Consider the following 72,089-nt stretch of genomic DNA (forward strand, 5'->3'; position numbering starts at 1 on the left):
AATGTAACTATGTGTAAAATGCCATACCTGAAATTAATTGTTAATAATAACATCTAACCTATTGCATACAGTTAAAAGTCAATAAAGTGCTCAACCAAAAAAAAAAAAAAAAATACCCAAGCTTTATTTACTAAAAAAGCAGAGAATATTTAGTTTGCTAGGTATGTGTTCACTTATGTTAGTAAATAAGGCATAAGACTATGGTAACGTGACTGTGTTGCTAAAATAAAGTGTGAAAAAAATTTGACCCTACAAATAAGAAATGCCTTACCCACACTTCTGAGCAGGGCTCCCGGAAGTGTAATTTCTGAGCAGATTTCTCTTCATTAACCACTTTACCACCGGAGGATTTTGCTGTCTTACGTCCAGGCCACTTTTTGCGATTCGGCACTGTGCGACTTTAACTGACAATTGCGCGGTCGTTCGACGCTGTACCCAAACAAAATTTACGTCCTTTTTTCTCACAAACAGAGCTTTCTTTTGGTGGTATTTGATCACCTGTGCAATTTTTACTTTTTGCGCTATAAACAAAAAAAGCGTTTATTTTGAAAAAAACAATATTTTTAACATTTTTTTATATGAAATTCCCCCCCCAAAAAAATGTAAAAATCTAATTTTTTTAAAAATTTTGGCCAATTTGTTTTCTGCTACCTATGTTTGGTAAAAAAATCACAATAAGCATATTTTGATTGGTTTGCGCAAAAGTTATTGCGTTTACTAACTAAGGGAAAGATTTCTGTCATTTTTGGTGTTTTTTTTAACGCGTAATGGCGGCGATCTGCGATTTTTTTGCGGGACTGCGACATTGCGGCGGACAGATCGGACCCTTGACTGACATTTTTGACACTTTTGGGGGTACCAGTGACATTACTACAGTAATCAGTGCTATACATATGCACTGTTACTGTAAAAATGACACTGGCAGGGAAGGGGTTAATTTTATTGGAGGGGTTAATGTATGCCTGGTGCTTACTGACGTGTGTGGGGGGACGTGACTGAGTGACACAAGGACAGATCGCATGTTCAGCTATGCCTACAGGGGGAGGAGTCCAGCGACGTAGGTCTACGTCGCTGGACGGAATCGAGCCACTTTGCCGTAGTACGGTCAACATGACCGGTCGGCAAGTGGTTAAAGCATTGCTCAACAGCACAGGCAATGGGAGAAGTAAGAATTTACCTTCCTTGTTATAGGGTCAGATTTAATATATCTTTTTTCCAAGAGTCGTTTTAACCCCTTAACACAGTGGCTTCTGTATCATGTGACCGCTGGCTGCGGAACACATGACCAGGAGCCCATCCTGCTGGCTCAAAATCAAAATCCTTGAGCAAAAAATGTCAGTACCAACTTTGTGAGCATGCTGGGAGCACAGTAAACCCAACCTTCTCCCACTGTGTCCGCATATGTGCAGCCGCCTGGCATTGCTGCTGCTACATACATGCCTTATACAGTCAGCAAGAGGTTAAAGAAGAAATTCCTTCCCCCTGTTTTTTTCCCACCCAGCTGGGCTCATAAGAAAGCATACTCATCTACCCAGCGACTCCAGCGCTGTCCCGCTGCGATCCAGTGACGAGGTGTCACAGCCTGTGTCCCATGCCACCATCTTGGTGCACTCAGTAATTGGCAGCCTGGCTGTCTCTTCTGGGTTCAGACAGCCAGGTCCCCAAGGACACGCGTCAGCTTCTCCCACATGCCTCTTTTTAAATGGGCTCCCGCAGCTTTCTGGGATATGTGACGGGGGATCCCCCGGAAGGGTGCAGGAGTAGGACACCTAGTTGCAAATGATGAAAAAATCCAAAGCTATACTAGTATCAGTGCCCTAGCTCCATCATACAATACAAGAACATTTGCTTGCAAATCATTTTTAGCTAAAATGACTTCAAAATTGTCCATAAAAGGGGAAATTTTAGGTCTTTAATTAAACTACACTTTAGTGCAAAAACACTTGTGACAACTTCAGTCATAGGCTGTGGTCTTTTTGAATACTTGCAAGAACACTGAAGAACAAACACTCTTATTGCAGGCCTCACTGGCATCTCCTTCAGCTTTCACTGCAGTCCCCAAGAGTACATTCTTTCTTGCTCTTGCCTACTGCCAAATCTCAGACCTTAGTTGACTACAATACCCACCTGCTGTTGTGCCACTTGATGCCCCATGCAAATGCCCAAAACATATTATCAACATGCAGAACCGAAGTTCATATTCATCTTCTCATTCTCCAGTGTTCATCTGGCAAATGGTGCCAGAACATGCAAATCCTTGACTGATTTTGGCATTGCACCCCTCCTAACAAACATACACCAATCAGCCATAACATTATGACCACCCACTTAATATTGAGTATGGCCCCCTTTTGCTAAAACAGCCCTGACCCATTGAGGCATGTATAACAAAGTAACATCCACATGAATGGCAGGACCCAAGGTTTCCCAGCAGAGCATTGCCCAAATCATCATTCTGCCTCTGCCGATGTTGCACATATGCTGAAAGTATGGTGAATAATTCCAATGTGCGAAGGGATCGGACCAGGTGAAACCAGAATTATTTTTATTGAAACCGTTTCTGCAATAAGGACATGAGTGAGGTATGATTCTGAGGGACACAGCACTTCTATTCTGTTCCCCAGGAACGAAAGATCTAACTTTTAGTTCCTCCCATGCCTTGCTTGCAGTAGAACTTTGTGCTTTGTGCTGCCATCTACTGGTGGTTTAATAGAAATGCCATAAAACGGAAATGTGTTGTTTTCTTATGGGGTACCTGACATCCCTTACACTCTCCCCCACAAAATTTTATGTCGTCCCCGACATATGCAGATTTAGTATTAGAACTATTCCATTCCCCATCTCACAATAGCCATTGGGAGCCAAGGTTAAGTAGTAATCCAATTACTGGAGGAACCGTCCTCCCTGCGACGTCTACTCCCAGTTATGTCACAGTTTCCCACCAGGTCCAGAGTGCTCATGTACCTGGTGAGATGTTTATCAGTTGCTGGTATAGTTCGGAAGCATTTTCCTCCTTGTAATGGCTTTTTAGGATTCTCCTAAGTTGCACTAGGGTCAGTCCATTCTTCATTTCCAGCATACCTCTGAGACTAAGGCTGGGACTTATGGCTTTTACCACAGCTTCCACAATCTCAGACTCGGGATACCCTTTTTGTAGTCCCATGTCAATCTGGTGCATAAGGTTTGTATAGGACAACTTGTCTTTCTGTTCCTTTTCACCTATCTGACCAGCAATCTTAAAGTCCTTCCTGATTGTCACCTCTGGCAAGTTACCATGGTGAAGTCTCTGAGTAACTGGAATAGGTTCTTGTTTTGAATGGCTGTCATTTGAGTCCTGTCTTTTAGTACTCAGCTCTTTTATCTGATCCTCAATCATTCTGGACGTTTCCTGGAACTTCTCCTGCATAGTGTGGTATTGTCGTTTCAGATTGGCTAATTGCTGTTCCGGTTGGGGGTCTTTCTCACTGGTGTTTGGTGCTTCAGCATTGTCCCTCTTCTTCTCTAGCTCACTGACAAATCTTTTAGTTGCTTGGAGAAATTGGGTCACCGTTTCTTCACTTTCAGTCTCGACCAGTTCATCTATCACCCCATTGACTATCCGCATGTAGTGGCGCCGGGTTTTTCCTTTTGCCATACTTGCTTCGGAGGCCTTGATAAACTGGCAAGTCTCAATGAGATCACTGACTGAAATGTGAATCAGATGCCCACTGATTTCATCTTGCAACTTTTCTACATCCATCTGTGTGCGATTTCCTGTGCAGCAACGGTTAATACCTTTAATCTTCCCTCAGCTTCGCCACGGACAGCGTAACCGCTCTCTTCCACTTCCGTGACCTTTGCGTTTTCTTCACCCGGTCCCTGTTCGGGCGCCAATTTTGTTGCACATATGCTGAAAGTATGGTCAATAATTCCAATGTGCGAAGGGATCGGACCGGGTGAAACCAGAATTATTTTTATTGAAAACGTTTCTGCAATAAGGACATGAGGTATTATGAGGGACACAGCACAGCAACTGCAACTGCTATTCTGTTCATACATACTATTACATAACTCTATATATATTAATAATAATATCAACATTCTCATATACATGAATAACGTCCTCATAGAAAATAACAACCAATTAAACATGTGCTGAAAGATTGTTACTCCTTCTGCATCACAGTGGTCTCATAGTACAATCTAATATGAGATATAAAAACATAACACCAATAACCACATTCCTGGTACACTGTAGTCATGTGATGCTACAGTGTGACCCACTAACATTTGTGCAGTATGTTATTCAATCACACAGTAGTGACAGCAGCCTTTACTGATCACAGGGATGTAAATTAAATCGACTTTGCCCTGTTTATACTCCTTCTTACCTGCAAATACAAGGACATGAGTGAGGTATGATTCTGAGGGACACAGCACTTCTATTCTGTTCCCCAGGAACGAAAGATCTAACTTTTAGTTCCTCCCATGCCTTGCTTGCAGTTGTGCTTTGTGCTGCCATCTACTGGTGGTTTAATAGAAATGCCATAAAACGGAAATGTGTTGTTTTCTTATGGGGTACCTGACATCCCTTACACCGACTTGCCTTCTTATACCACATCCTGGTGCCATTTCTCCCCCTGGTAAGTGACGCACATGCACCCGGCCATCCAGATGATGTAAGAAGAATGTGATTCATCAAACCAGGCCACCTTCTTCCATTGCTCTGTAGTCTAGTTCTGATGTTCATGTGACCATTGTAGAAGCTTTTGGCTGTGGACATGGGTCACCATGGGCTTCACAGCCCCATACACAACAAACTGCAATGCCCATTTCTTTCTGCTTTCACCACATCAACTTAATGGACAACATGTTTACTTGCTGCCTAATAAATTCCATCAATTTTCGGATGCCATTGTAACGAGATATTCTCTTTACCTGTCAGTGGTCATAATGTTATGGCTGATCAGTGTACGTTAATAACATTATTTACAATAAAGCACACACATATCTCACTCAGTGTCGCAGGGCAATCAACATACTAGCCATTTCCTCCTACCCCACAAAAGCTACTTTTGGGGAAATTAGAGATAAGCTTGTCCTCCTACTGTGATTACTGATCCTTTTGGAGTATCCCGTGATTCTACACCCCCTTCTGGTAAGGTTCTTCAACAATAAACCCTAAAAATACATACCCTAGACTAAGCCTTATTGTCAGTGTGTGTGGGACTGCACTTGGGTGACTGACAGCCTCCGTACTATTCAGGAGAATCTGATTACTTTCAGTGGCTATTAAAAACAAGCATGTAATACTATGGTCTATGATTAAGACGTTTATGAATATATTTTTACCTTTTAGCCAGTTGAGCTTGTGAAAAGCAATTTTGGGTTATTATATTACCAGTATGGCTACTGGTTTAACATTTTATCACCTCTGGGTAATTGTGCTGTAGGTTTATGGGGATATTATGGTATGGTATTATGGTAAAAGCTGAGAGATTAGAGTCAGTGAAACCTGCAATAGGAGTGTTTATTTTCCAGTGTTTTTCAAGTATTTAAAAAAAACCATAGACAGTACTATGATTGAAGTTACTGCAAGTGGTAATGCAGTGAAGTGTGCCTGCATTGAGAACCTAATGTGAACCCATTTTTGGACAGTCCTGAAGTTGTTATTTTCGCTCAAAGTAATTTGCAAGCAAGCAACTGTTTTTGTATTGTGATAGAGCTAGGCCAACAATTCAGGGCAGTTTACATTTACCAATTAAAAACATTTTGACTCGTCAGTCCAGAACACCTACTGCCATATTTTTGTACCCTAGTTTCCATGTTTTCATGCATAGTTGAGTCTCTTAGCCTTCTTTCAATGTCAGAGGTTTGGCTTTTTGGCCAGAATTCTTCCAGTAGACAGTAGATGGGTATTTCTGGGTCCTGTTTGTTTTGCGATCATTTCTGTGCTGATGGCACTGGTGGGCATCTTCTGATGTTGAAGGGAAGTAAGCATGATGTGTCTTATCTGCTGCATTAAGTTTCCTTGGCCAACTACTGCATCTTCGGTCCTTAACTTTGCCCTTTTTTTTATGCTTCTTCAAAAATGCTTGAGCAACACATCTCGAAACCCCAGTCTGCTTTGACATTTTTCCTGGAAGAGACTTGCTGATGCATAATTACCTTGTGTCTTGTTGCTGTGCTCAGTCTTGCAATGGTGTGTGACTTGTGACATGAAACTGTCTTCCACAACCTTACATTAGTAGCAGAGTTTGGTTGTTCCTCACCCAGTTTTAAGCCTCCTACACAGCTGTTTCTGTTTCAGTTACTGTGTTTTAACCTACATATGAAATGTATGATCATTAGCACCTGCTTGGTATAAAATGGTTAACCATACATCTGACTCTAATCCTACGAAATCCTTGACTTTGTGCAAGTGTACAAAGTATGCAAGTGTTAGAATTGATGCTGGTTTGAAACCAAAGGGTAGTTGAATAAAATGTTTATTTGATTTAGATCTTTCTTCTGTTTGCTCCCTTTGAATTTTGTAAATTGATTGAATTGCCCTGGAAGCGGCTATCGTTGGCTCCTTTGAGGTCCTGTCACATCTCGTAATGCGGGGCCCTAGGGCACCCTACAATCTTATCATTTATATGAGGGCAACGATAAGAGCATGGGTGGTGGCAAGTAAGATGGAGGAAAAAAGGGGGGGAGCAATCTCACCCTGTACACCACTATGGAAGAACCCTCATTTGTCACACTTTTTTGTTCATACAGTATAACATTAAGATATTGGGTGAGATTGTGGAGGAGGGGGGCTTCTTCAATTTGATGTTTTGAAGGATAGGTTTAATCTCCCCAATTCACATTTGTTCAGATATCTCCAGCTTAGACATGCTTTCTATTCTCAATTTGATGCAGAAGGCCTTCTAGTCTGGGTGGGTGGGATGGAATCCCTATTGAGAAAGGATCTCCAGAAAACATTATCCACGATCTATAAACATATTTTTACAGATAGTTTGGAACACCTCGCACGCTGCCATGCGGCTTGGGAGACTGTGTTCCCTCAACTAGATGGGGATGATTGGGATTATCTATGGGACATCAATTTGTCCAGATTGGTATACTTCAGAGATCATCTTATCCAATATAAATTCTTGCATTGTATATATTATACCCCAGCTAAGTTGGCCAAATTGTATCCTGGACAGTCCCCTGATTGCTGGTGGTGTACTTCTGCTCATGCAGACTTTGACCATATTTTTTGGGGTTGTGTCGAGATTCAGGTATTTTGGAAGAGAGTTATAGACTGCATAGCTGAGGTGACAGCCATCTCGATACAGCCAGTGGTGGAGGTTTCCATCTTGGGTCTAGTGGATGGATTGGTCTTCAAAAATTCCACCCGTACTTTATTGACGATTCTTCTTTACTATGCTAGGAAATTAATAATACTCTCATGGAAAAGCCCAAGACCACCTACAGTACAGGCCTGGAAAGTAATTACAAATAAGGCACTCCCTCTGTATAAAGCTACATACATGAACAGGGGAACTCCTACTAAGTTAAATAAGGTGTGGGACTGCTGGGTTATTGGTATCTCCACGGTATCCGATTGATCTGATTGGACTATGTACAATAACTGTATCTAATCCATTGTAGTGTTGGGAGTCGCATGGGGAAGGGGTGATGGAGATTCCATTTATATATAAGGGTGAATGTCCTGATCCTACTACATATATGGAGCCTAAGAGCTAGCTATAAGAAGGGTAATAAGCTGACTGTTGGTATGTTGTTTGTTTTTGGGTTAATGTATGTATTGTTGGCCCAGTAGAGGGCTTTTTGTAAGTCTTTTTTGGTCTTTGTGTATTTTTGTTTTGAAATTAATAAAAAACAAATGAAAAAAAAACGAAAAAAATAATTTTGTAAATTGATAAAAATAATCAATTAAAAAAAAAAAACATATATATATATATATATATATATATATATATATATATATATATATATATATATATACAGTGCCTTGCGAAAGTATTCGGCCCCCTTGAACTTTTCGACCTTTTGCCACATTTCAGGCTTCAAACATAAAGATATAAAACTGTAATTTTTTGTGAAGAATCAACAACAAGTGGGACACAATCATGAAGAGGAACAAAATTTAATGGATATTTCAAACTTTTTTAACAAATAAAAAAACTGAAAAATTGGGCGTGCAAAATTATTCAGCCCCCTTAAGTTAATACTTTGTAGCGCCACCTTTTGCTGCGATTACAGCTGTAAGTCACTTGGGGTATGTCTCTATCAGTTTTCCACATCGAGAGACTGAAATTTTTGCCCATTCCTCCTTGCAAAACAGCTCGAGCTCAGTGAGATTGGATGGAGAGCGTTTGTGAACAGCAGTTTTCAGTTCTTTCCACAGATTCTCAATTAGATTCAGGTCTGGACTTTGACTTGGCCATTCTAACACCTGGATATGTTTATTTGTGAACCATTCCATTGTAGATTTTGCTTTATGTTTTGGATCATTGTCTTGTTGGAAGACAAATCTCCGTCCCAGTCTCAGGTCTTTTGCAGACTCCATCTGTTTTTTTTTCCAGAATGGTCCTGTATTTGGCTCCATCCATCTTTCCATCAATTTTAACCATCTTCCCTGTCCCTGCTGAAGAAAAGCAGGCCCAAACCATGATGCTGCCACCACCATGTTTGACAGTGGGGATGGTGTGTTCAGGGTGATGAGCTGTGTTGCTTTTACGCCAAACATAACGTTTTGCATTGTTGCCAAAAAGTTTGATTTTGGTTTCATCTGACCAGAGCACCTTCTTCCACATGTTTGGTGTGTCTCCCAGGTGGCTTGTGGCAAACTTTAAACGACACTTTTTATGGATATCTTTAAGAAATGGCTTTCTTCTTGCCACTCTTCCATAAAGGCCAGATTTGTGCAGTATACGACTGATTGTTGTCCTATGGACAGAGTCTCCCACCTCAGCTGTAGATCTCTGCAGTTCATCCAGAGTGATCATGGGCCTCTTTGCTGCATCTCTGATCAGTCTTCTCCTTGTATGAGCTGAAAGTTTAGAGGGACGGCCAGGTCTTCGTAGATTTGCAGTGGTCTGATTCTCCTTCCATTTCAATATTATCGCTTGCACAGTGCTCCATGGGATGTTTAAAGCTTGAGAAATCTTTTTGTATCCAAATCCGGCTTTAAACTTCTCCACAACAGTATCTCGGACCTGCCTGGTGTGTACCTTGTTCTTCATGATGCTCTCTGCGCTTTAAACGGACCTCTGAGACTATCACAGTGCATTTATACGGAGACTTGATTACACACAGGTGGATTCTATTTATCATCGTTAGTCATTTAGGTCAACATTGGATCATTCAGAGATCCACACTGAACTTCTGGAGAGAGTTTGCTGCACTGAAAATAAAGGGGCTGAATAATTTTGAACGCCCAATTTTTCTGTTTTTTTATTTGTTAACAAAGTTTGAAATATCCAATAAATTTTGTTCCACTTCATGATTGTGTCCCACTTGTTGTTGATTCTTCACAAAAAATTACAGTTTTATATCTTTATGTTTGAAGCCTGTAATGTGGCAAAAGGTCAAAAAGTTCAAGGGGGCCGAATACTTTCGCAAGGCACTGTGTATATGTATATATATATATATATATATATATTTTTTTTTTTTTTTAAAGCATTCTTACTTTACAACAATTCTTCATGCCTGCTGCCTGCCTGCCAACTTTTCCACAGTGCTGTATGTGTCCAGTTTGCCTGTGAGCAGGGCCAGGAGTATAGCACCCAATTTGAGGAAGCAGCACATGCAGAGTACAGTCCAGGTTTCAACAGTTGTTGCATTTATTAGATTGCAGGTTTAAGGATAGCAGGAAAGCTGACAGAATACAGTCACTAGCACTAGTATTGCTACGGTTAGCAACAAATGTGAAACTGTTGGGGGTATAGGTATTAGAACACTTGGAGTAACAGGCGCAGTAACACTTCAGCCACAGGCTCAGTAACACGTGCTGTAACCGGCTCAGTAACACTTTCAGTAACCGGTATGACTGCCTCTCCACACAGGCACATTGCCGTTCCCAGTCGGGTGCTGCCTCAGTGCCTCAGTCCTTAATGCACAGGAGTGAGGATTCAATGTGCATAGGCTGGCTAGTAAATAGAGATTGAAGCCCTTGAACAGATATACAGGGGTATCTCTTCAGCATATTAAGGCACAATTTAGGCAAAGCCTACATTACCAGGGCAGCATCTGCTGGAGGAGTGGCTGACTGTCAGGGTGCTGACACAAGTAGCAGCTTGAATCAAGAGGCAGCGAGTGACTCTAGAGACTAGAGGCCAAAAGGAGCAAGCAGAGTGTCCCCTATACCGAGCCTCCTCCCATTTTCATTGGAACCTCTCCCTAAATCTAATATCACTGTCCCTGACAGGTGGGGTTTCTCACCCTACTCCATCCACTCACAAATGCTCACCAAACAGCAGAGCACTGCTATTTAATAATGTGATAAAAAGGTGCATATTGCGCTCACCAATCAGATCTCACAATAAAGTGCTACAGTGCATAGAAAGCTGATAATATATCATGAATAGCAATCTGCAATATAGCTAATGATTATAAGCAAATGAATAAATATATATATGTATAAATAAATAGTCCTTCATATGGTGAATAAATAAATGAATTAATAAATAAAGTCCTTAAAGTGCTCAGTGCAAAGTGGTGTCTCAGCAATAAGAGTAGACTTGGACTTGATGAGAAAAGCTTTCACCATTCAACCTCCACCCAGTGCTCAAATTAGATACTTCTTACCAGAAGAAAATGACCCCTTAATTACAGGGGGTCATAACCAGCATTTGTCTCCACAAAGGCTCCAGGCTATCCTTAACACTGTCTCCACATCAGCAAGATAATAAGACCAGTTGCCATAGGAAGCTCCGGGGTTTAGGACATCAAAAATGCAGGAAAAAAAGGAAACTCCGATAGTGTAATAACGTCAAATAATGGGGTTTAATAGTTTAAATTGCACTTACTCCATAGCAGTGTTCAAAACGCCTTCAGGTATAAAACAATCGGCTGGTCTGGTGGATGGGACGCCGCTTCCGCTTCTGCGTTCCACCGCACCGGAAATCTACGGTCTCGTGAGCGTGAGACCGGTAACTGGAAGACGGGTCTGTGGGAGGTTGACATTTCACCCACAATCCACCGATCGAGATTTCGAGATGTCAATGCTTTACAGACTCATTTGCAAAATAGCAATTAATGCACATTTTTTCCCCTGCTTTTTATATTATTTTGCTAAATGTGGACCTACCCTTTAAATGTTTTCTTACTTATTTATGTTTAGTGCACAAACACTATTGACACACATAATAAAGCAACATTATAATTTATTCAGAAATGTATTTATTTTTAAAAGACGTGCACTGTACAATTTGGTACCTTTTAATTACTGTTTAGGCAACAAATCAATCCTCCCTTGCAATGGCTCTACTTTGGCATGTGTAGTAACCAACTTACTTTGCATATCAATAATAATAGTAATTACAAGTACTTAGCATGTTATCATTGGAAGGCACCAGTATATAAATGTATGCTAATTGTAGACTTGTTGAAACATTTGAGTTATGGGATATCCCTAGGCAAATATACAGTATAAAAGTCTTTTAGTTCACCTAAATTCTCCTTCAAAAATAAAAATTAAAAAATCACTTTGCAGTTAAAGTAGTATAATTACTTGTGATGTATGTTCACATTGATCACCCACATACCTACTGAAATCTGAAACCAGGCTAGCAGTGGGAGGACCTACCTGCTCTGTATGCTGCTGTATAAGAGAAAGCTCTGGCTGGGCATGACTAGTTTTACTAGTTTTTGGAAAAAAGAATGATTTTCTCTATTAGAGTTAATTTGTACACAGTATTTTCCTATCTATAGGGTTTTTGTTTTATGATAAAGGAAAAGCTTGAACACGATGAACAACAAAGCCAATCATATGGGTCCAATTTACCATTATACATAGTAGCCCTGTGTCTTTGGCAGAGACAAAGAGGAAGCTTTTCCACATATACTTATCTCATCCCACATTTTTTTCCCATCACCAGCAGAAATACTGGTATCTTTGAAAAGGTCATTTAAACATTGCGACAATATTCTAACACAGATTTAAATTACTTTTCCAATAAAAAGTCCTGTGAGATGATCCTGGTAGAGAAATTATGCTTTGGAAGACAAAAATCCTCTGCCTACAGGATCTACTGATCCAACTCTAACTACCATATTACCATTTTTATCTCACATACTCTTCATGCAGTAATAGTCATCATAATGTATGCAGTACCCATTAACCTATAGAATTACAATTGACTTTCCTTTTTTGGTCCTGGAGATAGTTGGGAGGTGTTTGGGGTGATTAGCATACTTGAGAATATAAAGAATAGGTCTTATTATGGAAAGAGCTCCTTGTATTAATGGGGATTCCCCAAAAAAGTAGAAATTTTTAAAAAGATTGGTGCTTCTCCATGTAGTTAAGAGGAGTGCCCATCGCCTTTTACAGGGTCCTAGAAAACAATAGAGGGAGCCCCGTGTAGGATCTTTGTCCCGACAGTATATAACTGACATTTTCTGGGACCTGCAGGAAGAGGGGACCCTCCAATTCACAACACTGAAAGATCCAGAAACATCTAAAGATTGGAGGTGGGGGTTATCCATCCTTGGTGCTTAGTAAACAAGAATGAAGGAGAGATAAATATAAGAAACAGCACATATCAGCTCTTTTTGTTTCTCTAGAACCCAACCTACTATACAAGTTATTTTCAGTTATATGTGAAATTATCATAAGACATCATAAACATTTTCCTTCAGGGTACATTTGAACAATGTTAATTTATACATAGTTAAGTGTTTTTTTCTACAACTGAAATTCACAACAGGTTACAAATTCTGAAGTTCCATTGACTTTCTCCGAGGCTGTTCTTGTCTTTCTTCCCAATCTTCTTCTACTTCAATGGATGGCATTTTCCCTAATAGAATTGCTAGTTTCTCACGGAAGGTTTGCTCTTGGGGACATAGCACATAGTTGTAGATCAATGATGCAAGTATGGCTCCCACCATAGGTCCAATCCAGAAGATCTGTCAAAAAATGTTTTTTTGTTATTCAAAATGTAAAATGTTAAAAAAAACTACTAAAGCATCCTGTGCAACTTTTTACTAGAAAGTCACCATTGATTTTTGTGTTTTCAGAGCTAAACAAAATGTAAATGTGTATTACCAGACAGGTGCATCTCATAAAATTAGAATATCATCAAAAAGTTGATTTATTTCAGTAATTCAACTCAAAAAGTGAAACTGATATATTTTATATAGATGCGTTACACACAGAGCGATATATTTCAAGCATTTTTTTTTCTTTTAATTTTGATGATTATGACTTACAGCTAGTGAAAACCCAAAATTCAGTATATAGGAAAATGAGATTATTACATAAGACCAATAAAAAAATAAATTAATTAATTTAAAAAAAAAGGATTTTTAAAACAGAAATGTTGGCTTACTGAAAAGTATGTCCATGTACAGTATAGTATGCATTCAATACTTGGTCGGGGCTCCTTTTGCATGAATTACATCAACACGGTGTGGCATTGAGGTATTATGGAAGCCCAGGTTTCTTTGATAATGGCTTTCGGCTCATCTGAATTGTTTAGTCCGGGGTCTCTCATCTTCCTCTTGACAGTGCCCCACAGATTTTCTTTGGGGTTCAGGTCAGGCGAGTTTGCTGGCCAATCAAGCACAGTGATACCATGATCATTAAACCAGGTATTAGTACCTTTGGCAGTGTGGGCAGGTGCCAAGTCCTGCTGGGAAATGAAATCAGCATTTCCATAAGACTGGTCAGCAGAGGGAAGCATGAAGTGCTCTAGAATTTCCTGGTAGAGGGCTACGCTGACTTTAGACATGATAGAACACAGTGTACCAACACCAGCAGATAACAAGGCTCCCCAAATCATTACTGACTGTGAAAAAAGTTGCATTTTATTTGGAAATCAAGGTCCCAGAGTCTGGAAGAAGAGTGTAGAGGCACAAAATCCAAGTTGCATGAGTTCCTGTGAGAAGTTTCCACAGTCAGTGATGATTTGAAGAGCTGAATGCCACTATCAAAGCAATCTGGGCTTCCATAACATCTCAGCAGTGCCACAGGCTGATCGCCTCCATGCCACAAACCATTGATGCAGTAATTCATGCAAAAGAAGCCTGTGCACGCTCTCTGATGAAGTCTGTGACGATACGCGTAAGGGCGTGACTACGCGGCTCTAGTTACACCTACGGACCATTCAGGATCACCTTCTCCTGGGATCACCTTCGCCGGTGGCTGGGTGAGAGATGCGGGTGATTTAGGTCCCGCCGACGCTACGGCTATTTTAAAGTGTTTTGAGATTATGATCTGTGTAAGTGCATTGTATGAAGGGGGGTTACTTGGGAATTATTAAAGTTCATGCTTACTACACTATGAGCTGTTCCCTCCCCTTTTTGCATGCTATATGATCCGTGCTGTTTGGTGGAGTGTGTGATCCGGCTTGGGGATAAAGATCTTGGAGCCCTTCTTTAATCTACCTTCTTGAAGGGGATTGTTTGGAGATCGGTGTTAAGCCCAGGAGAGTGTATCCCATCCGGCTGAGTGTATTTCACTCCAGGGTCCAGCCAGTGAGTTCCAAGTAACATCATGTGGAAATGACAGGCCTTTAACCCATGATCTTCCGGTGAGTGCGTGACCATTGGGAGAGGCTGCACGTGGTGTGGTGAAGGACTATGAAGTTTGACCGTTAGACTTCCCTCACATGGTGTATTCAGTGATCCTTCTATATGGACTGATTATTTGATGGCGTTATGATCTGACAGATGTTTTGATATAGATATATATATTTTTCATATCCCATTACTACAGTATTATTATCATTCAGGTGGAATGTGCTATAAGTTTGAGATATATTTACTTGAGTTTACATTTTGTATACATTCTGGCATGGCACACTGACTTGATCAGGTGTGCTATTATTATTATTGTTATCAATTTTACAAAAAAAATGTATATATTGCATATTGAAGCATATCATTTATGATTAGCGCTGCCTGATGTTTTGGGTCTTTGATCTAATACATCCTATGGTTTAAAAGAAAGAAATGCTTGAAATATATCACTCTGTGTGTAATGCATCTATATAAAACATAAGTTTCACTTTTTGAATTAAAATACTAAAATAAAATTAACTTTTTGATGGTATTCTAATTTTATGAGATGCACCTGTGCATCTGATGCCTTACCTGTTTGAACATATACACACATTGATCCTGGCAACATTACAAGGTCAGTCCACTCAAATCTGATATTTCAGATTTTGGTAGATCCTAGCCAGCTGAACCATCTGACTGTTTCATATACCACCTATATCACATATATCTGTACATGAGTATTTTGGTCTATATGCCCATTGTGGCCATTATGAGGGGCTTGTTCACTCCTTGTTGATTTTTTTTTAAATATATTGTATTATTATGGATAATGCAACAGGAGGTGAAGAAGAACGCAAAGGTGGGTGGGAACACCCAAAACACGAATGGTGTTGGAGCAGAATTGCTAATTATGGCAGAAGGAACTCTGTTAAATGTATTGGCCCTGCTGCACTTAGAGGGGCTTCTTCCTTTGTTTTAATCCTCCATGTACTTCAGAGTCTGCTTCAGCTTCTGGATCAGCTTGCCCTAGTGACGGACCCTTTTTGGACTTATTATTTTTATCATTGTAGTTGCTTGTTTCTCAGAGGTACTCTTCCTTTGCGCCTACCATCCTCCCCTTTTCTCAGTTGTAGTATCCAAGACCTATAAAAAGTCATGGGTTTACTTCGTCTTCAAGCTAGGACCCAACTATAATATTATTGTAGGTGGACTGTCCCTTTAAACACAGAAATGTTCTAATATCCATATGCAGTTTATGACTAGGAAAATTGCTTACTGTTTTTATGAAGCCATATTATGTATTTTTTAATAAATTAAAATCATATGAATAGCAGATGCAGACTATGTTCTGATTGTTGTTGTTGTTATATACCATCAATGTTTCCTACCTAATGTATAGCCAACAAAAATATAGCTCTGTGTCTAAACACATAAAAATCAGGCTACCAGACAAAAATTGAGGCTGCAGCATGATTAGTCCACCCTTCAGGGATTTTAGCCATAAACATGCATGGTCAAATCTGTAGAAATTAGGTATCCAGCAGCTTTGCTCATTTCCATATATAGCACCCTCCTAGATAAGTTGATAACTAGGTTAGGTAAATTTAGTTCTTGTGGCTCTCCTGGAATCGGATGAGCAGCTTATGATTGCTTTGGGCTGTTATGGGCTCTGCAGGCTGCAGGTTTGATTGCTTTCCCCTGTTTTCTGAAGGCTTCTAAAAAATTGTGGGTTGGAAAAGTTAAATAAGCAGCCTTAATATTCATGTGGTTTCAACCAACCAACCCAGAAGGTGGCTGGGGGAGTGCATAAATAGTTTGACACCTAAGCCATCCAGAAGAAGAGGTTCCCAGCCAGAAAGGCTGATGCCCCTCTAGGCAGTCCAGCTGAATATTCTGCTAGTCTCATTGAGGTCACAGCTGTGTATAGCTGGGGGAAGGGGGACTATTCTGCTGAAAAGGCTTTAGGAGCTAAAAGAGGGGTTTCATGGAGGATCTGGTCTAGAGGCTTCACTGAGGAGGCTGTCTGCCTGAGTCTGGAGAGATACATCCAAGTCTCAGGGACACTGTGTGTACAAACCTGGGAGAAGGATCCTAATGACTACTGTTACCCCTGGTGCACTAACATTAAGGCTTGCCAGGCCTGGAACACTACTTACAATATCATTTGTGCTCTTGCGTATCCCACAGCTTCCCTAATCCAAGTTATTAAATCTCTTTTCCTCCAGACGTAAAGAGTGCCCCTTTATCCTTTTTGATGACCTTAAAGTGAATAGCTCAACACTAAGTTCACTATATGGTACACTTATGTGTTTATACATGTTGATTATATCCCCCATTAATCTCCTCTTCTCAAGAGAGAATAAACTCAGTTCCTCTAGTCTTTTCTCATAGCTGGGCTCCTCCTTATCAGTTTGGTTGTCCTTCTCTGCACTTTCTCCAGTTCCAACTATATCCTTTTTGTGAACTGGTGCTCAAAACCAAACTGCTTATTCCAGATGAGGTTTTAATAATGATTTGTACAGGGGCAAAATGATATCTCTGTCTCTGGTGTCCATACCTCTCCTTATACAAGAAAGGACTTTGCTCGCTTTGGGAACCACAGCTTGGCATTGCATGCTTTTAATAAGTTTATGATCTACCAGACCACCCAGATCCTCCATTAACTCCCCCAGCTGTTCTACTCCTAGTAAGTATGTATGATGCATGCATATTCTTAGTCTCCAAGAAGTTCATAACATTATTTTTATCAATATTAAACCTAATTTGCCACATAGTTGCCCAATTAAACAGTGCATTGAGGTTGGCTTGTAAGTTGGAGACATCCTGTAAGGACGTTATTACACTGCATAGCTTGGTGTCATCTGCAAACAGTGAAATGGTACTTTTAATCCCAGACCCTATATCATTTATATACTGCACTGAAAGCTGTGCTCAAAGCAGGCAATACTACCTTGTTATACATTTCCTAATGTTGTCAAGTTGATGTTAGGTCATTTGCCTGCAATTCAAACACTCTGAATATAATCCTATATTTTTAGCATCTTTAGATCAAGGACGCCTTACCCAGTGTGAGGTGAAGTTTCCCACTATCAGTGCTGGTCCGAAGGAGCGTGCTGGATTCATTGAGCAGCCAGTGAAATAGATCTAGAACCAAAAGAAATAATTAATAATACATACCATTATATCAGTGACCTTGGAGACACACTAAGCCAAATCTTCAATAAAATGTATTAGACATAATATGAATAACAAAATGGAAGATCACAAGCGCTATTTTACAGGAACCCAAGGTCACTTGAAATATATGTGATAATATGTTATAATGTTTTAAAATCCTTTTTACTATTTACATCTCAGTTTATATACACTCACCAGCCAGTTTATTATGTACACCTGTTCAATTGCATGGTAACACAAATTGCTAATCAGCCAATCACATGGCAGAAACTCAATGCATTTAGGCATTTAGACGTCGTGAAGACGACTTGCAGAACCGAGCATCAGAATGGGGAAGAAAGGGGATTTAAGTGACTTAGAATGTGACATGGCTGTTGGTGTCAGACGGGCTGGTCTGAGTATTTCAAAAACTGCTGATCTACCAGGATTTTCATGCACAACCATCTGACGGGTTTACAGAGAATCCAATAAGCAGCAGTTTTGTGGATGGAAATGCCTTGTTGATGTCAGAGGTCAGAGGAGAATGGGCAGACTGGTTTGAGATGAGAGAAAGGCAACAGTAACTTAAATAATCACTTGTTACAACCGAAGTATGCAGAATACCATCCCTGAACAAATAACACATCGAACCTTGAAGCAGATGGGCTACAGCAGCAGAAGACCACAGAGTGGGTGCCACTCCTGTCAGCTAAGAACAGAAAATGAGGCTACAATTTGCACAGGCTCACCAAAAATGGACAATAGAAGATTGGAAAAACGTTTCCTGGTCTAAAGAGTCTCAATTTTAGCTGTGACATTTAGATGGTAGAGTCAGAATTTGGCATAAACAACATGAAAGCATGGATCCATCCTGCCTTGTATCAACGGTTCAGTCTGGTGGTGGTGGAGTAATGATGTGGGGGATATTTTTGGCACACTTTGGGCCCCTTAGTACCAGTTGAGCATTGTTTAAACGCCACAGCCTACCTGAGTATTGTTGCTGACCATGTCCATCCCTTTATGACTACAGTGTGCCCATCTTCTGATTGCTCCTTCCAGCAGGATAATGCACCATGTCACAAAGCTCAACTCATCTCACCACTGGTTTCTTGAACATGACAATGAGTTCACTGTACTTCAATGGCCTCCACACTCACCAGATCTCAATCCAATAGAGAATATTTGGAATGTGGTGGAACGGGAGATTCACATCATGGATGTGCAGCCGACAAATCTACAGCAACTGTGTGATGCTATCATGTCAGTATGGACCAAAATCTCTGAGAAATGATTCCAACACTTTGTTGTCTATGCCACAAAGAGATGAGGCAGTTCTGAAGGCAAAAGGTGGTCCAACCCGGTACTAACAAGGTGTACCTAATAAAGTGGCCTGTGAGTGTATGTGAACTACTCATTACATATACATTACCCGGTGAATCTGCAAAAAAGAGCTCATGCCCTGGCAGCAGATAGTCTGTGACCAGGGCTGTTCACCTGTCCCTGTATGTCTGAAAGTCTTTAATTGATTAGAGAGGCCCAGGGTAAAGGAGAGAAGAGACATGGACGGAGGGCCGACATGACAGGGGTTAAAGGGGTTTGGGACAAGGGGGAGTTTTCAGCCCAGTACGATAGAAAATATAAGTGGTGGGACTTTTAATTGGTGTTTTGGCCAGGAAGGGGTGGAGCTACAGGGAGAGGACAAGCTAGGGGCCTCAGGAAGTCTTCAGTCGGAGGAAAGCTGCATTGGAGAATATTTCCCACCCTCCCTCCCATTTTCTTGTATTTTCTTGTTTTTTCTGACTTTTGGTTGAGCGGTCCACCGCCCTTGTTTTTGGTTTGTGTTTAAACAGAGGCTTTCTTCTTTTGGGGTGGTTCTTTGTCATGGCAGCAAGCGGGGTACAAGGTCCTGGTAGGTTAGTATGGTGCAAACTTATACTTGGTAGGGACCCGTCTGAGGTACGGCTCCCAGATGGTGCAAACTTATACTTGGTAGGGACCCGTCTGAGGTACGGCTCCCTGATGGTGAGAACTTATACTTGGTAGGGACCCGTCTGAGGTACGGCTCCCTGATGGTGCAAACTTACACTTGGTAGGGACCCGTCTGAGTTATGGCTCCCTGATGGTGCAAACTTATACTTGGTAGGGACCCATCTGAAGTATGGCTCCCTGATGGTGCAAACGTACACTTGGTAGGGACCCGTCTGAGGTACGGCTCCCTGATGGTGCAAACTTATACTTGGTAGGGACCCGTCTGAGGTACAGCTCCCTGATGCTGCAAACTTATACTTGGTAGGGACCCGTCTGAGGTACGGCTCCCTGATGGTGCAAACGTACACTTGGTAGGGACCCGTCTGAGGTACGGCTCCCTGATGGTGCAAACTTATACTTGGTAGGGACCCGTCTGAGGTACAGCTCCCTGATGCTGCAAACTTATACTTGGTAGGGACCCGTCTGAGGTATGGCTCCCTGATGGTGCAAACGTACACTTGGTAGGGACCCGTCTGAGGTATGGCTCCCTGATGGTGCAAACGTACACTTGGTAGGGACCCGTCTGAAGTACGGCTCCCTGATGGTGAAAACTTATACTTGGTAGGGACCCATCTGAGGTACGGCTCCTGATGGTGCAAACGTATACTTGGTAGGGACCCGTCTGAGGTACGGCTCCCAGTAGTTGGTATGTTGATACCTGCGACTGGTTGTCTCCGAGCCGGTGCTGTGGTGGCTGGAGGCCTAATTAAGTCAGACACAGGTACCTCCTTCTTTGATGCCTACCAGGACCTTGAGGCTTCAGTAAAAAACTGGGTTTAACGTGTTATTTACCTGTTATGTATACAGTTTGTTAATAAAAGGCTGCTATGGCCATTTAACTCCAACCTGTGGTCATGTGGTTATTTATAATGGAGGAGGAGAATGATGATCAGAGCAGAATGGAGACAAATCATCTTTAATCCCCTAGTCATGATTTGTACAAGGTGCTGCTCAAGGATGTAAGCCAACACTTGTGACTCCTGGATATAGAAATACACTGCTTCTTGACAGTCTATGGCCCTCTGCACCAATGTGTAAGCAAGGTGCATTGCGGTGTGGCAAGCAGTGAACACTCACTCACTGCACTTCAGTATTATTTGCCAGCATTTAAAATGATTTTAAAAACATTATTCAGTAGCTGCAGCACAAAAGACCATCTAACATGTATAGCCTTTGTATTATATACACCTAGGTTTATTATTGCTAAATTGGTGTTCTGTTGTCCTGGCCAGTTGGAACTTGCAACAGAGACAACTAATAACTTCAAGCCAATACATTTGTCAGGAAAGTGACCCCCAGCTCCCTTTACTCCCTCTAGTTGGTGTGACTTTGTACTAATACATTTTAATTTGTTCTATGTGCCATTTATATAAATGTTTCCCATGCTACACAAGGATCACAAAGCATACTGGAAATCATAACAGCTAAAGCTGCAGGGTGTCTCTTTATAACTAGGGCTTTTAAAATGGTAGGAAACCAGGCAAATCAATAAGTTATCAGATTTTATGTTGCCCACTTAGAAATGTTACATTTTTCCAGCTATTCATCAGCCTAAAAGATATTAGTATGCAGTAAAATTAAAATGTTGATAGTAAGTAAGAATTATGGAGCATTTTACGTAAATGATGATAGGTTGTAAAAGTTAATGGCTGCTTCACATAAGGTCTGACATGCAAATTATTTCCTTTCCCACAGGGTTTCTTCTGCTCAGATGACAAACTATTTGACATGTTGTGGAGAGACCTGTATATTCAGTCTAATCAATGGCTTTTGAGAGTCATTACATGACATTAACAAATGTCCATGCTAATGGATGATGACTTCTAAGCTAGAATCCAAATATTGCTTAGTATGAGGTTTATTTGCTAAAACAATTGAAAGTGATCAAGTACAGCACCGTAGCAGGAAAATGTAATGCTGTTTGTGCTTTTTAGTTGCTATTGGTTACTGCGTTTCTGAGATTTTTCTTTACCATAGATAAATATTGTAATTCTGATCCTATTAAAAACATTTATACTTACCTAGGTGGATGCAGCATTAATCCGATGCTGCTTCTGTCCCCCACCAGCTCTGTAGTGAGAACTGATCATGCACTGCTCATCGCTCAGTTCTTCCCCTCTGAGCAGAGAGCTGTGACTGTCGGTCTCCAGCTCTCTGCTCTGCCCCCCAGCACTCACTGGAGCTTTGGGCTATGGAGAGGATGGGAGGGGCTGGCTCGGGTTCTCAGTGGATTACTGAGAGGCTAAGCCAGGTGCTAATTCAAGCTTCTTGGTGGATTCCAACCATATGGTCAGGGTCTTTTCAGAGCCTGGACCAGTTCAGTGGCATCAGTCGACGGTGGATGTTAGCCCGCTGTTGTCTGAAAATGGTTCACAGGGGCGCAGAAGGAACGGCACTCCTGTGATTCACGGGAGAAGTATAGCAAAAATAGCTTTGGTCATATTTCTCCTTTAAAAATCAGGAATTGTTGATATCATGTATTGGTAATATATCGTATTATATAACCAATTAACACTTTTGTCTTTCTTCTCTGTAATTGAAGAGCAATATTGATGAAGGGTACGGTCACTGGATTTCATATCTCTACAGCTTTTGAAGGAAAACAGCAAGAATACTTGGCATCATGCTTTTCTTAATTCAACATCCTCAGCAATATAGCTATGGGAGTTTTATATTTATATTTTCATAGATGTAAATGTTCTAAAATAAAATATTACAGGGGGCTTGCATCAACAAGGCAAATAATGTGTAGCCCACTGTTGGGTCCTAATGCCACCCAGCAGAACATCCCATGGCCTCAGATTGTTGTTCCCTCCCTTCAAGGACTGACATAGCTGCAGACAAAGAAAGAAAGAGAAGGACTTTCATTGGATGGAAGACTTTAGCCCCACTCAATGGCACCAGGATTGAGGATAAAGTATCCCCAGCATAGGAGGAGCGGCTGCCATCTTAGCAAAACCTTAAGAAACCAGAACTCTGACTGGCTGCAGGCACAGCCTTGGACTCTAACCCTATTTACCACAGTGGGATACAGGATAAGTCACATTTTAGGGAACTTTGGGCTGGAGAGAACTATGTGGTTGATGGACTGAACTGTGCCAGGAGCCAGAAAGAGAAAAAGCAGGTCGGAGTCCTGCTCTGCGCTGCAGGCTTTGTTGCAGCAGTGCAGCTGAGCTGAGAACCAAGCTGCAGGAAGCAGAGCTGCAGAAAAAGAGAGAGACTTTCTGCAGGGAGCTACTATGGCAATACACAGGTGCATCTCATAAAATTTGAATATCATCAAAAAGTTAATTTAGGTAATTCAATTAAAAAAAGTGAAACTCCTATATTTTATGTAGATGCGTTACACAAAGAGTGATATGTTTCAAGCATTTCTTTCTTTTAATTTTCATGATTATGGCTTACAGCTAGTGACAACCCAAAATTCATTATCTCAAAAAATTAGAATATTACATAAGATCAATAAAAAACTGAAAAGTATGTCCATGTACAGTATAGTATGCACTCAATACATGGTCAGGATTCCTTTTGCATGAATTACTGCATCAATGTGGCGTGGCACAGATGCGATCAGCCAATGGCATTTCTGAGGTCTTATGGAAGCCCAGGTTGCTTTTATAGCGGCTTTCAGCTCAACTGCATTGTTGGATCTGGTGTCTCTCATCTTTCTCTTGACAATACCCTATTGATTCTCTATAGGGTTTAGGTCAGTGATACCATGATCATTAAACTAGGTATTGGTTCTTTTGGCAGTGTGGGCAGGTGCCAAGTCCTGCTGGAAAATTAAATCGCCATCTCCATAAAGGGAAGCATGAAGTGCTCTAGAATTTCCTGGTAGAGGGCTGCACTGGACTTGATAAAACACAGTGGATCGACACCAGCAGATGACATGGCTCCCCAAAAGTAACAATACCTGGTTCATGGTATCACTGTGCTTGTTTGGCCAGCAATTATTTGGTGTATTTGGTTGTCAAGGATATCGAGTGCTGGTATCCTGTGAAACAGGCATGACCAGAAATGTATGGACATGCACAGAGAACACCAGGCAGAAATATTTGATATATAAAATTATGTGGTTTATTAAGGAACGATGCCAGTAAAACAACAATATAACAACCATAAACCAACTTAAACCAGTAAATCTTAATAGGTGAGAGAGAACACACTAAATTAACTAACTAAATTAACTAAACAAGCTAACTATGTACAAATGACAGGGTATGACTAAGAGCAGTAGTCAGTATCAAAGCCAGGGTCATACATGGAAGATCAGGCAAAGGAGCAGGGAGCAAGCCAGGACAGGGAGAGGGTACACGGGAACAGAAACAAGCAGGCAAATAAAGGATCAGGCTCAGGAACATGGGCAGGAGCAGGATGCAGGTGCATGGAATGCGAGTCAGATGGGCAAAACACCAAGGCAAGAAAAGTAGTCCAGAAAAGACTAAATACTCTATCAGCAAGGAGCATCAGGTGATAACTGATTACAATGAGCTTCTGGCTGCTGAAAGTCATCCGCCGGTGGTCACCGGAAATACAGCCTATAGGTCTGAGTGCCACCAGCAGGTGAACCAAATCCTGATGTTGGTCCAGAATTTACTGCTAATCTTCAGATAATGTTGCTAAACTTTTTTAACTCCTTTTCTGTAGGAATTTTTGTCATTCATTTAAATAAACCCACTTTATATACTACAGGTATATCAGTAAGTTTGGGCGAGTCAGCACTGGGAGCGGCAGGGGGACCCATCAATCCTGTGGCTTCTAAGGGGGTAGCTCTGCAAATAAATAAACAGGACTAAAAGTAGCCATGAGCAACCCAATCCTGGCATTAATTCAACAGTCCAATAGCATGCTCTAGTGATGACTGGGTATTTTGTGTAACCCTAAGATGGGATAATAAGGCTTCCATCTATGCACACAAATTTTTTGACCTTGTGACAGAGCCCATCTTGTCAATAAAATATTGAGAGAAGGTGGTAAGTATCCCTGTGCCAGTTTGCTAGTTGCTAAAAAAAAAAAACAAAAAAAAAACATTGGCAAGTCCCAGAACAGGGGATGAGACAAATGTTGGTCATTTTGGGGAGACATCTACCCATCTGTCTAGGGAAGACTGGATGGAAGGCACTTATCTAGGATTTCTCCTAAGTGGGGTTTGTTGAAGAAACACAATAATTCAGGCTAGGCTGCCTTTAAAAAAATCCTGCAGCCCAGAACATGGTGATTTAATAATTTTTTTGGCATTTAATGAGCCAGACCAGCACCTGGGAATCCTGCAGCCGGGCATATAATGAGCCATTTACCTTAAGCGTATACATACCTTTTTTTTGTAACTATGTCCTGTATGTTATTTTTTATTTTTTTTTTTGCAAGCCTGTACACATTTTGTGATTGGGGTTAGTATTAGAGCTCTAAGATCTCTGCTTAGTATTTAACACAGTTATAAGATAATAGATATGAGAAAGCATGAACATGATAAAGTATATTACACAATTCCAATATTTCAGGAATTGTTTGTGGTAAGAGTTCAGCAATGAATTTCATTTTGTTCAAGTTCAGATAACAGTATGGCAGATTGCCCAAAAGAGGTTATCTTGTAGTGAGTGGAATTTATTAGGAATTCTTTTGGGGACAGATATAAAAAAAAAAAAAAAGGAACAAACAAGAATTTAAGGCAAAGTGCTAAATGTATTACGTGAACAGCTATTAACCCTTGGTTTTGGATTTATTGTACTAGTAGGAAAGAAAATAAAGTTTAGATAATGTTGATAATTCTCTAATTTGGTTATAGACTTAAAACTAGCCACTGCACATAGTGCAATTAAGGTTTAAACTCATCTGAAAAGAGAGGATTTTTAATAAAACATTTTCAACAAAGCTCAAAAAAAGAAACTGTGGGCATATAACCTGATACTGTGTGCAAGAATTTATAATTCCAGCTGTAGATCATTTTTATGTTTAAAACCCTACTCCAGGCAAATAACTAATACAGAAATGAAAAACATACATGGTTCATTCTGCCGTCTACGTTCTACTATACTGGAAATTATAAGAGGTTGGTATCAAGATAACATTTGGTACCTTAGTTGCATTAAAAATAAAAATTAAAGTTAAAGTCAATATCCAAGCATAGCTTTTCTCTTCCCACCTTCTGAAGCCTTTTTCTTACTCATCTATCTCCCCCATTTATGTCCCTTGCTTGCTCCGCTTCTGTGAGTGACAACCAGTGATCCAGAGCTGCAGTCCCTGCCTACAGCGACTCATCATTTGTTTGTGAAATCATGAGGCCATTTCAGTCCTCTGCATCCTAAGTGCACCCGGCTACTGAAAAGCCAATAAGAAGTGTCCACAACATCCAGGCAGTGACAGTGACATGAGGACCCTCCTACTCTGTACAGAGGATGCTAGAAGACCTAATCTAATTGCATAATGGTGTTTTTTTTTTTTTTATATCTACCTGGAGTTGGGTATTAAAGAGTTTCTAAACTCTGGACGCGCTGCTCAAAAAATGCAGGCAAAGGACAAAAGACTAGTCACCACTATTGCCTGTAGTATCTCTGCAACTTATCTTTTCCCCATTGTTGATTTACCATGCCTTGTTCTGCACTGTTTCTGTGTGGAGGTGGCCAGGGGAGGACTGGGCCAGGGGACAGGGGGGCAATTGTCCCCTGGGACGCTATGATACCCCATAGAAAGGCTGCACTGCTTCTGCCACAGACATGCCTAAAGGATTCCTATCGAAGAGAAGTAAAAAGTCCCTGCTGCTGACCTACTGAGTGCGGGTTGAAGACAAGGACAAAGCGCAGACCCCCCCCAGCATGTATGGTGTAAACTGTGTCTGAGCAGAGGCCATTTCCATGCCCCACTGGAGACTCTTCTGCCCTGGCCAGCCCCAACCGAACTGTCCCAGCTCCCCCCAACCTCCCCCTGCTGGCCGGGTTGGGAAACCAAGATTCAGCCAGTAAATAAGAGAGTATCTGGAGCAGGGCTTCAGCTTGGAATGGGGGTCAGGAAGAGGATTTGGAGAGTGGGAGGGGGGTGAGGGAAAGTTGGAGGGGGCCGAGTCACTGCACCATGGGCCTCTGGCTTGTACTTGCCCCCTGGGCCGAAAGTTGCCAGTCTGCCCCTGGAAGTGGCCATCTTGGCAGAGGCAGGGCTTTAACTTTTCATGTCAGAGCCTCCAGCAAAGAGAACAGTGAGCAGCACAGTAGTGGCATCAGCAAATCTCCTAAGACTAGCAGCTAGAGGCAGCAGTACCTTAGATCTCACACTGCCAATATACATATATGAGACTGTATGTATGTAGGTTCAGTCCGTATTCCCTTCAGTAGGTGGCGCTAGGCTCTAACAATGGTGCAGAAGGGGAAGGAAGAAGTGAGAAAATGTATTTCTCCACTACTTCCTGCTGTCGTCAAGAGAGTAGTCGTCCGATTGGATGCTTGTGCCCTGACTAACCCCAAAGCCATCTTGGATCGAGGCAGTGTCTATTGAAGACGCTGCCCCCTGGGTTTGGCATGCATTTTTGCGAATGCTGAATGTAGGGACAGGTTCCCCCTCTGTTAGAGAAAGTGTTTAAAGCTAGGGAGAAGTTCTGGAGGAGTAGCGACTACGCCTATCCTCTGCTTGGAGTAACCTCCAAGGTGGGTGTGGACCGGCCAGGCCGTATTCACGCTCCTCATTGCAGAAGCTGTTGGCATCCTCCTAATTGAAAGCTATTCTTTGCAGATTCTGTAATTGGCTCCGGATGGCTGTGCCTACCCACCACACCTGGTTGTACCTTGTTGGGACTTCCCATAAATACACTGTTAATATCTAATTTGGCCTCTGTGTGATCCCTGTACACTGACACACCACGCTGCACCCTGCTCACATGTAGGCACAGGAGTGCTTGGGCAAACTTACAAACTAGGAATTACACTGCTATTTTTTAGGAGGAATCTAGACAAAAAGTACACTTTTTAGGCTACTGTTTAGTCACAAATAATACTTTTAAATGTTCCCTATAACATAGCAATCTTTTTGAGTTCAGTAGTAGTTTAAACTACAAACTGGACAATCTGGACATTTAAAAAAATGTTACAAATATTATCAAGAAATAATAAATATATTTACCCCAACTAGGTGACCCAGCACAACTGAGAGCCCTATGGAGAGTGCAGGTGATCCTACATTGTCATCCCGCCTGTTGTCTGTAGAGGCATAAATGCAGAGCAGAAGTTGCAGTGTTAACATGATTTCCACCGTGACGGCCTGTCCTTCTGTTGCATTGTTGCTTGGCTGAAAAAAACAATCACACTATAAATCAGATTTCAAACCCTAAGGATATTCATATGAGTTTAAATTTCCTCATGTTTACTCATACCTAAACAGGTTAGATTACTAATGCCATTTCTTGTGTATAAAAGAGACCTTGTTGCCAGAACATTCATTTCAACGACAATCTTCTCATAAGATTATATCTCCATTTAAAAAAATGATATACATATTTACCTGTAAAAGCTCCCCTTGCAAAGGCATCCAAAAAGTCCTAAGACTGTGCTTGGTGCCACCATCTTAGATTTGATTGTCAGCAGCCCTAGCAGAGCTTTCACTCTATAATATTCCCTTTTGCTGCTTCCCGGCAGCTTCATAAATGGTTATGTAGGTAGGTTAGGGGCAGAGGAGCTGGGCTAGCTTATACAGTAATTAGACACTCCCAGGAGAGGTGAGGGCTAAAAAGTGCAATGAGAGAGGGGACTGTGCTAGGTATTTGACTCCTTTTAAACCAACTTTTTCTACCAAGTTCAAGGCTAGGTTCCCACCTATGCTGCCACATGGACCACGGTTTGAGCGGGCATGAAAGCCCATTCTTTTGCCGTGCCCCATGACACGCAGGAAAGAAGTCGTTCGGCTTGTTTCTCTGTGTGGGAGGTTGTGGCTGCTAGCATTTGTCTGGGTCCCTCAGTGGCACCACCTGCACAGATGTGAACCTAGTCTAAAGGCATATTGCAAGCGAATACAAAATAATTTATGGAAAGGAAACTCACTAAAAGCAAAATATTTCAAATACTTGAATTTCTGTTCCATTTATTCGTTAGGTGACAGGGACTCTTTAGAACCGGCTTCTGGCTTGAAAGGGCATTACTATCTGTTAAATATATTGCTACTAATAAAAAAGGACAAAAATAAAATGTTCACATTATTGTAGAGATTTTACTGACAGATTTTACATATTTTTGGGACAGCCCTCTCCTATTCAGAGATATAAGATGAGTTACAATTTACTGCAGTAAGGCCTTACTTTTTGGCATTCCCTTTCCAATAAAGCCCAATGAGAACTTTGGATACATAAACATTTGAAGAGATCGGTTTAAGGTACAGTAACAGTATGTGATATGTTTACATCCTATTTCAGATGTTGTTCTGTTTTACAACTTGAGTAACAGATCTAAGTACAGTTAAAGAGCAGAATAAGCCTATCCTTAGTTTTTACAGCAGCCTTCTGATGAGCTTGTGCTCCAGGCAAACAATAGAGTGAAACTGAGGGTGGGCTTTATAAGTAAATCTCCTGTGAATCTTTATACAAGGTATACAAGTCAGATATTCATAAGAAGGGGTTGCCATCAGTTTTAAAACACAAGGGCCAAGAAGGCCATCAATAGCATTCCAATGGGTTGTGAAGATGGTTCTGTTGTAGCATGCTCTTTCTTTCATTTGGTCCTTTTTCTGGTGTTCACTTCACTGTCCCACCTCTCTCTCCCTCTACCCTCCTCTTTCTTTCTCTCCACCACTCTCTCTCTTTCTCTCCCGCCACCACTTTTTTTCTCTCCATGGCTCATTCTTTCATTCTATACACCTTTTGCTTTCTCTCTGCACCTCTCAATCTCCTCACCCTCCTTCACCCTCTTTCTCTACCTCTCTCTGTATTTCTTTCTTTCTTGCCACATCTCATTCTCTCTCTCTCTCTCTCTCTCTCTCTCTCTCTGTCTCTCTCTCTCTTTACCTCTACTTCTCTTTACCTCTCTCTCCATATCTCTTTTTCTTTACCTTTTTGTCTATCTAACTCTCTCTCTCTCCCTCTACTTCTCTCACTCTCTTTCTTCATCCTCACATCTCTCCACCCTTTTCCCTTTCTATTACTCTAATCACTTTCACTTCTTTTAGCAGATATTTCTCCTTCTCTGAGTTTCCTTCTTATACACAAGGCCATAAATAATTTCCCAATGGGTTGTGAACAGTGTTGGGGGTAACGAGTTACAAAGTAATGGATTACAGTAACTACATTACTTTTTTTGGTAATGAAGTAACGTAACTAGTTACAATACTAATATTGGTAACTACACGATTTCACTAGGCTATAGGCAGTGCTTTAAGTGGGCCGGTATGCATTGGTACTCAGAACCGCCACTTCCAAATATGGCTCTTGAGCATACCGCCACCTCTCCGTGCGCCTTAGCGTACCAGTACGCTCATTTTGGACATCTGCTCCCTCAATTGCCCCCTCCCCCCCAAGAATATTTCCCACTCCAGAGCCAGACCAGTCACCACCAGGGAGTCCCCCTACTATTATAGCCTAATTTATAGGCTATAATAGAGTACCAGCCCCTCTTTTGGGCCACTTAAAGCACTGGCTATAGGAGGTAACTACACTACTTTACTAGGCTATAGGAACACGCTTTCCTGCGTTACCCAAGCCGTGCGATACAATCCTTATTTCGAAGAATAGAGAGGGATGAAGTTTATGACTTTTTGTTGCACTTTATGTTTTATTCTGTTTTTTCATGTTTTGTTCTCATTTTTCCCAAAGCCTGTGTTTAAACAATAAACTCTATGCAGAAAGAGTGTCATGTATCTTCTTCTACACGGTCAATTAAGAAAGAGGAAAGTAAAGTAATAAGTAGTGAAGTTACTTTTCAAATGCAGTAACTAGTAAAGTAATCTCGTTACAATTTACAGAAGTAACTAGTAACTAGTTATATTTTTTGAGTAACTACCCCAACACTGGTTGTGAAGATGGCTTGTAGCATGTTCCTTTTTTCTTTTGGTCCTTTTTTTGTTGTTCACTGTCCCACCTATGTCTCCCTCTACCTTCCTCTCTCTTTCTCTCTACCATTCTCTCTCTTGCTTTCTCTCTCCCCACCCCTCTCTTTCTCTCCCACCAACTCTTTCTTGCTCTCCATGGCTCATTCTTTCATTCTCTACACCTCTTGCTGTCTCTCTGCACCTCTCAATCTCTTCGCCCTCCTTCACTCAGTCTCTCTCTTTCTTTCTTTCTTTCTCCACACCTCTCATTCTCTGGAAAACAGGGGTATAGGCGCTACAACATTACCCCTTGGTACTCAGACCTTGAGGCTGCTAACAACACCTCCAACGTTCCAGAGTAAGGAAAGGCATGGTCGGCACTCAGGATGACATCCAAAAAATATTTATATTTATAAATAAATATTTATTTATTAAGTAAACATGTACAATGCTGTAAGTGTCGGCTCACACTATGGCGATCCGACTTCGGAGGCGCCCTATGAAGTCGCGTGCAACGCGACTTCGGCGTGACTTGCATGGACTTCACATAATGAAAGTCAATGCAAGTCGCTCCGATGTCGCCCCGAAGTAGTACAGGAACTATTTTCTAAGTCGGAGCGACTTGAGTCGCTCCTATTAGAACGGTTCCCATAGCACAGAATGGACCGCGACTTGTCAGGCTGACCAGTCGCCTGACAAGTCGCGGTAGTGTGAACCAGGACTAAAACAGCCTACGTGTTTTGGACGTTAGTCCTTAGTCATGGCTCATGACTAAGGACTAACGTTTGAAATCTGTAGGCTGTTTTACAGCATTGTACATGTTTACTTAATAAAGAAATACTATTTTTTAGATGTCACCTCCCACTCTTTCTCTGCCTTTCTCTCTTTACCTCTAGTTCTCTTTACCTCCCTCTCCACATCTCTTTCTTTCTCTCCACATCTCTCTATCTTTCGTTACCTTTTTGTCTCTCTAGCTCTCTCTCCCACTAATTCTCTCACTCTGTCTCTTTCTTCATCCTTACATCTCTCCACCCTTTTCCCTTTCAGTTACTCTAATCACCTTCACTATTTTTAGTAGATATTCGCCCTTCTCTCAGAGTTCCCTCCTCATATACAAGGGCTGTAAAGATTGCTGTTCCTTCTTTCTTTTGGTCCTTTTTTTGTTGTTCACTTCACTCCCCCACCTATGTCTCCCTTTACCTTCCTCCCTCTTTCTCTCTACCACGCTCTCTCTCACTTTCTCTCCCGCCAACTCTTTCTGTCTCTCCATGGCTCGTACATTCATTCTCGACACCTCTCAATCTCTATCTCTGTGCCTATCTTTCTGTTTACTGCTTTCTTTCTTTCTAGCTACTTCTCTCTCTCTCTCTCTCTCTCTCCAAATCTCACTCTCTTTCTTTCTTTACCTCTCTTTCTCTCTAACTCTCTCTACTTCTCTTTCTTCATCCCCGCATCTCTCCACCTCTTTTCTTTTCTATTAGTCTGATCTGATATTCCTCTCTCTCTCAGAGTTCCCTCCTTATACTCAATATCTGAGAATACATTGATAATATAACAGGAAACAACCAGCTCCAATGTACTTTACAATTACATTGCACATGTACACTGTACAATTACAATTACTTTGGATACTTTTCTATGCTAGATTCTCATTATGACCTGCCTAGTGGTCATCAATGCGTCAAGCCAACCAAGTAATCAAGATATTTTAATAGTGATAAACATCAAATCATTATAATTATGAGTATTGACAAACTCCTGACTTTCTTTAATTAGATGCTCCATGTGACATTTAAGATTCCACCATTATTCATCCTGGGATCTAACTTTAAAACAAGGAAGTAGTGCAGTATATTTCCAAAGCACAATACAACAAATAATTATGACCTTTATGATTTCAAAACTATCCCTTTGAAACTACAGTTCATACTTTTCTGTGCCCTAATTCTGAGAGTTGCAAAAATGATTGTTACTGGATAATGAAGGTGATGGATGGATGAGATAAATGATAAGCTTTGACTACAGATGACTCACAGATGTACAGAGGCAGATCGGTCTGCAAAAGTAGATATGTGGAGATGATCCCTTTGGAGGAAGGAGTAGGATATCCATATAACATAGAAGATTGCAGCACTGATAGAAGATGCATGCATGTTTTTCTGATTTGTTTTAGGCACAAAGCACTTTATTATATATATGAATATGTATATATGAATTGATACATGATCACGGAGTACTTTAAAATTTATGAATTTATTTATTATTGGGTCACTAATAGCACTGAAGAGGTAACATAAGTATTACAGTTAAAGAGGAAGTAAAGTAAAAAAAAAAAACCGAGAAAAAAAAAGCCCTGTAAAGAGAAAGGCATAATGAGCTAGTATGCATCGCATACTAGCTCATTATGTAGTACTTACCTTAAAACGAAGCCCCCGCCGTGCCGCCACCTCAGCAACAGGACGGCGACATGTCCTGCCGTCCCGCTTCCGGGTTCGCGTCCTCCGGCCATCTGATTGCGCGCGGGAGCCGCCGTTCACGGCACTGAGCTCTGAAGGAACGGCACGGGTGGCCGTTCCCTCAGAGCGCCTGCGCCGATGACGTCATCGGCAGTTTGCGCTGTAAATATCTCCTAAACGGTGCAAGTTTGGGAGATATTTATAGCACCTATAGGTAAGCCTTAATATAGGCTTACCTATAGGTAAAAGTTATACAAGAGGGTTTACAACCTCTTTAAGCACTTTGATGGCATTGCATATATAAAAACAATAAAATAGTGGCACCCCCCCACATTAGTCATCTGTCACATGTCCGCAGTTGCTTTTTGGCAATCAAACCCTAACAATTCAGTCACCTGTAGCATATCTGCAGTCTTGAGAAGATTTCTATAGCATGTTCATAGTTCTTAATGGTTGGTAAACCAGCTTTTTACAATGGTAGCAGTAAAAGTCAGATGGAAATCTGGTGTCCCATTGCTAAAAAATGGACATGCCACATTTCTACTCAATGTTTGCTATAATTATACCACATTTGAGCCTATTGTGTTTATCAGTCTATACCCATATATTTCTGCTGTGCCATATATAGTATGTGCAGTTAGCAGTGTCTGGTCATAAAAAAAAAAAGATGAAAACTCCACATATACCGGTTAATATGATAAAGTCTCCATCTGTTTGTCAGATAACAATGTTATATAATTATAATAAAAAAGTAACACTTCAATTATGAATATTGAACCCTGTGCATATCTACCATTGAAGTGTACAGCTCCCTGACCAAGAAATGCCTGCATAATATTTGAACTTTAATCTTGTAACCATACCTGGAAACTTTTAAAAATCTCAATTCCTGAACATGGGGACCGAGTGGTGGGTGGTGCTAATAGTGGCACATGAGAGCAAACTATGCCAAATGCAGGCTATGGCCACTGTTTAATAGAGCAACTATGTGGCAAATGAGATTTAATGTTGATAAATGTAAAGTTAAGCACTTGGGGGCTAAGAATTTGCATGCATCATACATACTAGGTGGAGTAGAACTGGGGCAATCCATAGCGGAGAAGGATCTGGGTGTTCTGGTAAATCATAAGCCTAATAATAGCATGCAATGCCAAGCAGCTGTTTCCAAAGCAAGCAAAATTCTTTCTTGTATTAAGAGAGGTGTGGAGAGAGAGAGATATCATTTTACAAAATCATTAGTAAGGCCTCTTCTGGAATATGCAGTTCTCTTTTGGGCACCAGTTCTTAAAAAGGATATCGGGGAACTGGAGAAAGTGCAGAGAAGGGCAACCAAACTAATAAGAAGCATGGAGGAGCTCAGCTATGAGAAAAGATTAGAGGAACTGAATTTATTCTCTCTTAAAAAGAGGAGATTAAGGGGGGATATGATCAACATGTAAAATACATAAGGGGTCCATATAGTGAACTTGGTGTTGCATTATTCACTTTAAGGTCATCACAGAGGACAAGAGGGCAATCTTTAGGTCTGGAGGAAAAGAGGTTTAATCTTCAAAGAAAGGTTTCTTTACAGTAAGAGCTGTGAAAATGTGGCATAAACTCCCTCAAGAGCGGATTCTGTCCAGCTCAGTAGATTGCTTAAAAAAAGCCTGGATCCCTTCTTAAAGCGGTAGTATCCCACTTTTTGACACTTTTACCTACAGGTAAGCCTATAATAAAGGCTTACCTGTAGGTACAAATAATATCTCCTAAACCGGCATGGTTTAGGAGATATTTACAGTGCATGCAGGCGCTCTCGCGAGCGGCGCATGCGCTCTGAAGGTCCAGGGGGACCTTCAATTAATTTGCTGGGAGCTTGCCGGAAAATTACTCCCACGCGTCATCGCGGCTCCGGCCAATCATCGCGCCGGAGCCGTCTCTTCCGGCCAATCACCGCGCCGGAGCCGACGAACCCGGAAGAGATGGCGAGGGATCATGGCAGCGCCTGCAGCGATGTCCAGGGGTCCGTGTGGGGGCTTTGTTCTAAGGTAAGTTACACATAATGGGCTAGTATGCTATGCATACTAGCCCATTATGCCTTTGTCTTGCAGGGTTTTTTTTTTCCTAGGGTTTACAACCGCTTTAAAGGAGTTGTAAAGTCAGAAGGTGTTTTATCTTAATGCATTCTATGCATTAAGATAAAAAACCTTCTGGGTGTAGCAGCCTCCCCAGCACCCTCTAATACTTACATGAACCCCTTCTCTTAGCGATGTCCATGAGTCCCTTGGCCGCCCACACACAGAGCTGCTGTTCGGCCCCGCCCATCTCTCTCCTGATTGGCTGAGACACAACTGTGGCACGATTGGCTCCCGCCGCTGTCTATCAAAGTCAGTTAGCCAATCAGGAGATAGATGGACGGGGCCGAACAGCAGCTCTGTGTGTGAACGGACACACAGGACTGCAGCTCGGCTTGGGTGCCCCCATAGCAAGCTGCTTGCTGTGGGGGCACTCGATGGGAGGGAGGGGCCAGGAGCAGCAACGAGGGACCCGAGAAGAGGAGGATCTGGATTGCTCTGTGCAAAACCAACTGCACAGAGGAGGTAAGTATAACAAGTTTGTAATTTAAAAAAAAAAAAAAACCTGAGACTTTACGATCACTTTAACTGTACATAATATAACTGGATACTAACATTTATAGGTAAAGTTGATCCAGGGAATATTGGATTGCCTCTCGGGGGATCAGGGAGGATTTTTTTTCCTGCTGTAGCAAATTGGATCATGCTATGCTGGGGTTTTTGTTTGCCTTCCTCTGGATCAACTGTGGGTATAGGACTGTGTATATAGGATTGTAAAAATATTTTTAAATTTTTTTGTTCCCTTTTATTGGTTGAACCAGATGGACTTGTGTCTTTTTTTCAACCTGACTAACTATGTAACTATGGAATCAATTCAAAATTCTGGGTCAGTTCCAGCAAGTTCTCAGATATTCTTGTAACTCTTCTCAGGAGGTCCTGCCCTCTCTTTTTTAGTTTTGCTGCATTATTTGTCAACAGCTGGCCAAATAAGGCAGCAAGTGAAAAGTATAGTAAAAACCAACTATTAACCACTTCTGGACCGGAAGGATTTGCCCCCTTAATGACCAGGCCATATTTTGCGAATCGGCACTGCGTTACTTTAATGGACAATTTCGCGGTTCGTGCAACGCTATACCTAAATAAAATTGATGTCCTTTTTTTTCCCCACAAATAGAGCTTTCTTTTGGTGGCATTTGATCACCTGTGCAATTTTTAGTAAAAATCAAAATTTTTTAACATTTTAGGCCAATTTGTTTTCTGCTACATATTTTTGGTAAAAAAACAAAAATAAAATCGCAATAAGCGTATTTTGATTGGTTTGCACAAAAGTTATCGCGTCTACTAACTACGGGAAAGATTTATGTCATTTTTTTTTTTTTACTAGTAATGGCGGCGATCTGCGATTTTTAGTGGGACTGCGACATTGCGGTGGTCAGATCGGACCCCTAACTGACATTTTTTACACTTTTGGGGGGGACCAGTGACATTACTGCAGTAATCAGTGCTACAAATATACACTATTACTGTAATAATGACCCTGGCAGGGAAGGGGTTAACATTATGGGTGATCAAGGGGTTAAATGTGAGCCTGGGGGAGTAATTATAACTGTGGGAGGCGGGGCTTGTGAAAGGATCATAGAGACCTGTGTTCCTATATAGAAGGATCACAGGCGCTCTGTGATCATTCCAGAGAGAAGAATGGTCAGCTGTGTTTACAACAGCTGAACGTTCTTTTCGATCAGCGCGGATCAATCGCGGGTGTCAGGCGGCAACCGGAGCTGCTTGCCTGTGCATCGGCTTCCCCGCTGCCGAGTGGGGGTGCGCGCTCGCCCCCTAGCTGCAGGCGCACGACTAACGTAGGTCTACGTCGGTTTGCGCAGGAGGGCCGCCCTGCCGCAGTAAAAAGTCGGCGGGCGGTCCGGAAGCGGTTAATATTTGGTGCCAGGCATATCTCTAAAAGTGATTTTCCATTCAGACACAGCTCAGTCCCATCCCCTCACTCTCCTCATTAGCTCGCTGAATTTGATTGACAGCAGCAGGAGCTAATGGCGCCCAATGTGTGTCTCAGCCAATTAGCAGTGAGAGTCCCGGACAGCCGAGTTTCTCGTGCAACATTGCTGGATTGAGGTTGGGCTCAGAAAAGTATTAGGGGGGCTGAGGGGGGCTGAGGGGGGCTGCTTCACACAGAAGGTTTTTTTTTTTTATCTTAAAGCATAGAATTCATTAAGGTAAAAAAACAATAAAGAAAATCCTTCTGCCTTTAGAACCACTTTGAGAAGCTTACAATCTAAGGTCCCTGCCTCCCATGCATACTAGGGCCAATTTACCTACCAACATGTCTTTTGAGTGTGTGTGCAAACAAAGGGAGAACATACAAACTTCATGTAGGTAGGGTTGTGGTTGGGATTTGAACTGGTGACCCTAGTGCTGCAATGCTAACCACTAAGCATTGTGCTGTGTAAAAATAAGTACGTTCAGCGGGTGCAAGCATGCATGTTTATGACCCAAAAGATGGCGGTCTCCTGTGCAATCACAACCATAACGGCAGGCGAACACGAATATTTGCACCTGCAGTGGAGCCCTGTGGATGTCTACAATAAAAACAATAGCAATAGCAATGAGCTGGGAAAGTCCATCACTTGCCTTCCTTTGAGGGGTATCAGTGAAGACCTTGAGCAGGGGCTGACTGGCAACTTCCAGTCCAGGGGGCAAATACAAACCAGAGGCCCATGGTGCAGCGACTCAGCACCCCTCCCATCCTCTCTCTTCCTGGCCTCCTCCTGATCCCCATTCCAGGCTGAAGCTTCGCTCCAGGTACTCTCTACTCATGGGCCAAATCTGTTTTCCCGACCTGGCCAGCAGGGGGCGGTTGGGGGGATCTGGGACAGCTCAGTCGGGGCTGGCTGGAGGAGGAGAGTCAGGCATGGAAACGGCCTTTGCTCAGATACAGCTTACACCATCCATGAAGGGGGGCAGGTCTTTGCTCTGTCCTTGTCTTTATTCCGCACTCAGTAGGTCAGCGGTGGGGACTTTTTACTTCTCTTCACCAGGAATCCTTTAGGCATGTCTGTGGCAGAAGCGGTGAAGCCTTTTTATGGGGCATCAGAGCGACCCAGGGGGCAATTTCCCCCTCTGCCCCCTGGCCCAGTCCTCTCCTGACCTACAGCAATACAACCTTTCCCCAATGAGATTGTAAAGGACCGGATCAGGTGACCCAGTGCCATCTTAAGAGCATTAAAGGGCCCCGGGCAATGCAGTGCACTGGGGCCCTGACTACACAATCATCCACGAGAATAAAAATGCAAGTAATCGATAAGGCGATATTTCAGCAGTGCCAGGCTAATGATCGTTTCCAAGTTTGGTGGCTGGATCCGGTGAACACACACACAGACGGGAGTCAGACTCCACTGTACTGTGTGTGCCTGTTTCCGTGGAGGCGGGCAGCCATTTCTGCAATTGTGGGCTCCCCCTCCATGGCCCAAGTGGCCTGACAGCAGCACAGGCACTTTCCACCTGCTAAGTTAGGCGGCAGAATGCACACGGGAATCGGGACTAATGCATGGCTGGGGCTGGGTTGCAGGGCAGGTGGAGCCCCCCTGGGCAAGTGGGGCCCCCGGACAACTGCCCAGCATGCCCATTCGGTAAGATGGCTCTGAGGTGAACATGCTTTTATGTATATACTTATTTATAAAGAGAGCGTTGCCTAAGAGATCTGCCATTGCTCCCCAGCATTTAATAAAATATGCTTTTTATCCTCCGCAGAAACAAAAGGTTTAATCTTGATGCTTTAAGAAATATATTCCGCATTTGGCAGTGTTTCTTTTTCATCTTTTATTGTTATCTTCTTTATGATTTCTTCTTAGTTCAACAATATTTTCCAAGACATTAGTTTATGAAGTGCAGGCAAATCGCATTAGCTCAAAGCTCCAGACACATATCACTGGAGCAGATACAGTTTCACTTTATTAACTAGACTAAAAATATATTTGACTTTTTTTTCCCTGTAATGTGGGGAAAAGTGCATTATTTAACTACACACAGGTTTATAGCCACAAAAGAAATGAAGAAAATGTTTCAAATGTTATATGTTTATATTGGGAATATTCAGAACCAAGGCATATTTTTAAAATGGCTTTTCTAGCGTTTATTTATTCTGAGTTGTAGCTGGATGTTCCTATTGTGTTTGCAATGATTACTGGTTTCTGCTTGGAAACATTTCATTATAGAAAGAAACCCACTGGCGGTAGAGGCTGCAACCGATGTTGGGTCTATAAGGCTGCATAAAAAGATTGCAAAATTGCAGCCCAAAGTTAGACGGTATTGGGAAGGGAGATTAACCACTTAAGGACCGGAAGGTTTTACCCCTTTAATGACCAGGCCATTTTTTGCGATACTTTAACTGACAATTGCACGGCCCTGCGACACTGTACCCAAACAAAATTGATGTCCTTTTTTTCCCCACAAATAGAGCTTTCTTTTGGTGGGGTTTGATCACCTCTGCATTTTTTTTTTTTTTTTGCTCTAGAAACAAAGAAAGAGGGATAATTCTAGAAAAAAAAATTAATATTTTACTTTCTGTTATAAACCATTCCCAATAAAAAAAAAAAAATTAAAAATCTATTTTTTTCATCAGTTTAGGCCAATATGTACTCTGCCACACATTTTTGGTAAAAAAAAATCCCAATAAGTGTATATTGATTGGTTTGCGCAAAAGTCATCTCGTTTACAAAAGCAGGACTGTGACATTGCGGCAGATAGACCGGACACTTAACTGACACTTTTGGGGGGACCAGTGACATTACTACAGTAATCAGTGCTAAAAATATGCACTGTTAGTGTACTAATGACACTGGCAGGGAAGGGGTTAACACCCTGCCAGTGTCATGATCAAAGGGTTAAATGTATCCATAGGGGGTGCTTTCCAACTGTGTGGGGGATGGGCTCACTGGATGAACCTAAATAGGTGGAGCACAGGATCCCTGTGTTCATCACTGAAAGTACAGCAGTCTGCCGTGTTTACATTGGCAGACCGCCATTCGGTCTCCATGGGGAGCGATCGTGGGTGCCTGGCGGACATCGGGTCCAGCAGACCCATTGATTGGCTCCCCCTCTAGGTGAGTGTGCACGCCCCTGCTATCTGTTACACGAAGCGACATACAGGTACGTCATTTCGCGTAACAGAGCCGACCTGCCGCAGTAAAACTACAGAGGCTGGTCGGCAAGTAGTTAAAGTGGTCTGCATGGGCAGATTACAAGTTTCCTTTAAAGTGAACCTGTGCTCAGACTATAGATGTTAAAGTATTTAGATATTCTTAACAATTGGAGAATTAACTTTAAATCAGTCATTGACCTCTGTAACTGCACGAATCATTTATATGCAAATTTTCCAACAGATATACTAAAATGAGGTTGTAGTTGGTTTCTCAGTAGCCTAGAGCACCTGCACTGTGTTCACATTGGAAGGCTGCTAATTCACTGCTGGGAGTGGGAACAGAAGGGAATGGGATGCGACTTTAAAGCATTTGTTACCCCAACACTTCATATTCCTGATATGTGCCTGCTGTACCATGTACTTGTATGAGAAAGTATCCTGATCTCTTTGTATTGCTTCCTTTGCGTGAAATCCCTGGCGTTCCTGCCAGTCCCTCTTTTTCCTAAAAAAAAACTGACCACACTAAGCAGGAGAGCACAGCGTGGTCAGTTCCCTAGGTATGCTGGGAACTAAAGCTGGATACACACTATACATTTTTCATTAGATGTTTTTACTTTAGATTTACCAAAACCATATAATATGAGGTCAAACCTAAACACTTTAAATTTGTATGCAATCAGACAGACCCTTGCACTACATAGTTGAAAGTAAATCTAAAGGAAATCTAACAACAAAAGTTGTATAGTGTGTATTCAGCCTTAGTGTACTCTCCTCCAATGATGAGACTTGTCCTGACACGCCTCCACTGCACAGCCATTCACTGGGAAGCTCAGTGTGTTGCTGCTTCTCCTCCCCCCAACTCCTATGCAGCTGAGAACAGAGGGAATGTGATCACTTATAAAAAAAGGGAAACAAGGTATTTATAATATTTTTTTCAAATCTATACACAAATGTTTTGCCATTCATTTCTATTTTAAACGGAATAAGTTATTTTACAAGGTGATCATTTACAATCACTTTAAGTGTTTGTTAACCAACATTTTATATTCCTGATATGAGCCTGCTGTACCATGCACTTGTATGAGAAAGTCTCCTGGTCTCTTTGTATTGCTTCCTTTATGTGAAATCCCTGGTGTTCCTAGCAGTCCAGCGGCTTTCCTATTAAAAACTGACCACACTAAGCAGGAGAGCACACTGTGGTCAGTTCTCTAGCTATGCTGGGAACTCTGCCTGCTCTCCTCCAATGATCAGGCTTGTACTGACACGCCCCTTTGGTACAGCCATTTACTGGCAAGCTCAGTGTGCTGCTGCTTCTTCTGCCCCCAGCTCTTATGCAGCTGAGAACAGAGGGAATGTGAACATTTATTTAAAAAAAAAAAAGGAAAAGGGGTATTTATAATGTTTTTTCATATCTATACAAACATGTTTTGCCTTTAATTTATTTTTAAACCAAATGGGTTGTTTTACAAGGTGATCATTTACAATCACTTTACGTGATTCTGCTGTGAACTATGCTTAACAGTGCCTGTAGTTACAGAGGTAAATGAGGACTTGTTTTAAAGAGCTTTTCATTCATTGTTGACACATTATTTCTGAAAACACTGGATATTTGACTGTAATGCTGACAGTCATGGCTGTCTTCTGCTTTTATCATTTCTAAATCAGTCATGGAGCAATTATGCAAGTGAGGTTGCCTTGACTTTTGCCATACATGCAGTGCCCCCCCCCCCCCCAAAAAAAAAAATCCAGCACTAATCTGTAACCCCCACCCCTCTTAGTATAAATTCCCCGTGCAAGCCAAATTTCTCCCAAAACAGAAATGCAAAAATTCTTCCTCCAACTAGTACAAACCCCCTGTCCCACCACAAATCTTTGTCCCCCAGGCCCCCCTTCTAGTTAACCCCCTGATAAAGAAAAAAAATCACCCCTATCTCAAATTCTCACTCCCCTTCCCCCCTTGTCCTGGCCCTGCATACACGCTCTGGGTCAATGACTAAGACATTCTATTTAACCAGACATCTAGACAAGTGATACTTTTAGAAGGAGATCAGCAATGGCAGTCCCATATGTATTTGATGCCTATAAACTTTTTTTTATGTCATTGAACCATGACCAATTTGTCAGTGCACATTGATAATCAGAGGACCCATAACCAGACTTATAGACCAATGGTTTGCATATTACACTAATGCATTAGTCCTAATCTAGTCTTGCAGGGTTAATTTTTGTTTGGGTTTTCTCTAAGAGCACTGGTTCTCTGCCACAACCCAAAAGCACGATGGTAACCTTGTAAACTTTAGGTTGTACCTACGTTGTGCTTGACTGACTGCAGAAGAAATGTATCTTGTAAGCTTCTCTTGGTAGAAATTGTGGAATTTGCTTCAACTATATACATGAATGCAATACATAATTACATATGCAACCCTGTTATTATCCATTGCCCTTCCATCACAGCAACTTACCCCATTAACACCAAAGCTTCCATGAAATTCTTCAGGAGTAAATTCATATAGCAAGCCAGCTCCAATCACAGCTCCCAACAGTTGGGCACAGACATAACAAACGGCACGAAACAAGGAAATCTGAGATGATACCAGGAATGCCACAGTCACAGCTGGATTAAGATGGGCACCACTGATATGCCCAATGGACTGGACAAGAGTCCCAATACCCAGACCAAAAGTGAAGGATATCTGCAAGACTGTTGGAAGTTGTGATGGCCAAATCAATGTCGAGCCAAGTCCGAAGAAGACAAATATTAAAGTTCCCAAAAGTTCTGCAGCAAATGCCCGTGTGAAAGTTCCGCTACACATCTCCATCATCATTATTGGTTTATGCACGACCAGAAGAGAAACTCCTTATTAGAAATGTTTGCCTTCTGTAGATCTCAATGAATGATATGGGAAGGAACAGAGCAACAAATTATATACAAGGTAGGATGATTGCAATATTACAAGGGGTGGCACCCAGTCCACAGAAAATGATAGCTTCTATCAGAAACACAAAACTTTTATACTGCTACAGAGGCTCCTTCAGTAATGATCCAGGAGAACATCCTTCCCAACTAATTATTTCCCGATAGAAGGAACTGTTAAGCATGTCTCTCCTCTGAGTACTTGCAGCTTAGATGAATAAAATGTTACTGGAGAGCAGCAGGAACTTTCTTAGGACATGTAAGTATTGTCATCTGTGAACACATGTGTACTATTCATGCCACATTGTTGACTTGTTAACATGAGACACTAAGATGGAAGTCAATGACTTGTATGAAACACTCTCCTCCTCATTATATGCTTGTTCTGTCTCTTATTAATTGTGCAGTAACTGGACATAAGAAATTATGAAATGATTATCTAACTGTATGAATACAATTTGTAAAATTTTTCCCAACGTAAGCAAATTTGCATTAGCAGATCTCAGATAAGACTTTTTGGGTATGAGTGTTTTAAACATTGCCACCATAAGCCCAAAGTAGACATAACTGAATGCCATTTGTTTTTCTAAAGCACAGTGTATCAAATAAATTCTCAAAAATACTGTATTTAGTTTTATTTTTTATTTTTATTCCTTTGCATTTAAAGTGATATGAGGCCCGGTTCACACTACGTCGCTCCGACTTAGGGGGCAACCTGTGAAGTCGGCACGACTTGCACGGACTTCATAAAATGAATGTCTATGCAAGTCGCCTCCAGGTCGCCCTGAAGTAATACAGGACCCTTTTTCTAAGTCGGAGCGTCTTGTGTCGCTCCTATTAGAACGGCTCCTGTACCGCACAATGGGAGCGTGACGGACCGCGACTTGTCAGCCTGACAAGTCGCGGTCCAATTCGAACTAGTGTGAATGCGGTGTAAAACTATTTTATTTATTTTTTTTACATAACGAACAGGTTTATACTTATCTCCTCTGTGCAATGGAATTCTTCTGGGGTTCCTCATTGGCACTCTTAGCTCTTCCTCTCCTTAGTGTTCCCCCAGAGCAAGCAGCTTGCTATGGGGGAACACCTGTAGGTTCACGCTATAGACACAGACAGCGCAGCTCTGCCCCCCCCCCCCCCCGCTCCCTCGTTAGAGGATTTGACTGACAGCAGAGGGAGCCAACGGCTCCAAGCCAAGCCTGTGAGGGTGAGGGTGAGGACAAGGGAGAGAGCCGCTACAGATGGGCACAGCACGGATCAGGTGAGGACTAGGGTAAGCATAAGGGGGGTGAGGGGGGAATACTGCTACCTAAACATTTTGTACCTTACGGCAGAGAATGCATTAAGACAGGGGTGTCAAACTCAATGTCATCGAGGGCCGCATCAGCATTATGGTTGCCCTCAAAGGGCCGGTTATATCTGTAAGATTAGATGTCCAGAGCACCCCATGCCCCCTTACATGAGATGTCAAGAGCCCCCCCACCATCAGAAGTCAAGAGTCACCCACCCTTTCTTACATCACAATGCACCCCCTTAACTTGTGCTGCTGCCAGTAAGAAGATGCCTGAACAATACTGGTGACCTGGTCGCGCCATTACCCCCCATTTATTTTAATACATTACTTACTAAGAGGACAGGAAATCTGAGCTCTATAAATTAGATGAGTAAATGTGGAAATGCTTTCTGTTTGTGCCCCTATAGAACTTCCTATTTTATATGCAAAAAGAAATGGGAGTCACATGTAGATTTCAATAGAACAGGGAGGGTTTGGTAGGGTTGAGGAGAGTTAGGAAGCATTGGAAACGTTTATTGCTGCACATATCACCTCCCGTAAAGTGTCACTAAACCCACAACAGTAAAATCAGCCTGTACATGCAGTAAAGCATGCTTGTTATACTCACTGTGGAACCTAAGGGGTTAATCCTCTGCATTGTGTAAAAAGGATATTTGATCCTGTCTTCTCTGATCCTCCCCTCCTTCCACTGCCCCCTGATAATTTCCTGATAACACAGAGTCTATGGAGTCAGGCTGCACATGCTCAGTTTGGTATGTATTGCTAGAGAGGTTTTTTTTTCTCCTTGGGAGGATGCATGTGATCAGCACAGAGCCAATCAGCTCTGTCCAGACAGAGGGTCAGGGGTTTTGCAGTCTCATAGGTCAGAAAACTCCTCCTACAAGCTTTAACCAGTGCTTGGCTGGACACTGATAGAAGTCGCAAGATTGTTCTAACTGCTGATGAGAAAAGGTATTTAGCGGATGATATTAACTAAAATAATTGTATTTCTATGTTCTGTCTACTGTGGGAGATCAGATATAGTAAATGCAGGGTCCTAGGTTTAGTATCAGTTTAACCAAAAGTACCTTTTATTTTGAAGTGGTGGGGCTACGTAGTCATGTAACAAGAGCTATACCTACTGTATAGTAGCATAGATATCAATAAAAAAACCCTAGCCAGGAAGTAGTCTGTTAATGACAAAGGTAGTGAGTAGTGTTGAGCGAACACAGACTGTATTATTCGTGTTCGTACCGAATAAATGGATTTTTGTTACCCGAACACGGACCTGAAAACTTTACTGTATGTTCGGGTTTAAAATCCGTGTTCAGTCATTTTATTTCCTGTTTTCTATGTAATGGCGCACTTTTAATGGTGGGCTTTCAACAGCCAATCAACAAGCGTTTAACTGGTGTGCCTTAAGCCATCCCAGCCATGCCTACTCATTCTGCTGTAGTTTAGGGACAGAGCACACATCATACGTGCTGGCTGCTGATTAGGGACAGACAGTGATTCTGTGAAAAATTGTGTCCGAAAAGAATGCAGGGACAGGTCGGAGTGCAGGCAGAGAAAGTTATTAGAGCATTTTAAGGCGAGGCTGGAGATTAGGCAGGGTCAGTCTACATCGATTTTGCTTTGTGGGGGGTGGTACAGTGAACGATCTTATTGAGCATATTAGGGCCAGGCTGGAGATTAGGCAGGGACAGTCTACATCGATTTTGCTGTGTGGGGGGTGGTGCAGTGAATGATTTTTTTGCCCTCACTTGAGCCCACTGAGGAGGAGGAGGAGGAGGAGGGAGAAAAAAAAATCTATTTTTATCAGTCAGTTGTGTGCAGCGTTCAGCTATATTTTACTACAGATTGCTGTTCTAATCTGCTATTTAAAAATTACAAATTTAAAGGGGATTTTTTTTCAAGAGCACTTGCCATGCTCTTAACTACATTTTGCTGCCATTTGCAGCACTCTAGCCCTTTCCATTGGTGTTTTAGAGCCATTTTAGTGCCTGAAAGTTCGGGTCCCCATTGACTTCAATGGGGTTCGGTGTCCGGGTAAAGTTCGGAAAAAGTCTGGGACACGGACCCGGACTTTTTTTTCAAGTTTGGCCGAACCCGCCGAACACGGACATCCAGGTGTCCGCTCAACTCTAGTAGTGAGGGATGTTTTAAGCATTGGACTATACCTATTTATCTTGCAAAAAAAAAAAAAACTGTATTAGGATTAACCAAGAAAAGCAATTATGTTTCCCTAGATGGATTAGGAGATCACAGGTGACACAGGATTGTGTAGTGGTTACCCCCAAAAAGATGCTGTTGTTTGGGTTCCCCTGCGATAATGGTTCTCCAGGCCAGCATTTCTCAACCTTTTTACCTTGGAGATTTTGGAGAACCCCTAAAGTAATTTTCAGATCTACGGCTCACAGAAAATTGATGTGATCAGTGAACTGTTGATATAACAACTATTTCTAGAAATAGCAATAAATAATAGAATAAATAATGAAACTGCTTCCTTAATGTAAAACTTGTGCTTGCTTTTTTTTATACAGATGCTCAATTCTGGGTCAAACTTGAGATAAGCAGTGCACAGGGAGTCAGCAGGGCAAAGGACAGGAGAACAGCGAGACAGAGCACAGGGGATCAGCAGGGAAAGATACAGTGGTAAGCAGGACAGAGTACACAGGGTCAGCATGGTAGAGCACAGGGTTCAGCAGGGCTGTGTTCAGGGGTTCAGCAGGACAGAGTACAGCGGTTCAACAACAGCACATGGAGTCAGTAGGGCAGAGTGCAGGCAGTCAGTGGATCAGGGTTCAGGGGGTTAGCAAGGCAGAGCACAGAGTAAGGAGGGCACAGTAGGGGGGGGGGGGTGGCAGCAGGACACATTACAGGGGTTCAGGAGAGCACAGCACAGGGGGGCAGCAATGACCAATTTAGAGAGGCAGAAAGTTCAGTTCATGGAGGCAACAGGACACAGTACAGGGGGCAGGAGGGTACAGTACAGGGGGTCAGGAAAGCTGAGTTCAGGGGGGCTGGAGGGAATGGCTGGACCCAAATTTAATAGAAACAAAGAGCACAAGCTGGGGTTTACCACATGAATTAAGATACTACTCACTAGTATAAAACTGTCAGGCAGCAAGACAATTTTAATCAGGAATATAACTGGTGTGTGCCTAACTTTTATTTTATCTATGGGGATAAGGATTCCAGTGACTGAGAGTAATATAAGGTGAGGTGTTCTTGTACATGTACTGGTCTTTCACTTTTTTTACTTTCACACAATGCAGCAGTGCACTACAAACAAAAGGTAGCTCCAAGAACAGACGATCAGTAGAAAGTAAATCACTGATGTGAATGCACAATGTATATGTAAAGCGCTGCGTAAATTGACAGCGCTATATAAGCACTTGAAATAATAATAATAATAAATAAGTAAATTCTGTTCTTTGAGTACCCCAAAAAAGACCTTTCAACACAAAATAAAAAAGTGCTCATTCTCAAGCCGCAAAGATCTATAATCTACTGAGCAAACAAAATCCCCATCAGCATAATTCCCTTGCAAATAGTAATAATGGCCACAACAGCCAAATAAACACAACCGGGTGACCAGTAGGTCTCACCAGTGCAGATGTTCTGATACTGTCCACCTGGCATAGTCTTCTCCCGGATGATCACTCTCACACTCATGATGGGGATGAATTGAAGACAGGCCTATGCTTCCGAGTGAGTGAGAGATCACCGGATTGCGGTGATCTCTGACGCTCTGCAAATAGAAATAAAGAACACCACATCCACCAGTACAGTGGACGTACCATCCAGCTCCTCCAGGATAGTGGAACGGATCCTCATACACATCCTAGTGGGATATACATAGGGAGCGGCTGTGGGAAGCATAGGAACCATTCCAAAGACCATTTACCCGAGCTAGACCCCAAGGGGTCGTCTGGTAAGTGGGTGCATAACTCGTTGACGGATTCCCCCCAGTGTTTTGATCCTGCATGTGGACATTCCTTTGCACTGAGCACGCAGCACTTTGGAATTGTTTTAAATTATTGCACTTTTGCACCAGCACTTATAATTGAACTATTATCAAGCACGGGCATTTCTAATTTTAGCACTTTGAAGAACCAGTTGGGGGTTCACTCTTTATATTAATTTTTAAATGCATTGTTATAATTTATATGAATTGTGTATTTATAATTTGTATTTGATGGTGTATATTAACCTCCTAGGCGGTAATCCCGAGCGTGACTCGGGGTTGGTTTTTCATATCAGGAGCGGTAACCCCGAGTCACGCTCGGGGTGGATAGGCAGAGAGCGCAGCGGTGTTCTCTTACCTTATCCTGGCGATCCAGCGATGATCTCTCATTGCTGAGATCGCCAGCAGAGAGTCCCGCTGCTCCTCCGTCCACCGTCGGTCTGATCACTTCCTAGTTCCGTTCCCTGCAGCAGCAATGCTGCATGGGAGCGGAACTAGGGAGGGAAATTCAAAAAAAAAAAAAAAAAAAAAACCTTGCACAAAACACATAACACATTTTATATTATATATATATATATATATATATATATATATATATATATATATATATATATATATATATGCATATATATATATATATGCATATATGCATATATATATATATATATACATACATACACATATATATATATATGCATATATATATATATATATATATATATATATATATATATATATATATATATATATACCGGTATATATATATATGTATGCATATATATATATGTGTATATATATGTATATATATATATATGCACACACACACATATACGTATATATATATATATGTATATATATATATATATATATATATATATGTATATATATATATATAAAATTATATTATTGATTCAATTATAATTCATGCGTTATATATTACACATATATATATATATATGTGTGTGTATATATATATATATATACATACACACACACACACACATATATATATATATAATATATAATGCATGAATTATAATCTAATCAATAATATAATTTTATGATATATATTATATATTAAATAATAAAATTATATTATTGATTCGATTATAATTCATGCGTTTGTGTTTCAAATTTATCACTAGACTCTAGTTTTGGTCAGGTTTAAGTCAGTAATTACTAAGAATTGTAGGCCTATAATACATAACGCCAAATTTCCATGAAAACAATTGTACCGCTTTTGGTATGTAATTCCTGACATAATCATACCGCCAGGGAGGTTAAGACACTTTATTATCTTTGAGCGCTGTCTCCCATTCCCAAAAATTCACAATAATCCACCCCTACTCTCTTCTTTTATTGCACTGAATCCGATGCCAAGGAGAGAGCAACAATCTCTAGCCTGAGAAACATTTGAGTGTGCGGCTTAAAGGTGCCGCCAGCCAGTGCCACAGGTGTTCTTGCCCATTTTGGGATAGACCTTCTCCTCTCATTGGATTCTCCATTATAAAAAAAAACAATAGGCATCCAGCAGATTGAGGATGCATGTGCCAGATGGAGCAAGACAGACGTTTGACTCAGTACCTCCACTGCATTCTGGCCAAGATGCCCTAAACCACTGTACTGCAACCCACGGTGCAGCTGACAGGGCTTGCTATGCCCGATACACACTTATGGATTGATTCATAGTGAGGGAAGGCTTGTGGCAATGGGAAACTGCATAAAACTTCCTAGAGCCTACCTGGGGATCATCAAAGAGGGCACCTCATTCTCCTGAGGACTCCCAGGCACCACCAGACCCAGGACATGCAGCCCCAATCTGAGGTGAGATCTCTCCATCTGCTTCTAATGAGAAAAATTTGTTTGAAGAATCACCCTCAGCACATAGGAAGACTCTGGATGCAGCCAGAACACCCCCTGGATTTCCCTCTGATGTCCCCTTAGATATGCCACCACAGCAGTATGAATAATTTGGAGGCTAGATTTTCTGCCCTGTTAGAACAAGTCCTTAAAAAAGACAGCAAGTGAAGATAAAATAATACTTTAGGGATGTGGGCTTATGCACTAATACCTTGTAATCTTAACTTGATCTCAAATCTACAATAATAGTTGTATGCTGCTATTGCAAAAATTGATGACTAAGAGACTAGATAACACAGATGCAAATTTCGCATACACAGCATGCCAGAATCTATCACAAACATAGAAGAGGCAGTTAAAAATCTTACCACAAACCTTATTATTAACATACCTGAACACAAACTGGAGCTGGACCAAGCACATAGAACAGCCATCTGCCAGAACAGACTCCCGAGGGATATGAGAGTGAGACCAGATTACTATGGTATAAACAAAAAAGTATGCAAAAAGCCATAGAAACTTCAGATATCTAATTAATAAGGCATCAAGTTCAAATATTTTGCTACTATACAATAGTGAAGAGCACTCAAGTGCTTTTATTAACAAGGGTATCATTGGCCTTTGTCTTCAAGCTTGCCTTCATCTACAAGGGAAAATCACATTAATTTTCTACTTTTGAGGAGGGAGAGGGTTTACTGCTGACTTTAGAATTTATTGCCGTGGAACCAACAATCAGCACTGGCAATGACACCTCTCCATCTGCACATCCCAAAGAAATTCCCCCAGGGCCGTCCACAAGTTGGCTTGCTGTTTCAAACAGCTAGGCACGTAAAAGGACAACCTAACCGAAAGGGAGGGGATCAGCCTATGAATGCCCTTTAGGCATAGGTCCCTACATTAATTCTTCTCTGGCATTCATTTACGCAATTTCTTTATTTTTTCCTTACCCAGGATTTGGCTGATGCAACTCATTTTACTGGTACCGCGTGGTTTGAATATTAACCCTACAATTCAGATAGGACCTTAGACTGTCTGGGACAGTAATACTTTATCTAGATAAGTACCTTGAACTTAATATTCTGCTCACCACTATGGCTTAAAAGAGCATTAGATGGACTAAATATAATCTTTGCTCCCAATCAGACCAGTTAGGGACTCTATTGCCAAGACGGCTTGGTGCTAAACCCAATACATATGTTATCCCTAAAATCATGAAACAAAAGGGGGACCTTACCTAACATTTTACTCTCTAAATTGTGGGGTAAACAAAGCAAATTAGATGCCTTTTTGTGTAGGGCCACAAAGACCTATGGAACAATAATTCACAAAAGAAGAGGAGGAGAGAGAAAAGCACCTACTTAAACCACAAGACCAGATAGTGTCCCAGCACCTCACTAAATCTTTTAACACCGGTTCAAATAGGGCTTTTTTATTGATGACACAAAAAAAGGATAGGGGTCTGTGTGAAGCCTGCAATCACAGGCTCATCACTTTTAATAATAGGGACTTAAAAACATTCACAAAAATGTATGCCAACAGGAAAGCTGGTTTTATTGGAGAATATATCCACAAGGAGTAAGTGAGGCCTTACAGTGCAGACTAAGTGGCAGAGAATCTTACTATCCCTCAATTTACAGAAGGCCTTTGACTTTCAGTGTCCTGGGAATATATGTTTTATATCCTTCAGAAACTGGAGGCTATGTCAAGGGTGCCCTCCGTCACCCATAAATTTCAAAAGTTATCATCGTGAACTTGTATATTAAAAGCATGCTGAGCAAGGGCAGGGAGTATAATCACCTATTACAACATTGCCAACCTCTTGAAAGTTCTTGGGGAATTTGATTGTGCCTCGGAACTCTTAGTCAACTCAGTAAAATTAGAGACTCTCAACATAAACTTATCAGACAACACTGTAACTCACCTACTTACCCAATTCCCTTTTACATGGCGTAACAGACCGCCTGGCACTCAGCCTGGGTGCCTTTATCAAGATACAGATTCCTCCACTCTGGAACCAGGAACCAGTTTTTATAGCTAGGAATTTCACCCAAGAACTAGATGACACCAGCTTAGGTGCAAATTGGCACTCTTTGTTGAAAACTCACACAGAATTAATACCACACAAAATCAGATAAGGGTTTGATCACATTATCCTAAACAATGCAAACTTTAAACAGTAATATCATCAGTACATCTAACAGTATATCTAATGAACAGCTAGCATAAACATAATATCCCACAATAGTTTGTGAAGTGGACACAATGCTAATCACAACTCCAAGAGGATTAGCAGACAGACAAACAATAGGTGACTCAATTAACAATAGGAACTCACACCTAGGAGGCATACAATGGGGAATTATACAATGAGAGAAATATCCCTTAATAAACAGATTTCACAAAGCAGCAGGAGACCTCAGCATTGGCAATAAGCTGCTTTTATTCTTCTGCTTAGAGTCTGAGTCTAGGGGGTGTTGAAGCAGTGATTGTTGGTTTGTGCACAGAGGCCCTTAAATCTGTATCCAGGTCCCAGGTTCCCAGAGTCTGTGTGTTTCAGGGAGGCATGAACCCAAATCTGAAGCAAAACAACTCCAAAGATCCCCCGGACACACACTGTCCAAAAAATAGAGCCCCTTCAAAAGCCAGGGCCCATATTCTGGAGGCAAGAGGCTAGCTGCAGTCTCCTCCAAAAGCCTCTGCCCTGGTTTGGTCTGTCAAACATGGTAACAATTTGCATTACTTCATTTGGGAATTAAATTGATCCCTGGCAACATGTGAAAATAATTTTATCCCTTTAATTAAAACATTTAAAGAAGAGCTAGATACATAGTCTATTTACATGTTACCCTGGATAAGTAGAATAACAGCTTTTAGAAGCTGTGAATTATATACTACTTTAGATCATTTCCAATTCCATTATTGGTGGAAACCCTTAAAAAATTTGAATCCACAATAACTAACTTTATATGGGACTCACAGGGTGTAGACCAGGGGTAGGAAACCTTTCAGAGGTTGAGATCCACCTGGACAACATGGAGGAAAGCAAAGATCAGAAGACGGCATTGTGCTAGGTGGAAGGGGGGAGCTCTCAGGGTTGACATTTCATAACAAGTTAGTGATTGGATGCTAGGACCACATAGCATCCAATCACTAAGCAGCTCTCGCCCTCTGCCTCTATCTGAGACTTTGCTACCTCCAGTTCTCTGCTTTGCAGTGAACGTGAGCGGCAGAGGCTGGGGGAAGGCAGAGCTGTGGTCATGATCCACCTGTCAGCTCCCCGAGGTTGACGGTTTGCTGACCCCAGGGTAGAATTTCCAGAAAAAGTGTACATTCTAGGAAACAACAAGGAGGGCTCACAGTCCCACATATAATGTTTTATTACCAAGAGGCACAAATAGCAGAGCTTTTTTTAGGCTCCTTTCAAACTAGCAGCAGTTTTTACCAACCCCCCTGAAAAGCGATCATAATTCTGCCTCCTGATGCCAGCCATTAGACTCACAATTGCACCATTGCCCCAATTAGTTTCTAATGTGAGCTTGACAGGCCATGCCACCTGTCAGACTCAGCATGTCGAGTTAAGATTGCTGCACTACAATGTAAAGCTTTGCGGTGTGGCTATGTGTACTCATCTGAAAGGCACTATGACCACTTGTAGCTGGTCAGTTGGGGGGGTGTTAAAATTGCAGATAAAATGCCTGTATTTACCATCTCCTGGCTCATTCACACTTGTGCTTTAGAAATAGTAAAGATAAACAGTTCAGCCATGTTTTTACTCCTCCCCAAGCGCTCTACCTTTAACTGCAAAGGCAGTGGCTAGAAATTAAACCCCCCCCCCAATCACGCCCCATTGCGTGGTTATGGCATGATAATGCGGTATTTAGAGGGTTAACCACTTGACCTCAGGGAGATTTACCCCCTTCATGACCAAGCCATTTTTTGCGATACAGCACAGCGTTACTTTACCTGACAAATGCACGGACGTGTGACACTGTACCCAAATAAAATGTATGTTCTTTTTTCCTACAAATAGAGCTTTTTTTGGTGGTATTTGATCACCTGTGTTTTTTTGCGCTATACACAAATAACTACTCGCAATTTTGAAAAAAAAAAAACAAATATATTATACTTTCTGCTCTAAAACATACCCAATAAAAAAATGTAAAAAATACAATTTCTTTATCAATTTAGGCCATTATGTATTCTGCTACCTTTTTTTGGTAAAAGAAATCTCAGTAAGCATATATTGATTGGTTTGCGCAAAAGTTATCACGTTTACAAACTATGGGACATTTTTATTTATTTTCTCTTTTGTTCATCGACGGACACAGCGCTCCATAAATCATAACTAGTGAGTTATATTAACTCCTCCAGGAGTAGGACTAGGCAGAACAAAAAACACCTGGCTACGCCCATAGGCCATCCTCAGCTGGTATATAGCCCCCCTCTCTGCTCTAGGTAATCCATTTTAATCTGTCTAGCCAGGAGTAAGGACCTAGGCTCCTGGCTGGGATCTCTGGTCCTAGCAATTTTCTTCTTCCTTACATCTTCTTTCAGCGACCCCTAGTCACACACTCTTTAGTTCGTACCTTCATTCAGGGGGTTTGACATGTGGCTCCAACTGTGCGGTCTCTTTTGCCACCATGGGATTTAAATTTAGTACTTTTAATTCTCCAGAAACCTCCATTTGAGAATATTCGGGAGATTCCCTTGCCTACGGTATCCCAGAAGGTGACATTCTTGGAGGCTATTACCTTGGCCCGCAGGGTATCAGAATGGGCGGCATTATCATGTCACAGTCCCTATTTAGTGGTCCATAGGTATAAAGTGGTTCTTTGTCCCTGTCCATCATTCCTGCCCATAGTTGTCTCTGACTTTCATTTGAATGAGAACATTGTGCTGCCTTCCTTGTGTCCCAAGCCGCCTCATCCCAAGGAATTTGCCTTACACACCTTGGATGTGGTTCGTGCAATTTGGGTGTATCTGGTAGCTACTAAGTCTTTTCGGAGGTCAGACTCGCTTTTTGTGGTTACGGATGGACCAAGAAAAGGGCTGGACACTTCTTTCTCTACCATCTCCAGATGGATCAGACAGACTGTGACTCGGGCCTATTAAGGTCAGGTTCCATCTTTACCTGTCACGGCACATTCTACTCGGGTGCTGAGTGCTTCTTGGGCCTTCGCTCATCAAGCTTTAATATCAAAAGTTTGCAAGGCGGCCAAGTGGTAGTCGGTGCATACCTTCACGAAATTCCTATTATAAGGGTAGATACTTTGGCATCTGCGAATGCTTCTTGTGGCCACAAAGTTTTGCACGCTGCTGTTTAAGAGGGGCTGTTCCTACTTGAGGGGTGTTTTTTCTTTAACCACATCCCGCCCGCCCTATAGCAAAATGACGGCAGGATTGTGGTTGTATTATCCTGACCGGACGTCATATGCGGGGGCGCGCAGAGCGGCGATCAGTGATGCGAGGTGTCAGCCTGACACCCCGCATCTCCGATCTCGGTAAAGAGCCTACTGACGTAGGCTCTTTACCATGTGACCAGCCGTGTCCAATCACGGCTGGTCACATAGAAAACAGGAAGAGCCGTTGATCGGCTCTCCTTAGTTCGTGCCTGACAGGCACGAGTAAAGGAGCGCCGATCGGCGGCCCCCCTGACAGGAGGGGGGTCGGCACTGGTAATCAGATCATTGATTACCAGTGCAGACCCTCGGGGGGGGGGGTGCCACTAGAACCACCAGGGATGCCCACCCATGACCCCAGGGATGCCCACCATGACCCCAGGGATGCCCACTATGGGCACCAGGGATGGCAATCAGGGCTCAGGGAGCCCCCCATTGCCCTCCCCATCAGTGCTGCCCGCAAGTGCCCTCCCTATCAGTGCTGCCCACCAGTGCCCATCATTGCCATCTATCAGTGTCACCCATCAGTGCCCATTATTGCCCACCAGTGCCGCCTATCAGTGCCCATTAGTGCCCATTAGTGCCGCCCGTCAGTGCCAATAAGTGCCGCCTATCAGTGCCCATCAGTGCCCACCAGTGCCACCCATCAGTGCCCATTAGTGCCCACCAGTGCCACCTATCAGTGCCCATCAGTGCCGCCTATCAGTGCCCATTAATGCCGCCTATCAGTGCCCAGCAGTGCCGCCTATCAGTGCCCACCAATGCTGCATATCAGTGCTACCTATCAGTGCCACATATCAGTGCCTATCAGTGCCACCTATCAGTGCCGCCTATTAGTGCGCCTATCAGTGCCACCCCATCAGTGCCACCCCATCAGTGCCTCCTCATTAGTGCCTGTCAGTGCAGTCTCATCAGTGCTCATCAGTGCAGGAAAAAACGTATTTATTTACAAAATTGTATAACATAAACAAAAAAACTTTTTTTTTTTCCAAACTTTTCGGTCTTTTTTTATTTGTTTAGCAAAAAGGAAAAACCCCAGAGGTGATGAAATACCACCAAAAGAAAGCTCTATTTGTGGGGGGGAAATGACATAAATTTGATGTAGGTACAGTGTTGCATGACCGTGCAATTGTCATTAAAAATGCAACAGCGCTAAAAGGGGGAAATTGGCCTGGGCAGGAAGGGGGTGAAAGTGCCCGGTATTGAAGTGGTTAAACCTTTATTTTTCAGCCGGGGCTTCTGTGACTTGATTAAGGCTCCTGTGTCCTGGTTAAGGGTTCTTATCTTTAACCTTGGGTTATTTTCCACACCCTCATTTTCCTTTTGTCACATCTATTGGACATCCCATTAGTTATGATTTGTAGAGTGCTGTGTCCGTCCATGAACAAAAGAGAAAATGGGATTTTTGTACTTACTGTAAAATCCATTTCTCTGAGTTTGACGGACACAGTACCCACCCCTCTATGGAGTTCTGAAATTCTAATACTGATTGCTACTAAACTGATTACCTAGAGCAGAGAGGGGTGGGGGGTTATATATAAGGTGAGGACGGTCCATGGGCGTAGCAAGATGTTTTTTGTCCTGCCTAGTCCTACTCCTGGTAGAGGCAATATAACCCAGTAGTTATGATCTATGGAGCGCTGTGTCCGTTGATGAACTAAGAGAAACGGATTTTACAGTAAGTACAAAAATCCATTTTTTTTTTACTAATAATGGCAGCGATCAGTGACTTATAACGAGACTGTGATATTGCGGCAGACAAATCGGACACTAAATGTTGGCACATTTTTGGGAACCAGTGACACTAATACAGTGCTAAAAATATGCATTGTCATTGTACTAATTACACTGGCTGGGAAGGGGTTAACATCAGGGGCGACCAAAGAGTTAACTGTGTGCCTAGCCGGTCTTCAGTGTAGTGGGGGTGCTTTTACTAGTGGGAGGCATGGATCGGTGTTCCTGCTGTACAGAAACACAGGATCCGTGCCTTCTGTTCTGACAAAATGGCAATCTGCCCGTGGACATCAGGTCCACGGGACCTGCTGCCTAAAATCACAGCAGGGGCGAGCCGCTGGCAGTGCGCACTTGCACCGGATACCCAGAAGTGCAGGATCATGTATATATATAGGTGATCCTGAACAGTTCAGCCGCCCTGTAGCAGTAAGTGTGTTATAGGGCGGTCGACAAGCAGTTAAAACAGGCAGTGAGGAGGGAACATATTCCCTCCTCAATGCCTGTCACATGCCTCTGAAAAGCAATCCGAGTATGAATCACTTTTCGGAGGTGAAGCAGTCCTTGTTGCACGTGTAAATAAGCCCTTATTGTAAATTCTACTAAAAACTCACCTGACTGGATACAATTAGAGGTAGGATTGTGGCTCATACCCCATTGATCTCTTGATGTGGATTGTCTGAAAAAAAAGAGACCAGCTAATTTGTGCCCAACAATGTTACACTCGCTAAAACTGTGGGATTACAAATGTAAACACATTTCCCTAAGATTTCCAAACTCTCCTATATCCACCGGCTTTTACTTGTCCGGCAAACCATCTCAACAACTTGCGTGGTTGCTTAACAAGGGTCTTTACAGGGGGCATCATAGGGGCATCATAGGGTCATCATAGGGGCATCATAGGGGCATCATAGGGTCATCATAGGGGCATCATAGGGTCATCATAGGGGCATCATAGGGTCATCATAGGGTCATCACAGGGGCATCATAGGGTCATCACAGGGGCATCATAGGGGCATCATAGGGTCATCATAGGGTCATCATAGGGGCATCATAGGGGCATCATAGGGTCATCATAGGGTCATCATAGGGGCATCATAGGGTCATCATAGGGGCATCATAGGTGCATCATAGGGGCTCATGGACACTACACAGGCAAGTTGAAAATGTCAGTCCACTCCAGGTTACCTGATCAAATATCCATAAAAAGATAAAAAAAAAAAGGAATACTGTACCAGAAAAAGGTGTAGAAAAAGCAATATTCAGGAATCGGGTAATTCTTTTTGCGTTCAATCTACTGGTTGAACGAAAAACAAATGAATAATGTATGGCCAACCTAATATGTCCAACTCAGTGATACATGGTAAATAATACATACAGTATATACAAAGCAGATAAAATAAATAGCCCTGGAGACAAAAGTAGAGGGATGTATAATAGTACATGTGGCTAATAGCTCAATGCCGGGCGCCCCAGTCATCCAATGCTAATAAATAATTGTCCTCCTAGACATTAGTCATAATAATGGTATTGAGCTCCATGTGAAGGCACAATTCTTGTACTGTGGTTTCCCCAATGGTGACTATATACTGTACATGTAAAGGATGTTCTGTTGGACAAATTAATTGAAAGCTTGACTTGTCAGCTGATCAGGGTGTAAGTAATGTATCTAAGACACGTACCCATGTAATATGGATTCATCTTCTCATATGGAGATGCCTTGAGTTCAGTCTTGAACATACCAGGACGGATTCTCATATAAATGAAATAAACAATTCTTAGCATAAGGAAAGCATGTATATACATACATTATCAGCCATCTTACTGTATGTCCATGAAGACACAAATTCCCAGAACACTGATTAAAAATGAGCAAGCCAGATGATCATTTAGTGAAACTTTGGCACGTATCTCCTATGTCCAGGTATTCATCCTATGCCTCATTACTTCTCTTAGTGCTGTAACTGCAATTCCATTTTCCTCTCCAGGTATATAGATATCACATTGCTCACATTACCATGAGGCTGTTTCGGACTCCAGAACTGTTAACAAAGCAGTTTTCGTTCTACCCATAGGCATGCGCAGGGTGTGTGACAGGTGTGCCTGGGCACACCCTAATCACTACGTGCAGTGCCTTAATGCCCAGGCTTCCCCCATGTTGCCCCCCCCCCCCCCTGCCCTGCAATGCTGCTAGCTTCCCTCCTGTCCTCTCCCCCTAACTGCTGCGGGGGATGTTTCAGGATGGAGAGCGGGGGAAGAGGCTAGTAAATATGTAATTTAACAGCGCCTTCCTTTTCTAAATGAACACGGTGAACATGCTCACTGTGTCATTCATAACTAAAGCATACTAAACTGTGTTTACTATGCTTCAAATAGTGAAAGAACAGGAAGCCACTCCCATTCATTCACTGTTCCATGCAGCTGAGGCTGCAGAGAAAGGCATATGTGATTGAGCTTTGGGGTGCACACCCTGATGCAGTAGACTGCACACACCTCTGGTTCTACCAGAAATTTCATACAATTTAGGATTTTTAATCAAGGAATCAGCCAAATGTGCATGAAACACAGAACCAGTGGCGGCCCGTGCATAGGGGGCGCCAGGGCGCCGCCCCCCTACCCCTAAAAAAAAGAAAAAAAAAAAAAACGAACAAATAAAGTTGTACAAAAAAAAAATTGGGTTCGCCGGCCTCACCTGAAGGAACTGGTGGCTAGGGGGGGTGGGGTTACGTCCCAGAAGAGGCGCCGATTGGCTGCCTTCTGGGGGGTAGGGGGGTAACCTGGGCGCAAGTCTTTGCGATTGGACACCCCCACTTTCTGATATCCTGGCTGTGATTGGTCCAGTCTACAGCCTGGAACAATCATCATCCAGGATATCGTTGACGTCGCAATGGGGGCGGTGCCGGTGCGTGCGTCAGTCACTCACCATCACCGCCGCTCAGAGAAAAGGAGAGGCCGCCCGTCGGTTCCCGCCGCCGAGACGAGGGAGAAGGACCCGCCGCAGAAGAGGAGGAAGAAGCTGAGCCGCGCCGCCGCCAGGTAAGTTTGAAGGGAGCAGGCCGCCCGCCGGTTCCCGCCGCCGAGACGAGGGAGAAGGAGCCGCCGCAGAAGAGGAAGAAGCTCAGCCGCCCCGCCGCCAGGTAAGTTTGAAGGGAGCGCGCACGCTGGTCTCTGCATCGATTGGGGTACAATGCTGTGGGCACTCTGCAATAATTGGGGTACAATGCTGGCACTCTGCAATCATTGGGGTACAATGCTGGCACTCTGCAATCATTGGGGGACAATGCTGGCACTCTGCAATCATTGGGGTACAATGCTGGCACTCTGCAATAATTGGGGGACAATGCTGTGGCGCTCTGCAATCATTGGGGGACAATGCTGTGGCGCTCTGCAATCATTGGGGGACAATGCTGTGGCGCTCTGCAATAATTTGGGGACAATGCTGTGGCACTCTGCAATAATTGGGGTACAATGCTGGCACTCTGCAATCATTGGGGGACAATGCTGTGGCGCTCTGCAATCATTGGGGGACAATGCTGTGGCGCTCTGCAATCATTGGGGGACAATGCTGTGGTGCTCTGCAATCATTGGGGGACAATGCTGTGGCCACTCTGCAATCATTGGGGTACAATGCTGTGGGCACTCTGCAATCATTGGGGTACAATACTGTGGCACTCTGCAATCATTGGGGTACAATGCTGTGGGCACTCTGCAATCATTGGGGGACAATGCTGTGGCACTCTGCAATCATTGGGGGACAATGCTGTGGCGCTCTGCAATCATTGGGGGACAATGCTGTGGCGCTCTGCAATCATTGGGGTACAATGCTGTGGGCACTCTGCAACCATTGGGGGACAATGCTGTGGGCACTCTGCAATCATTGTGGGACAATGCTGTGGCGCTCTGCAATCATTGGGGGACAATGCTGTGGCGCTCTGCAATCATTGGGGGACAATGCTGTGGTGCTCTGCAATCATTGGGGGACAATGCTGTGGCCACTCTGCAATCATTGGGGTACAATGCTGTGGGCACTCTGCAATCATTGGGGTACAATACTGTGGCACTCTGCAATCATTGGGGTACAATGCTGTGGGCACTCTGCAATCATTGGGGGACAATGCTGTGGCGCTCTGCAATCATTGGGGGACAATGCTGTGGCGCTCTGCAATCATTGGGGGACAATGCTGTGGCGCTCTGCAATCATTGGGGGACAATGCTGTGGCGCTCTGCAATCATTGGGGTACAATGCTGTGGGCACTCTGCAACCATTGGGGGACAATGCTGTGGGCACTCTGCAATCATTGGGGGACAATGCTGTGGCGCTCTGCAATCATTGGGGGACAATGCTGTGGCGCTCTGCAATTATTGGGGGACAATGCTGTGGCGCTCTGCAATCATTGGGGGACAATGATGTGGCGCTCTGCAATCATTGGGGGACAATGCTGTGGCGCTCTGCAATCATTGGGGTACAATGCTGTGGCACTCTGCAGTGATTGGGGTACAATGCTGTGGCGCTCTGCAATCATTGGGGTACAATGCTGTGGCACTCTGCAATCATTGGGGTACAATGCTGTGGCGCACTCTGCAATCATTGGGGACAATGCTGTGGCGCTCTGCAGTGATTGGGGACAATGCTGTGGGGCTCTGCAGTGATTGGGGACAATGCTGTGGCGCTCTGCAGTGATTGGGGACAATGCTGTGGCGCTCTGCATTGAAAGGGGCTCGCACGCTGAACTCTGCATTGATGGGGGCACGGAACAGTTGCATTGAAGGGGGCATGCACGCTGAACTCTGCACAGTGTTTATTGCATTGAAGGGGGCACAACACAGTTGCATTGAAGGGGGCATGCACGCTGAACTCTGCATTGTGGGGGCACAGCACAGTGTTCATTGCATTGAAGGGGGCACAGCACAGTTGCATTGAAGGGGGCATGCACGCTGAACTCTGCATTGTTGGGGCACAGCACAGAGTTCATTGCATTGAAGGGGGCACAGTGTTTATTGCATTGAAGGGGGCACAGTACAGTGTTTATTGCATTGAAGGGGGCACAGCACAGTGTTTATTGCATTGAAGGGGGCACAGCACAGTGTTTATTGCATTGAAGGGGGCACAGCACAGTGTTCATTGCATTGTGGGGGCACAGCACAGTGTTCATTGCATTGCAGGGGGCACAGCACAGTGTTTATTGCATTGAAGGGGGCACAGCACAGTGTTTATTGCATTAAAGGGGGCATAGCACAGTGTTCATTGCATTGAAGGGGGCACAGCACAGTGTTTATTGCATTGAAGGGGGCACAGCACAGTGTTTGTTGCATTGAAGGGGGCACAGCACAGTGTTTATTGCATTGAAGGGGGCATAGCACAGTGTTCATTGCATTGAAGGGGGCACAGAACAGTGTTTATTGCATTGAAGGGGGCACAGCACAGTGTTCATTGCATTGAAGGGGGCACAGCACAGTGTTTATTGCATTGAAGGGGGCACAGCACAGTGTTTATTGCATTGAAGGGGGCACATCACAGTGTTTATTGCATTGAAGGGGGCACAGCACAGTGTTTATTGCATTGAAGGGGGCACAGAACAGTGTTTATTGCATTGAAAGGGGCACAGCACAGTGTTCATTGCATTGAAGGGGGCACAGCACAGTGTTTATTGCATTGAAGGGGGCACAGCACAGTGTTTATTGCATTGAAGGGGGCACAGCACAGTGTTTATTGCATTGAAGGGGGCATAGCACAGTGTTCATTGCATTGAAGGGGGCACAGCACAGTGTTTATTGCATTGAAGGGGGCACAGCACAGTGTTTATTGCATTGAAGGGGGCATAGCACAGTGTTCATTGCATTGAAGGGGGCACAGAACAGTGTTTATTGCATTGAAGGGGGCACAGCACAGTGTTCATTGCATTGAAGGGGGCACAGCACAGTGTTTATTGCATTGAAGGGGGCACAGCACAGTGTTTATTGCATTGAAGGGGGCACATCACAGTGTTTATTGCATTGAAGGGGGCACAGCACAGTGTTTATTGCATTGAAGGGGGCACAGCACAGTGTTTATTGCATTGAAGGGGGCACAGAACAGTGTTTATTGCATTGAAAGGGGCACAGCACAGTGTTCATTGCATTGAAGGGGGCACAGCACAGTGTTTATTGCATTGAAGGGGGCACAGCACAGTGTTTATTGCATTGAAGGGGGCATGCACGCTGAACTCTGCATTGTTGGGGCACAGCACAGTGTTCATTGCATTGAAGGGGGCATAGCACAGTGTTCATTGCATTGAAGGGGGCACAGAACAGTGTTTATTGCATTGAAGGGGGCACAGCACAGTGTTTATTGCATTGAAGGGGGCACAGCACATTGTTCATTGCATTGAAGGGGGCACAGCACAGTTGCATTGAAGGGGGCATGCACGCTGAACTCTGCATTGTGGGGGCACAGCACAGTGTTCATTGCATTGAAGAGGGCACAGCACAGTGTTCATTGCATTGAAGAGGGCACAGCACAATGTTCATTGCATTAAAGGGGGCACGCACGCTGAACTCTGCATTGAAGGGGGCATGTACACTGGTCTCTGCATTGAAAGGGGGCATATACCATCTCCTGTACCATGACCTGTGACATGCCTATACCATATCTGTGCCATAAGTAAAAGGCAAGGGTGACCAGCGCTATGGAGTATGAGGTAGAACAGTGTAAAACGGGTGTAAAGGTGTAAGCAGCCAACAACCAAACCCCGAAGGGTTAAGGATAAACTGAAATGTGCAAAAGGGGTTGAAACGGCGCTACCTGAAAAGTGATTAAGTGCTGATTGTAGTGCAATAGTGTGCAAATAACTTCAAAAAAGGGGGGGGGGGTGACACCGGCAAATAATAAATATGTGAACACTGATTTATATTTCCAAAGAGTTAAAACCCACACATTTCCTTATCAGTAACCACAACCGATATGATCTGTTGGTGTGTGGTGAATTTTATCTGTAAAATAATAATAGTGCCAACAAGTGAGCAAATATTGTAGTGGGTTTATTCCAATAGTGATACAGTGCAATTCAAACAATATATAATATATAAATCCCTGGTGGTGAAGTGATGGATATATGTGACCAAAGTGAATACTAAAGTGCTGTATTCCTTAGAGGTATAGGTGCTGTAGTACCCCCGATGACCACTAGGTGAGGTATATACGACCTGTTCACATGAAGTGGTCCCAAGAGGGGTAGATCGTGGGGTCCTCTCTTTATCCCGCAAGGCACCGACTGGTAATCTCACGGAAAGAAAGGAAAGGGGAGCCCCATCAAGTAGTTTGCAAAGTTATACCAATGTAGAAAGTAGTAATAACTCACGGTGAAGCTGCCTCGGATCAGTGTAGAGAGACGCCAGGAAGCTTCCGCGTTCCACGGCTGTCAAGTCCGAGACCGGAAGTGACGTAATGACGCAATGGACCCGCCCTACGCGTTTCGTCAGAGGACGTCTGCTGGAGCGAAAACGCGTAGGGCGGGTCCAGCAGACGTCCTCTGACGAAACGCGTAGGGCGGGTCCATTGCGTCATTACGTCACTTCCGGTCTCGGACTTGACAGCCGTGGAACGCGGAAGCTTCCCGGCGTCTCTCTACACTGATCCGAGGCAGCTTCACCGTGAGTTATTACTACTTTCTACATTGGTATAACTTTGCAAACTACTTAATGGGGCTCCCCTTTCCTTTCTTTCCGTGAGATTACCAGTCGGTGCCTTGCGGGATAAAGAGAGGACCCCACGATCTACCCCTCTTGGGACCACTTCATGTGAACAGGTTGTATATACCTCACCTAGTGGTCATCGGGGGTACTACAGCACCTATACCTCTAAGGAATACAGCACTTTAGTATTCACTTTGGTCACATATATCCATCACTTCACCACCAGGGATTTATATATTATATATTGTTTGAATTGCACTGTATCACTATTGGAATAAACCCACTACAATATTTGCTCACTTGTTGGCACTATTATTATTTTACAGATAAAATTCACCACACACCAACAGATCATATCGGTTGTGGTTACTGATAAGGAAATGTGTGGGTTTTAACCCTTTGGAAATATAAATCAGTGTTCACATATTTATTATTTGCCGGTGTCACCCCCCCTTTTTTGAAGGTATTTGCACACTATTGCACTACAATCAGCACTTAATCACTTTTCAGGTAGCGCCGTTTCAACCCCTTTTGCACATTTCACTTCATATCTGTGCCATGCCTATACCATCACCTGTGCCATGCCTGTACCATCACCTATGCCATGCCTGTACCATCACCTGTGCCATGCCTGTACCATCACCTGTGCCATGCCTATACCATCACCTGTGCCATGCCTGTACCATCACCTATGCCATGCCTATACCATCACCTGTGCCATGCCTGTACCATGACTTCAAAGTCACCCAATTTTTTACTGCGTTTTTTGATGCAAAGCAATACCTATTACATTTTTCTTTTTGCGCCCCCCCCAAAAATTTTGAGCACCAGCCGCCACTGCACAGAACACTTAACCTCCTTCCATGCCAGGCTTCTTTACTGTAAGTGTAAAGCACATAAAGAAGAGGGGTCTATCATGCAATGGTCACTCCATGGCACCAGACCATGCAGAAAAATAATACTTTAATCATAAATCATATAAGTAGGGATGGGCTGAACACACTCCTGTTCGGTTCTCAGCAAAACTCCCGAACAGGGGAAATGTTCTAGCCCGAATGGCGAACCTAATTGAAGTCTATGGGAGCCGAACAGGAAAAATCAAATGTTCCCATTTTCAAGACTTATATTCAAGTAATTGGCCATAAAATGGGTATAGGGGTTTGGGTACTGCCCTGGGGGACATGGATCAACAAAAAAAGTTGTAAAAATGATAGTTTTTTCAGGAGCAGTGATTTTAATGATGCTTAAAGTGCAACAAAAAAATGAAAAATTCCTTTAACCACTTGCTGACAGTCCGCTGCAGATATACTGTGGCAGGCTGGCTCGGCTGCACAAACCGCTGTACCCACTAGACAGGGGGATGCCGATCCATGGGGCCGGTGGCCGCGATTGCCGCCGGGCACCCGCGATCGCTCCCCGCTGAGAGAGAATGATGGTCTGCTGTTGTAAACACAGCTGACCGTTGTTCTCTCTGAAATAAACCCAGAGAGCCTGTGATCACAGGTCTCTGTGTTCATTTCACAAGGCCCTCCCCCATACAGTTAAAAAACACTCCCCTAGACTCTACACTTAACCCTTTGATCGCCCCTGGGTTAACCACTTCCCTGCCAGTGTCATTAGTACAGTAACAATGCATATTTTTAGCACTGATTACTGTAGTAATGTCACTGGTCCCCCCAAAAGTGTCAAAAATGTCAGTTAGGGGTTTGATCTGCCCTCCACAATGTTGCAGTCCTGCTAAAAATCACAGATCGCCACCATTACTAGTAAAAAATAAATAAATAAATAAATAAATAAAAATGACATAAATCTTTCCCCTAGTTTGTAGACGCGATAACTTTTGCGCAAATCAATCAAAATACGCCTATTGTGATTTTTTTTAACCAAAAATATGTAGCTGAATACAAATTGGCCGAAAAGGATAAAACATTTAGATTTTTTTATTTATTTATTTTTTTGGTGGGGGGGGGGGGATGTATATAGCAGAAATTGAAAAATATTGTTTTGTTTTTTTTTTTCAGAATTGTTGCTCTTTTTTGTTTATTGTGCAATAAATAAAAGTTGCACAGGTGATCAAATACCACCAAAGAAAGCTCTATTTGTGGGAAAAAAGGACATAAATTTTATTTCGGTACAGCATCGCAGTGCTAAATCACAAAAATTGGCCTGGTCATTAAGGGGCAAATCCTTACAGTCCATAAGGGATTCGACATAGTGCCTGGGGGGTCCCCTTAATGTGCCTGTAAAGTGGCGCATCTGCAGCATGCATAGATCTTGCTACAGTGAAAATGAAATTTTCTAAAGAAAAAAAACAAGTCAAATCCCATTTAAAATGACTTGCGGTTACAATTGTTGGCTCCAGAGTATTAAAAATGTAAGAAAAAATAAGCATGGGGTCCCCCCCAAAATCCATACCAGACCCTTATCAGAGCATGCAACCTAGCAGGACAGGAAGGGGGAGGAGAAGAGCAAGTCACCCCTCCTGAACCATACCAGGCCACATGCCCTCAACATGGGAGGGGTGCTCTCTGCCCCCACCCAAGAGCACCTTGTCCCCATGTTGATGGGGACGACGACATCTTCCCGACAACCCTGGGCTGTGGTTATCAGGGTCTGCGGGTGGGGGCTTATCAGAATCTGAGAGCCCCCTTTAAAAAGGGGGCCTCTAGATCCTGGCCCACACCCCCCCCCATGTGAATGGGTATCGGGTTCATCACACCCCTACTCATTCACCAAAAAAATGTACAAAAAAAAATAAACACCTGAGACAGTTTTTGACAAGTCCTTTATTCAAAAAAAACCAGTGTTTTCAATGTAAATCCATTGTCAGTCACTCCGCCCACCGCAACCGCCCCACCCCCGACCTGAAAAAAAAAAAAAAAAGCTCTGATCTTGTTGAATGCTTCCCTCGGTCTGCCTATTCATGGTTTGACAGTTCTTATATAGGGAATGGGCGGGGCCACACCAGTGATGCCACCTGACGGCCCTGCCCCTCATGACATCACCAACCCAGCATGCACCAGTCTGTGATATCACAAGGGGGCAGAACCACCCGTTGGTGTCACCGGTGTGGTCCCGCCCACTCCCTATATAAGAACTGTCAAATCGTGAATAGGCAGACCGTGGGAAGCGTTCAACGAGAGCAGAGCTTTTTTTTTTTCTTTTCTTGGGTAAGTGGGTGCAGTATGATTGACAATAGATTTTAATCAGGGGACACAATTTTATTTTATTTTTCAATAAAGACTTGTCTTGTGGGTTTATTTTTTTTTAACATTTTTTTGGTGTATCCGTTATGTACCCGATACCCATTAACATGGGGGGAGGGGCAGGGATCTAAAGAAGGGGGGCTTCCAGATTTCCATAAGCCCCCTACCCGGAGCCCCCAACACCCACATCCCAGGGCCATTAGAAAGGGGCCCTTGTCCCCATCAACAAGGAGACAAGGTGCTCTGGGGTGGGGGGGCAGACCAATCAGGGCGTAACATTTCAGGGTACTTGTCAGGGTGAATGAATGGGCTGTCCTGCCGGTGAAAAAAAGGTGCATGCAGCTTTTCAAAAATGAGGCCGCAGGGAAATCGCATGGTCTTCTTGATCATGCGATTTCCCTGCAGTTCCCGCATCCACACTGCAATTTTACATGTATGGGGGTACCATTCAGAGTGAATAGCAGCCCCGCGCGTTCTAACAGAACATTGCGTTTTCACTGCGGGTGGTTGTGGGTGCGGAAACCGCTGCGATACCCGCAGCCACACGCAGAAGTGTGAGCCTAGCCCTAGACCTCTAGGTGATGTGACATGATGCTCTACAAGCTGTTCTTCCAAAGGTTTTTTTGTAATTTTTGATGTCTTTTAACCACTTGACCTCCAGAAGACTTACCCAACATTATAATGACCAGTTAATTTTTTTTGCGATACGGCACTGCCTTATTTTAACTGACAATTGCGCAGTCATACAAGGGTGCACCTAAATAAAGTTTTTAGTCATTTTTTTCACACAAATAGAGCTTTTTTTTGGTGGTATTTAATCATCTCTGTATTTTTTATTTTTTGCGCTGTCAACAAAAAAAGACCAACAATTTTGAAAAAAAAAACAATATTTTTACATTCTGCTATAAAACACATCCAATAAACCATTTTAAAAAATTAAATTTCTTTCTAAATTTAGGCCAATATGTATTCTGCTACATATTTTTGGTAACAAAAATCCTAATAAGTGTATATTGATTGGTTTGCGCAAAAGTTGTAGTGTCTACAAACTACCGTATTTATCGGCGTATAACACGCACCTCAATATTTGGAGAGAAATTTCAGGAAAAAAGCTTAAGTTTAAAATAAACAGCTTTGAACTCAGAACATTTTTTTTTTTTAAATCAAATGACATCTCACCAGTGTCCAGCAATGCATCCTCATCAGCAGTGTCCAGCAATGCAGCCTCATCAGCAGTGTCCAGCAATGCATCCTCATCAGCAGTGTCCATATATGCAGCCTCATCAGCAGTGTCAATATATGCAGCCCATCAGCAGTGTCAATATATGCAGCCCATCAGCAGTGTCCATATATGCAGCCCATCAGCAGTGTCCATATATGCAGCCCATCAGCAGTGTCCATATATGCAGCCCATCAGCAGTGTCAATATATGCAGCCCATCAGCAGTGTCCATATATGCAGCCCATCAGCAGTGTCCATATATGCAGCCCATCAGCAGTGTCCATATATCCAGCCTCAATATATGCAGCCCATCAGCAGTGTCCATATATGCAGCCCATCAGCAGTGTCAATATATGCAGCCTCGCAGGCACAGTGTCCAAATATGCAGCCTCGCAAGACGTCTGTCATAGGCGGGACTTCCGATGACTGCGCTCGCTCGTTCTCCCTTCTCCTCGGCCCGGCCCACCCCCTTCTGCTCTTATGACAGCTCGTCGTTCCTTCTCCTTGGCCCGGCCTGGCTCGCCCCTTCTGCTCTCTGCGATGCTTCCTGGCCTTTTTTTTTTTTTTAATATCAGCGTATAACACGCACTGCTGCTTTTTCCTCCATTTTTAGGAGGAAAAAGTGCATGTTATACGCTGATAAATACGGTAGATGATATATACTGGAAATTTTAATTTTTTTCATTTTTTTATACTATACTAGTAATGGCGGCGATCAGCAACTTATAGCTGGACTGCGATATTGCGACGAACACTAACCGACTCTTTTGAGACTTTGTGGAAACCAGTAACACTAGTACAGTGATCAGTGCTAAAAATATGCACGGCCACTATACTAATGACACTGGCTGGGAAGGGGTTAAACATCTAGGACGCTCAAAGGGCTAACTGTGTGCCTAGCCAGTGTTTTTGTGTATGGTGTTAGGGGCTTTTATTTAGGGAAGTGAGGGATTTTATTTCCTGCTTTGCAGGGACACAAAATCCATCACTTTCCACCCATCAGAATGAAGCTGTGCCCTGTTTACTTCTTGTTTACAGTATTTTCCCGACGATCAGCGAGCACCGGCGGCCATCAGTGCCCGGCATCCACAGACCGGCTCCTGCTGTGAGTAATTACATCAGAAGTGGGCCATCGACAGCAGACATGGGTGCCCCCCTAGGCAGAAAGAAGTACAGAATCACGTATATATACATGCGATTCTGCACAGGAGGGCCATTCTGTAGCAGTATATCTGCTATGGGGCTGTCCTTAAGTGGTTACATTGATTTTTATACATACCCTCAACTGTCTTTTACTTTTACCAGTGTATGATGGCCCACGTGAACATTCAATTTGGTATACCACTCTACATGAAGAACAATTGATAAAGGATTTAATATGGAATCCTCTTTTTTTATCCTATGACTAAAACATTTCACCTTTTCACATATTTGCAGATGTTACACTTGCCACATTCCAATATAAAAAACAAAACTCTGCCAATTCTGGATGTACTACCTGAAATTCACTCTTTACAAATACATCACCTAGACTCCCAGACTTTCTCACCATCATACTAGGATAGGGGCCTAAAATGTTGGCTTTATCCAGATTTATCAGAAGAATATCTCAATGCTTAGGGTCCTTTCACACGGGCGGTCCGATCAGGTCTGCCTGTCAGTTGTTCAGTTTTCAGGTCCGCCGGTCAGTTTTTCAGGTGGACCTGAATGGACCCTCCATTCACCCCTATAGAGCGGTGGATGTCAGTGCTGACATGTCCGCTGACACCCGCCGCTATCCGATCTGATCCTGTCTACCAAATCCAGACGGATGGTGACCCTATTTTCTATCTGTCTGGAGGATCAATTCAAATTAGAAAATGGTAAGCAGGCCATTTTCACCCAATTTCCCCATAGGGAGAGCAGGACTCTGTCTGTCTCCACTCTGCACAATGAGTAGAAATGGACCTGTCATCCGCCTGCTCAGCAGGGATCAGCGGAGCGATCCCCCGCTGAGCAAAGCTGAGTCCAAGCGGACCGCCCGTGTGAAAGGACCCTTTATCAAAATACACCATGGAACACTCCAGCTGGAACCAAATCAAGTGATCAACCTAATTGGTTGGTCTTTCTTTTGTTTGTACACTCCCATAGTACTCCTATAAATGAGAGTTGCTTGATTCATGTTGAGGGCATATCTAGAACCTATTCTGACACTTTTACTTGAGTACCCTCCCAGTATGAAACGGAGAGACAGATCCTTAGCCACTTCCAGAAAGAAATCTGAATAGTTCCTCCTAAAGAGGAAGAACTGTCCTGTGGAAACTGCT

At 42.9% G+C, this 72,089-nt stretch overlaps 1 protein-coding gene across 1 annotated transcript; it reads right to left on the reverse strand.

The window, feature by feature from the left end:
- Window positions 1-12,539: 12,539 nt before the first annotated feature.
- On the reverse strand, window positions 12,540-43,386 carry LOC309546393 (aquaporin-2-like). Its single transcript, XM_082246052.1, has 4 exons — window positions 43,001-43,386; window positions 27,991-28,155; window positions 17,764-17,844; window positions 12,540-13,104 (listed from the first exon to the last, which is right to left on the reverse strand). The coding sequence occupies exons 1-4, from the start codon at window positions 43,361-43,363 to the stop codon at window positions 12,907-12,909; spliced, it is 807 nt and encodes a 268-aa protein (XP_082102178.1). The 5' UTR covers window positions 43,364-43,386; the 3' UTR covers window positions 12,540-12,906.
- Between the last annotated feature and the right edge of the window lie 28,703 nt (window positions 43,387-72,089).

The sequence above is a fragment of the Pelophylax lessonae genome (genome assembly GCF_965119305.1).
Source record: "Pelophylax lessonae genome assembly, chromosome: 2".
In the NCBI taxonomy this organism is placed as follows: domain Eukaryota; kingdom Metazoa; phylum Chordata; class Amphibia; order Anura; family Ranidae; genus Pelophylax; species Pelophylax lessonae.

Excerpts from the sequence above, each read along its gene's own strand:
- LOC309546393 (XM_082246052.1), bottom strand. The coding sequence starts at position 43,363 with ATGATGATGGAGATGTGTAGCGGAACTTTCACACGGGCATTTGCTGCA. Across the intron at positions 28,156-43,000 it reads GAAGCTTTGGTGTTAATGGG|CCAAGCAACAATGCAACAGA; the intron begins GTAAGTTGCTGT and ends TGTTTTTTTCAG. Across the intron at positions 17,845-27,990 it reads TGCTGGGTCACCTAGTTGGG|ATCTATTTCACTGGCTGCTC; the intron begins GTAAATATATTT and ends TTTTGGTTCTAG.